Source organism: Heterodontus francisci, chromosome 8, assembly GCF_036365525.1.
Source record: "Heterodontus francisci isolate sHetFra1 chromosome 8, sHetFra1.hap1, whole genome shotgun sequence".
Classification (NCBI taxonomy): domain Eukaryota; kingdom Metazoa; phylum Chordata; class Chondrichthyes; order Heterodontiformes; family Heterodontidae; genus Heterodontus; species Heterodontus francisci.
This window is the reverse complement of record NC_090378.1, coordinates 8909360-8981448: the sequence shown is the minus strand read 5'-3', so window position 1 is coordinate 8981448 and position 72089 is coordinate 8909360. Positions and strand designations below refer to the sequence as shown.

At 44.3% G+C, this 72089-nt stretch overlaps 1 protein-coding gene across 1 annotated transcript; it reads right to left on the bottom strand.

The window, feature by feature from the left end:
• Positions 1 to 15396: 15396 nt before the first annotated feature.
• LOC137372641 (di-N-acetylchitobiase-like) lies at positions 15397 to 69150 on the bottom strand. Its single transcript, XM_068036613.1, has 7 exons — positions 68958 to 69150; positions 66243 to 66381; positions 62318 to 62526; positions 45223 to 45394; positions 45038 to 45135; positions 31716 to 31877; positions 15397 to 24212 (listed from the first exon to the last, which is right to left on the bottom strand). The coding sequence occupies exons 1-7, from the start codon at positions 69075 to 69077 to the stop codon at positions 24027 to 24029; spliced, it is 1086 nt and encodes a 361-aa protein (XP_067892714.1). The 5' UTR covers positions 69078 to 69150; the 3' UTR covers positions 15397 to 24026.
• Between the last annotated feature and the right edge of the window lie 2939 nt (positions 69151 to 72089).

Genomic DNA, 72089 nt, shown 5'->3' with positions numbered 1-72089 from the left:
GCACATTTTTGTAGTCTGTCTCCATTTAAATAAAATTCTGCCTTTTGATTCTTCCTACCAAAGTGCATGACCTCACACTTTCCTACATTAAACTCCATTTGCCAAGTTTTTGTCGACTCACTCAACCTATCTATATCCCCTTGCAGATTCCTTCTGTCCTCATCACAACATGCCCTCTCACTTATTTTTGTATCCTCAGCAAATTTGGATATATTACACTCTGCCCCCTCCTCCAAGTCATTAATATAGATAATAAATAACTGAAACCCTAGGAATGATCCTTGTGACACTCCACTAGTTACATCTTTCCAGCCTGAAAAAGACCCAATAATCCCAACTCTCTATCTTCTGTGTCTTAACCAATCCTCAATCCATGCTGATACATTACCCCCAATACCGTGAGCTCTTATCTTGTACAATAATCTTTTATATGGCATCTTATCGAATGCCTTCTGGAAATCCAAATACACTACATCTACCGTTCCCCTTGACCAACTCTGCTTGTTATATACTCAAAGAACTCTAGCAAATTTGTCAAACATGATTTCCCTTTCACAAAACCATGTTGACTCTTTGATTGCATTAAGCTTTTCGAAATGTCCTGCTATTTCTTCCTTAATAATGGACTCTAGCATTTTCCCAATGACCAATGTTAGGCTGACTGGCCTATAGTTTCTTACTTTTTGTCTCCCTCCCTTCTTGAACAGGGGCATCGCATTAGTGGTTTTCCAATCCACTGGGACCCTCCCGGAATCCAGTGAGTTCTGGGATATTTCGCCCAATGCCTCCACTATCTCTGCAGCCACTCCCTTTAAAACCCTTGGATGCAGGCATCAGGTCCTGGTGACTTGTCTGCCTTTAGTCCCATTAGTTTGTCAAATACTTTGTCCCTCGTGATAGAGACTGTTACAAGATCTTTCCTCCCATTAGCTCCTGGCTTATCTGATATCTGTGGGATGTTTATAGTGTCCTCCACCGTGAAGACCAATGCAAAATATTGGTTTAAATTATCTGCATTTCCTTGTTCCCGTTATCAATTCTCCAGTCACATCCTCCAATGGTCCCACATTCACTTTAGCTACTCTATTTTTATATACCTGTAGAAGCTTTTGCTGTTAGTTTTTATATTTCTTGCAATTTACTTTCATAATCAATTATCTCCCTCTTTATTAGCATTTTAGTCATCCGCTGCTGGTTCCTAAAAATTTCCCAATCCTCTGGCCTACCATTAGTTTTCACCGCTTTGCATGCCTTAGTTTTTGATTGGATACTCTCCTTGATCGCTTTTGTTAATCTCGGGTGGTTCATCCTTCTCATCAAGTCCTTCTCTTTGACCGGGACTAATTTTTGCTGAGCATTATGAAATATCTGCCATTTCTCCTCCACTGACCTTCCTCTTAGTCTATTTTCCCAGCCCGCTTTAGACAACTCTTTCTTCATACCTTGTTTAATTGCCCTTGTTTAAGTTGAGGACACTGGTTTGAGACCTGAGTTGCTCACCCTCAAATTTTATTTATTTTTTACTTAGAGATACAGCACTGAAACAGGCCCTTCGGCCCACCGAGTCTGTGCCAACCAACAACCACTCATTTATACTAACCCTGCAGTAATCCCATATTCCCTACCACCTACCTACATTCGGGGCAATTTACAATGGCCAATTTACCTATCAACCTGCAAGTCTTTGGCTGTGGTTGGAAACCGGAGCACCCGACGAAAACCCACACGGTTACAGGGAGAACTTGCAAACTCCGCACAGGCAACACCCAGAATCGAACCCGGGTCCATGGAGCTGTGAGGCTGCAGTGCTAACCACTGCACCACTGTTTCCCATGTTGTGACTGTTACCTCCGAGAGGATCCTTAACTACGATATCTCTGATTAATCCTACCTCATTACACATTACCAGATCTAAAATAGCTTGCTCCCGGGTAGGTTCTGCAAAGTATTGCTCTAAGTAACAATCCCTGATGCACTCTACAAATTCGTCCTCCATGTTACCTCTGCCAATCTGATTTGTCCAGTCAATATGCAGATTAAAATCACCCATGACAATTGTAGCGCCCGACTTACACGCCTCCATTATTTCCCAATTTATACTTTGTCCTACAATGAGGCAACTCTTCGGGAGCCTATAGATGACTCCCACCCATGACTTCTTCCCCTTGCTATTCCTTATTTCCACCCAAACTGACTCCACATCACAATCTATTGCACCTACATCACTACTCACCACTGCACTGATACCTTCCTTTATTAACAAAGCTACCCCACCTCCTTTTCCTTTTTGCCTATTTTTTCAGAACGCGTTCCCAGTCATGGTCAACCTGCAACCACGTCTCTGTAATAGCCAGCAGGTCGTGTTCATTTATTTTTATTCGTGCCATCAACTCATCTATCTTGTTACAAATGCTGCGTGCATTCAGATAAAGAGCCTTAAGCTTTGACGTTTTACCATTATTACTCATTCTGGTTCTAATTTCTGCTGCACTCTTCTGCTTATATTTTCTGCCCCTTCCTGTCACACTTTGATTACCGTTCGCCTCTTCACTACCCTGCACCTCTGCTCTCTCATTTCTTTTTGATTTTTTAAACTTCCCTTCAATTGAATCCTCACCCCCACTAATTAGTTTAAAGTCCTGTCTACAACTCTAGTTATATGATTCGCCAGGACACTGTTCCCAGCATGGTTCAAATGAAGCCCATCCCAACGGAACAGCTCTCTTTCCCCAGTACTGGTGCCAGTGCCTCATGAATCAGAACCCATTTCTCTCACACCAATCTTTGAGCCGTGCATTTACCTCTCTAATCTTATTTACCTTATGCCAATTTTAACATGGTTCAGATAATAATCTGGAGATTATTATCTTTGTGGTTCTGCTTTTTAATTTAGCCCCTTGCTGCTCATAGTCCCTCAGCAGAACCTCCTTCCTAGTCCAACCTATGTCGTTGGTACCCATGTCGATCACGACAACTGGATCCTTCCCCTCCCACTCCAAGTTCCTCTCCAGCCCAGAAGAGATGTCCTTAATCTTGGCACCAAGTAGGCAACACAGCCTTTGGGACTTCCTGTCCTTGCTGCAGAGAACAGTATCTATTTCCCAAACTATGCTATCCCCTATTACTATTACATTTCTCTTTTCTCCCCCCACTTGAATGGTGCTCTGAACCATGGTGCTGTGGTCAGTTCGCTCATCCTCCCTACAGTCTGTGCCCTTGTCCACACTGGGAGCAAGAACCTCGTACCTATTGGATAAGGGCACTGGCTGAGGCTCCTCCAAAGCTAAATTCTGGATCCCCATACCTGCCTCACTCACCATCACACCCTCCTGTCCCTGACCACGGGCCAGATTTGATGTGATTAACTTAGGGGTGTGACTGACTCCTGAAACACAGTGTCCAGGTAATTCTCCCCCTCCCTGATGTGTCGCAGTGTCCGCAGTTCGGACTCCATCTCATCAACTCTGAGCCAAATGTCCTCGAGCAGCCAACACTTGCTGCAAATGTGGCCATCGTGGCACCGGCGTCCACCAGCTCCCACATACGTCAGCTGCAACACATTGCCAGCTCAGCCATCTCTATTCTATTTAATTAATTAATTTGGATGTGAAATAGTTGGATGTTTGATGCTATGTTTGATTTAAATTTAATTACATTAAAGGTGCCTGTTTAAACAATCAATTGTAATTAATACTTCTAGTCCTGCTCTGTGTTTACACTCATTATAACACTAATTGTTACACTATCACCATTGAAAATTTTTTATAATTACCCGGCACCTAATTTGAACCGATACCCTCCCTGCTGGTCCCTCTCTCTCTATATATGTGGTATATTATAAAATCCACCTTACTTTTTAGTTTTTATACTAATGAGTCTTATTATATATTTGATTAACTTAGATTAAATTAAAAGCTTATCGGTATGCTCACCCCGGCCTGCTTTCTGTTTCCCGCACACTCTGTTGACTGTGACATCACTTTTTGATTTTTGATTTACCTCCGAACCTCCCGCTCCTCTCCTGCTGCTTCTCTCCGAATCTCCGAGGTTCTGGTGCTTTTTAAATGCTCTCCTCTCCCGCTGCTTCTCTCCAGGTTTTGGTGAACTGGGGATGGATATGTCTCCCGTTTTTTTCTGTATTTACTTTATAATTCTACCCAGCAAGAATGATCATGTTCTTTATTCCTGTTACAGTTTTCTTCTGCAACAATGTGGATTGGTGACCTTTGTATGTGATATTATTGTCGACTATATCTCAGATAAGAGTGTGACTGTGGTGTGGAAATTGCAAGAACACAATTAAATCCGGTTCAAGGTACAGAAGGCAGAAGGAAAATGACCGATTGCAGCAATGCGCAAAGCTACGTTTCTTCCTCTTTGGCAAACTATTAAAAAATGATGTAGCCAAAAATGGATCAGAATTAAAAATTGGTAAGTGAAGCAGTAATTGAACAATGGGATGCATTCAAAGAGGAAACGGTTCAAGTACAGAGTAGACACATTACCATGGGGAGAAGGAGGTGCATCAAAGCTAATGACAAAAGATATAGAAATTAAAAATGCAGAGGAGCAGTGTGTACTATCTACAAGATGTACTGCAATAACGCACCGAGGCTGCTCAGGCAGGACCTTCCAAATGCACGACCTCTACCACCTAGAAGGATAAAGGCAGACAATGCATGTGAACAGCACTACCTGCAAGTTCCCCTCCAATCCACACACCATCCTGACTTGGAACTATATCACCGTTCCTTTATTTCTACACGGACTGCTTCAGTATCTGACGAGTCGCGAATGGTGCTGAACATTGTGAAATCATCAGCGAACATCCCCACTTCTGACCTCATGATTGAAGGAAGGTCATTGATGAAGCAGCTGAAGATGATTGGGCCTAGGACACTACCCTGAGGAACTCCTGCATTGATATCCTGGAGCTGAGATGATTGACCTCCAACAACAATAACCATCTTCTTTTGTGCTAGGTATAACTCCAACCAGCGGAGAGTTTTCTCCCTGATTCCCATTGATTTCATGTTTTGCTAGGGCTCCTTGATGCCATACTTGGTCAAATGCTGCCTTGATGTCAAGGGCAGTCACTCTCACCTCACCTCTTGAGTTCAGCCCTTCTGTCCATGTTTGAACCAAGGTGTAATGAGGTCAGGAGCTGAGTGGCCCTGGCGGAATCCAAACTGAGCATCACTGAGCAGGTTATTGCTAAGTAAGTGCTGCTTGATGGCATTATTTATGACACTTTCCATCACTTTACAGATGATTGAGAGTAGACTGATGGGGCGGTAATTGGCCGGGTTGGACTTGTCCTGCTTTGTGTGTACAGGACATACCTGGGTAATTTTCCACATTGCCGGGTAGATGCCAGTGTTGTAGCTGTACTGGAACAGCTTGGCTCGGGCGCGACAAGTTCTGGAGCATAGGTCTTTAGTACTATTGCCGGAATATTGTCAGGGCCCATAGCCTTTGCAGTATCCAGTGTCTTCAGTCGTTTCTTGATATCATGTGGAGTGAATCGAATTGGCTGAAGTCTGGCATCTGTGATGCTGGGGACTTCAGGAGGAGGCCGAGATGGATCATCAACTCAGCACTTCTGCTGAAGATTTTTGCAAATGCTTCAGCCTTATCTTTTGCACTGATATGCTGGGCTCCCCCATCGTTGAGGATGGAGATATTTGTGGAGCCACCTCCTCCTGTTAGTTGTTTAATTGTCCGCCACCATTCACGGCTGGATGTGGCAGGACTGCAGAGCTTAGATCTGATCCGTTGATTATGGGATCGCTTAGCTCTGTCTATTGCATGCTGCTTATGTAATTTGGCATGCAAGAAGTCCTCTGCTGTAGTTTCACCAGGTTGACACCTCATTTTGAGGTATGCCTGCTGCTGCTCCTGGAATGCCCTCCTGCACTCTTCATTGAACCAAGCTTGATGGTAATGGTAGAGTGGGGGATATGCCGGGCCATGAGATTACAGATTGTGGTTGAGTACAATGCTGCTGCTGCTGATGGTCCACAGTGCCTCATGGATGCCCAGTATTGCATTGCTAGAGCTGTTCGAAATCTATCCCATTTAGCACGGTGGTAGTGCCACACAACACAATGTGGATAGATTTGAGAAGTTGGGACTGTTTTCCTTGGAGAAGAGGACCCACGTTGAGGTGGGTGTCTAAGACCATTAAATTCTTCGGGAAAAGCGTTAGTTTACTTTAAGTTGCCTTTTGGAGTGATATAACAACTCGGTGATTCTGTGATCACACAAAGCAAGATAGAGACCCAGAAGGTTTCATCATCAGTCACATGCAGGTCCATATAAATAAACCATCTCGCTGTGTCTGATGGATTTTCATCTCCGGCTATCACGATGACTGGTGTTCAACACCAGATCTGTGTCAACCCCTACTGGCGGACCATCAATTCCAAGTTGTGGTGGGCATCTCAGACCATTAAATTCCCTCGGGAAAAGCGTTAGTTTACTTTAAGTTTCCTTTTGAAGTATATTGATCAGCAACATTTGGAATGGAACATTGGGATGTGAGCTCCTGCCTTTCCTCATGTTTCATCTTTATATTGTTTCTGGTTCCCAGATGTTGGAAAGAATCACACTTAAACTTGGAAAAGGCTGGAGTCAGTCTAGTCTAATTTAGCACCATGCTTTGTGCTGTGGAAGCTGGTTCAAAATGGTTCTTGTGTTACATATAACATGACTCCCCCACTGGAACACTTACAGATTACAACTGGTTCATAGCTAATTAGTTCCTAACACTTTACAGATAGTATAACAATATATACATACATAACAGCAACAACACTTGGAATGGAGCATTGGGATGTGAGCTCCTGCCTTTCCTCATGTGGTTCAGCTCCTCTCACCCACACTGATGTGGAAGGTCAGAGATTGTCCTCTTTAGGATGTTCTTTTTACCCCAGGGGCCAGGATTCTTCACCCGCCCCCCTCAACCCCCTGGGGGTTCGGGCTGGGCTGGACTAGGGGGCTGGGGCTGGGCTGGACTGGGGGTCTGGGGCTGAGCTGCACTGGGGAGCTGGTCTGGGCTGGACTGGGAAGCTCGGGCTGGACTGGACGGTTCAGGCTGGGCTGGACTGGTGGGCTCGGGCTGGGCTGGACTGGGGGGCTCGGGCTGGGCTGGACTGGGGGGCTCGGGCTGGGCTGGGTTGAGGTGGGGAACAGAATTCACTGTCAGGCTCCAGCCTGGGCTCCGGGGGAGATACAGACTGGAGAGGGGTCGTTAACACAATCTAAGTATCAGGAACAGGCTGATGCTGTGAGTCGGGGTCAGTGACAGGTGAAGCTAGTGCAGCGGCGCAAGGGGCAGCTCAGATTATTGTTGAAATGCAAAGAGAATCCTGTTATATATAATACATATGTTCAAGTGTTAATCTTGGTATAGTTACAGCCTGTGTAAAATAGGACCAGCCGTAGTATTGGGCAGTGCAAAGATATTTCAACAAGCAAAGTGACTCCTGTTTTTATGTTGGAATAAATGGATCATTTTCGGTTTGGCAGGCTGTAACTATTTGCGTACTACAATTATCAGTATTTGGGCCTCAGTTATTTACAATCTATATTGGTGATTTGCCTGAGCAGACTGAACGTAATGTATCCAAATTTGTCGATGATACAAAGTTCGGTGGGAAGTTAAGCTGTCAAGAAGACAGAAAGAGGCTGCAAAGGAATATTGACAGGCTAGGAGAGTGGGCAAGAATGTGGCAGAATAGGACAATGTGGAGAAATGTGAAGTTATCCAATTTGGTGTAAAAATTAGAAAAGAAGAATATTTTTAAATATTGGGTGAATCGGTAATGTTCATCCACAGAAGGATCTGGCTGTCCAAGTACATAAATCAGAGTTGCATGGAGGCACATCAAGACATTAGAACAACTTGCATTTATAAAGCTTCTTAAATGTGGTAAAACTTTCCAAGGTGCTTCACAGGAGTGTTACAAAGCAATAATTAACACTGAGCCACGTAAGGAGATATTAGGGTATATGGCCAAAACCTTCGTCAAAACGCCAAGTTTTAGGGAGCGTCTTAAAGGAGGAAAGAGAGGTAGAGAGGTTTAGGGAGGGAATTCCAGGGCTTGAAGCCTAGTCAGTTGAAGGCACGGCCACCAATAGTGAACAATCGAAATTGGGAATGCTCAAGAGACCAGAATTAGATGAACACAGATATCTTGGTGGGTTTTACAACTGGAGGAGATTACAGTGATAGGCAAAGGGTGAAGCCATAGATGGATTTGAAAACAGGGATGAAAATATCAAAATGTTGCTTGACCAGAGCCAGCAAGCTGAGAGGTGATAGGTGAATGGGACTTGGTGCGAGGAAGTGCACGAGTAGAAGAGACAAATTTTAGCAAGGTTGTATAAAAGCTGTAATTATCAAATGACTCACAATCTGATATTACTTTAGCATTTATAGGTAGTAACATTTTATTATTAAATGCATCATGTTTCGAATTTTGCATTTAAAGCTCCACCTGCCCAATCATTCATCAGTTATTCCACTGGTTTTGACTTCCTTCAGCCAGATGCGTCGAGTGGATGATCTATTTCAGCCACTTCTTGAGGTTCTCGCCATTACACATACCAGCCTTCAGCCAATTTGATTCACTCCACATGATATCAAGAAATGGCTGAATGCAGTGGATACAGAAAAATCTATAATATCCTGGTGTTATGCCAACATGGTGAAGCTTGTGGGTGGTCCCCACTGTTCATCTCCCAACTGACCGCAGCAAGATTTTGTTACTAGGGTTTAACCCCTTTGTGTTTTGTTTGTCAAATAAACAGTGACAGGTTTCCTCGTGAGTTTAAAACAGAAAATTAACTATTTATTGAGCAATATTCATTCCCAAAATGGACATTGTTACTGCAGCTGGTCAGTCACAGGATGTCATGCAGAAGACATTGCTCAGCGGATCTGACCACCGGGAATGAGCTCCTGTACGTGGATCTACTAAGCAACTGGTGTTGTATATACTATTGCTTGGTGAAATAATAAAGGTGTTCCACATAAAGTGGAAACTGCATCCAAAGTTTGTTTTGTGTCATTGGCACTCAGTATGGGGTCAGGACCACCCCCACTCACCCCCCCCCCCACCGGTTAAGACTATTACATTACCTATGGAAGGACATACTTGTACTAAAGGGAGTGCAATGAGAGTTCACTAGACTGGTTCCTGGGAGGAGGGGAATGTCCTGTGAAGAGAGATTGGGTAAACTAGGCCTATGTTGCCTGCAGTTTAGAAGAGTGAGAGGTGATGTAATTGAAACATGTAAAGTTCTTCGGGGACTTTACAGAGTCGGCGCTGAGAAAATGTTTCCCTGGCTGTGGAATCAAGGACACGGGGTCACAGTTTCAGAATAAGGGGTCGGCCATTAGGACTGAGTTGCGGAGAAATTTCTTCACTCAAATCTTTGGGATTATCTAATCCAGAGAGCTGTGAATGCTCAATTGCTCCAACTGGAAATACTTTTCCCTATTTACTCTTAAAAAAATCATGGTTTTGAACACCTCTAGGAAATTTCCTCTTAACCAGCTGCTCTGTAACCATTGGGTTCATCGCTCCCCTCCTCTGAACAAGTATTTAAAATTTGCAATCCTCCAATCCCCTGGCACACCCTTATATTTAAGGAGGCATTAGCGTCATAGAGGACAAGAGTCATGCAGCACAGAAACAGGCCCTTCGGCCCATCGTGTCTGTGCCAGCCATCAAGCACCTACCTATTCTAATCCCATTTTCCACCACTTGGCGCGTAGACTTGTATGCTATGGTGTTTCAAGTGCTCATCTAAATGCTTCTTAAATGTTGTGATGTTCCTGTCTCTGCTACCTCTTCAGGCAGTGCGTTCCAGATTCCAATCATCCTCTGGCTGACAAAATCTTTCCTCAAATCCCCTCTAAACCTCTTTCCCCTTACCTTAAATCTATGCCCCCTGGTTATTGACCCCTCCACTAAGGGAAAAAAGTTTCTTCCTATCTAGCCTATCAATGCCCCTCATAATTTTGTATACCTCAATCATGTCCCCCATCAGTCTTCTCTGCTCTACGGAAAACAACCCTTGCCTATCCAGTCTCTCTTCATAGCTGAAATGCTCCAGCCCGGGCAACATCCTGATGAATCTCCTCTGCACCCTCTCCTGTGCAATCACATCCTTCCTATAGTGTGCCGACCAGAACTGTACACAATACTCCAGCTGTGACCTAACTAGCGTTTTATTCAGCTCCATCATAACCTCCCTGCTCTTACATTCTATGCCTCAGCTAATAAAGGCAAGTATCCCATATGCCTTCCTAACCACCTTATCTACCTGTGCTGCTGTCTTCAGTGATCTATGGACAAGAACACCAAGGTCCCTCTGACCTTCTGTACTTCCTAGGGTCCTACCACCCATTGTATATTCCCTTGCCTTGTTAGTCCTCCCAAAATGCATCACCTCACACTTCTCAGGCCTCTGCAAATTGCTACACTTATTTCCCTCTGTAATCTAGGATGTATTTCTTCTTTAAGTACTGCGAACCTTTTAAATACCACTATCTGCTTTTATTCTATCCAATGTTGCTCCTACCTCTGACTTTACTGCTACATTGATAACATCCTTTTCTGTAACGGAGACAGATCAGCTGTACTCATTTAGTACCACAGCCATGCCCTCTGTTTACACGTTTCTCTCTTTTTGGTCTTTAATCAGCCTCACCTTTCCTTTCACAACACTTTTACTATGCTTTGCTATGTGTTTGTAAAAGACTTTTGGGTTCCCTTGTATGTTAGCCACGAATCTCATGCCCCTCTTTTTTCCTTTTTAGATCTCCTCTGTACTCTCTGTATTCAGCTCCATTTTCTACAATATTATCAACCTTACATTTGTTATTACATTACTTTTTCTATTTCATTTTAATTTCTGCATCTTTAGTCATCCAGGGAGTTGTAGCTTTGATGCACTTCCTTCTCCCCCACCGTGCTAATGTGCCTACTCTGCACTCGAACTATTTCCTCTTTGAAGGCATCCCATAATTCAATTATTGCTTTAGTTACCAATTTTCAATCCTCATCCATTTTTGGCTAAATCATTTTTTATAGTTTGCCAAAGATAAAGAAATGCAGCCTTGCTCATCGCTTAAAGAGATCATTTTCCTTCTGCCTTCTGTACCTTGATCTGGATTTAACGGTGTTCTTGCAATTTCCACACCACGGTCACACTCTTACCTTGGACCTGTTTAGACCCATAAAAACATACAAAGATCATCAATCCACATTGTTACAGAAGAAAACCCTAATAGGAATAAAGGGCATGATAATTCTTGCGGGGTAGAATTACAAAGTAAATAGAGAGAAAATGGGAGACATACCCATCCCCCAAATAATCTGCCCCCAACGCTGAGTTGTGCATGCTGGCAATGAGGAGGGAAGGTGAGTAACTAAGGTCTACTACATATTTGTGCAAAGATTAGATTGATGGCAATTCTTTTCTAACTGGATCCACAATGTTTTATATTTACACAATTTCCATAGAACCATAGAACAGTTACAGCACAGAAGGAGGCCATTCAGCCCATCCTGTCCGTGCTGGCCAAAAGAAAATTAACCGCCCAATCTAATCCCACCTTCCAGCACCTGGTCCATAGCTTTGCCGGTTACAGCACTTCAGGTGCAGGTCCAGGTAAGCTTTAAAAGAATTGAGGGTTTCTGCCTCCACCACCATTCCTGGCAGTGAATTCCAGACACCCACCATCCTCTGGGTGAAAAAGTTTTTTCTCATGTCCCCTCTAATCCTTCTCCCAATCACCTTAAATCTGTGCCCCCTGGTAATTGACCTCTCCGCTAGGGGAAACAGGTCCTTCCTGTCCACTCTATCTAGGCCCCTCATAACTTTGTACACCTCTATTAAGTCACCCCTCAGCCTCCTCTGTTCTAAGGAAAACAACCCGAGCCTATCCAATCTTTCCTCACAACTGCTACTTTGCCAACATTCTTGTAAATCTCCTCTGTACTTTCTCCAGAGCAATTATGTCCTTTCTGTAATGTGGTGACCAGAACTGTATGCAATAATCCAACTGAGGCCTAACCAGCATTTTATACAGTTTCAGCTTTTGAATTCTATACCTTGGCCAATAAAGGAAAGCATTTCATATGCCTTCTTCACCACTCTATCTACCTGTCCTGCACCTTCAGGGACCTGTGGACATGCACTCCAAGGTCTCTCACTTCTTCTACCTCTCTCATTATCCTCCCTTTTATTGTGCATTGCCTCACGTTATTTGCTTCCTCAAATGCAGTACCTCACACTTTTGTGGATTGAATTCCATTCGCCACTTTTCCGCCCACTCAATCAAACCATTGATATCTTTCTGGGGTTTACGGCTATCCTCTTCACTATCAACTACACAGACAACTTTTGTGTCATCAGTAAATTTCCCAATCATGCCTCCCACATTTAAGTTCAAATCATTAATATATACCATAAACAGCAAGAGACCCACCACTGAGCCCTGTGGAACGCCACTGGTATCAGCTTTCTATTCACAAAAACATCCGTCAACTACAACCCTTTGTTTCCTGGCCCTGGGTCAATTCTGGATCCAACCTGCCACATTCCCATGGGCTTTCATTTTTCTGACCAGTCTGCCAATGTGGGACCTTGTCAAATGCCTTACTAAAGTCCACGTAGACCACATGCACTGCACTATCCTCATCAATCCTTTCTTGTTACTTCCTCAAAAAAGTCAATTAAGTTAGTTAGACACGACCTTCCCTTAACAAATCCATGCTGACTAACCCTGATTAATCAGTGCCTTCCTAAGTGGCAGTTTATCCTGTCCCTCAGAATAGATTCTAACAATTTACCCACCACAGAGATCAGACTGACCAGCCTATAATTATTTGGCCTATACCTCACACCCTTTTTAAACAATGGTACAATGTTTGCAGACCTCCAATCTTCTGGTACCTCTCCTGTATCCAGTGAAGATTTGAAGATGATCCTCAGCATCCACTATTTCCTCCCTGGCTTCCTTTAACTACCTGGGATGCAATCCATCCGGCCCTGGCGATTTATCCACTTTCAAGGATATCAGACCCTCCAGTACTTCCTCTCTCATTCGGCTTATCGTATCTAATATTTCACACTCCTCCTCTTTAACTAAAATGTCTACATCAACCCTCTCCTTTGTGAGGACAGAGACAAAAAACTCATTAAGAATCCTGCCCACATCTTCTGCATCCATGCACACGTTCCCTTGTACATCCCTACCCTTTCCTTAGTTATCCTCTTGCTCTTAATGTACTGATAAAACATCTTTGGGTTTTCCTTGATTTTACCTGCCAATAATTTTTCATGTCCTCTCTTTGCTTTTCTAATTTCCTTTTTTACTTCACCCCTGCACTTTCTATTCTCCTCTTGGCTTTCTAAAGTATTAAGATTTTTGTGATTGGCATAAGCTTTCTTTTTCTGCTTTAACTTACCCTGTAAGCTTTTAGATAACCAGGGTGCTCTAGATTTGGCCGTACCATCCTTTATCTTTGTAGGGACATGCCTACAGTGTGCCTGTAGTATCTCACTTTTGAATGTCGCCCACTGGTTTGCCACTAATTTTCCTTCAAGTAGCTGTATCCAGTCCACTTTCGCCAGGTCACCTGTCAGTTTCTTAAAATTTATCTTATCCCAATTTAGAACTGTTATTCCTGTTTTTTCTTTGTCCTTTTCCATGATTATGCTGAAACTTTCCTCAAGCAACAGAACTAAAAGCATCTTGTAGATGGTACACATTGCTGCCACGGTACGATGGTAGTTGAGTGAATTTTTAGGTTGGTGGATGGAGTGCTGATCAGGCAGGCTGCTTTGTCTTGGGTAGTGTTGTAGTCCTGAGTGCTGTTGGAGCTGCATTCATCCAGGCAAGTGGAGAGTATTCCATCACACTCCTGACTTGTGCCTTGTAGATAGTGGACAGGCTTTGGAGAGTCAAGAGGTGGGTTACTCACTGCAGAACTCCCAGCCTATGACCTGCTCTTGTAGCCACATTATTTGACTGGTCCAGATAAGGTTCTGGTCAATGGTAACCCCAGAATGTTGATGGTGAGAGATTCAGCGATGGTAATGCCATTGAATGTCAAAGAGAGTTGGTTAGATTCTGTCTTGTTGGAGATGGTCATTGCCTGGCACTTGTGTGGTGCAAATGTTACTTGCCACTTAACATTCTACCTCGAACATTGTCCAGGTCTTGCTGCATGTGGACACAGACTGCTTCAGTATCTAAGGAGTTATGAGTGGTACAAGACATTTGTACAAGTCACCAGCTACAATCCCCACTTCTAGCCTTATGCTGGAGGGGACGTCATTAATGAAGCAGCTGATGGTGGTTGGGCCTAGGACACTAGCCAGAGGAACTCCTGCAGCAATGTCCTGGTGCTTAGATGTTTGGCCTACAACAATCACACCATCTTTTTTTGTGCTTGGAGAGCTTTCCCCCGATTCCCATTGACTTCAATTTTGCTAGGGCTCCTTGCTGTAATACTTGATCAAATGCTGCCTTGATGTTAAGGGCAGTAACTCTCATCTCACCTCTTGAATTCAGCTCTTTCCTCCATGTTTGGACCAAGGCTGCAATGAGGTCTGGAGCTGAGTGGCCCAGGTGGAACTCAAACTGAGCAGGTTATTGCTGGGTAGGTGCTGCTTGATAGCACTAACAACAGAAACTTCCATCACTTTGCTGCTGGGGTGGTAATTGGCTGGATTGGATTTGTCCTTCCTTTTGTGGACAGCATATACCTGGGCAATTTTCTATAATGTCGGGTAGATGCTTGTGCTGTAGCTGTACTGAAACAGCTTGGCTAAGGGCACATCTAGTTCTGGAGCACATGTCTTCAGTACTGCTACTGGAATGTTTGTCAGGGTCCATAATCTTTTCTGTATCCAGTGCCTTCAGCTGTTTCTTGAAATCATGTGGACTGAATCGAATTGGCTGAAGACTGGCATCTGTGATGTTGGAAACCTCAGGAGGAGGTCTCTGGACAACTATTGCCTCCACCTCTCGCCCCAACCCACCCCCCACCCCCACTTTTTAAGCACCTTTCACCTTGTCAAAAGCCAATGAACTACTTTTGCAGTTTAGTCACTATAGTAGGCAACCAATTAATGCACAGCAAGCTCCCACAAATAGCAATGAACTAAATAGTCAGATAATCTGGACTTTTTGAGGTGTTGATTAAGGGATAGACTTTGGTCAGTGCACATCTATAACTGATGATTTATCTATTACTCTGTGGGTCTTATGCTGTGTGCAAAATTGATGGTTACATTTTGCCTATGAAATGAATATGACTGCACTTCAAGAGGTTATTCATTGATTGTAGAGCATGTCGAGATGTCCTGAAATAAATTTAAGCTCTTTCTTGAATTTATTTGGCAGTATTTAAAGACAGGCAGGAAACCCTTTTAGAGAAAGTGGGCTAATACCACAGTTGACTGTCAGAGGAATTCAATACAAATGTGAAGAATTTGTACAATGGTAACAATTTAATGTACACACAAGATAATTAAAGATGTGGGAGGGCATTCGGCCAACCAGAAAAAAATGCAACATTAACCCAAGTTTTTAACTCCAGTTATTCCTAGGAATTTCATCTCAACTACCAGATCTGGGAATTCATTCCGTATGTTCATCACCCTTTGAACTTCCTGATATTAGTGTTAAATTTGCCTTTTATTTTACCTCTCATTACTAAGGCTGCAGATATGCTGCAGCTACCAGTTTCGGCCAGGGGAGATACAGTCTTAACACACCAAAGTTATACTGAGGTCAGCCACAAAGGAGTGCTGTGCACGTATAGATAGATACTGCTGCAGAGCTTCACTTTCTGCCGCTAATGTTAAATGACAAATGGGTAGTGACAGAATGGAGTAGATTGACTTCTAATATTTAAATTATTTCAGAGCAGGTTTGAAAACATTGTGGAAAAGTGAAGTAATCAGTGCAGCCATGAACTTATTGAATGGCTGAGCAGGCTCGAGGAGCCTACTCCTGCTCCTAATTCATATGTTCGTATGAAAAGCTCTCGGGAGTTTTAAAGTACTGTTTTATTACTTTCCTTCAGTACCATTGCCAGTCAGATTGCTGACATCTGAGTTATAGGAACTGTGGAACTGGAGGATTGGGTAGCTCAGTTGTTTAGATGGCTAGTGTGTGGTTCAGAACATCAACAGTGTGGGTTCAGTTCCTAGGCAATGGGGAAACCACCTCATATACCCTCTCCCCTAATCATGGTCATCTCTAATCCTTGGAAAAAAAAGAGCAGAGGACCTGCCCTTCGGCAGAATACTGCCATGGCATAGCATAGCATTGTGGAATCACCAGGTGCAGCTAAGGTAAATAGTGTAGATGTGCTTAATGGGAAGCTAGATTTGCACAAGATGGAGAAAAAATAGAAGGGTATGCTGAGAGGGTGAGATGAAGAAGGGCAAAAGGAAGTTTATGTGGAGTGTAAACACCTGCATGGCAAAATTGACTAAATATTTTTGTGCTAGACATTCTAAGCATGTAATTCCACATAATACCATGGTCATCTGATTATGTTTCATGATGATCCAAAATGACACTAGTTACTGAATCGAAAATTTACTGGTATATTTTGTATCTAGCAAAATGAATCAAATTCAGTGACGGCAGCAGTTAAGAGTAGGAATTACTCAGATCTTGAACCAAATGGGTAAGTTCTTCTCTCCCCCTCCCTTTCACTCCCTTAGTGACGTTAAAAGAACTGTGATGCACTGACACTGACACAAGAGACATGTAATAAACCTACCAATTATGGGACAGAAGGAGAACACGGAGATTCAATCTTTATGGGATTCATAAAAACATGGGAATGTTCAGGAGAGGAACATCCCAATTTGTTCAATCCAGCAATTTCTAGATTCAAAAGTGAATATCCAGCTCCCTTCATGTTTCTCAGTGTAAACCTCTCCAACATTCCCTTAACATTGATGTTACTGTCCTTGACAGCCTCCCTGTGCAGTCCATTCCAAGCATCTACCAACTTTAGTATGAAATAGTTCAATCTAATCTATGCCTCTTTTGAGCTTCATCCCATAAGAACAAGTGTGTATTTATATACACTGTCAGGACATCCCAAGTGATTTTCCAGTTTGCTATTGAAAACATACTAATTGTTATGGAGGGGAATGCAGCAGCCAATGATGCTAGTTTTACTTGAGCTAACCCATATACTAATATGGTGTCTCTTGCACTTCATGGACAGCATTTTGAAGTGTTAAGGGGCCTCTTAGCACCCAAAAATGGATTCTACTGAGCCCAACTTCTCCCCTTGTGAGTTGTATTGTTTACTTTGATATTGAGTTGACAGAAATGCAAGGAGGGTCTAAACCAAATCTACCATATTAGGTATTCCATTGCCTGATTTTTACAATTAGGAACTTATGTTTTGTTACAGCAACTTTCAAAGCATGCTTAGAATGAATTTCATCTGCCAGTTCTTAATTCTATTTCCAATGGTTTGTCTGTATTACCTGGTTATATTTCATTCCAATGTCAGGAATTCAGGAGAAACCTGTTCAATTTGAAATTAGATAGTTCAAGAGATCATCATAAACAACACAATAGAACTTGTAGAACTTGGATCTCTCTGGGGGACCCCCCTGCCCTTCTCCCCGATCTCTCTGGGGCCCCTCACTATCTTCTTTCCTCCTCCCCTGATGTCGTAGGGGACCCCACAATTTCGCCCCCTTCACACCTTCGCCAGCTCTCTCCGGGGCTGCCCCACCCATCAATGCTCTCGCTCCCTCACTCCACTTCCCAGCTGCAGCCTGATGCTGCAGACCTGCCAGCCTGACAGTCAGCCTCTCAATCTAACTGGTTAAGCAGGAAATTGATTTCACAAGTTATAACAGGGCACTGACATTAAGTTCGACAGGAGTCAATCATACAGCACAGAAACATACCCTTTGGCCCATCGTGTCTGTACCTGCCATCAAGCACCTATCTATTCTAATCCCATTTTCCAGCACTTGGCCCGCAGTCTTGTATGCTATAGCGTTTCAAGTGCTCATCTAAATGCTTAAATGTTGAGGGTTCCTGCCTCTACCACCTCTTCAGGCTGCGTGTTCCAGATTCCAACCACCCGCTGGGTGAAAAAAACCTTTCCTCAAATCCTCTCTAAACCTCCTGCCCCTTACCTTAAATCTATGCCCCCTCCGCTTAGGGAAAAAGTTTCTTCCTATCTAATCTATCAATGCCCCTCACAATTTTGTATACCTCAATCAGGTCTCCCCTCAGCCTTCTCTGCTCTAAGGAAGAACAACCCTTACCTATCCAGTCTCTCTTCATAGCTGAAATGCTCCAGCCCAGGCAACATCCTGGTGAATCTCCTCTTCACCCTCTCCAATGCAATCACATCCTTCCTATAGTGTGGTGACCAGAACTGTATACAGTACTCCAGCTGTGACCTAGTGTTTTATTCAGCTCCATCATAACCTCACTACTCTTATATTCTATGCCTCGGCTAATAAAGACAAGTATCCCATATGCGTTCCCAAGATGAGGGGGAACCCGTTCTTCAGTTCTTGACCACCAAATCTCCCCCCTCCCTGTAAATATCAGGGCCCCCATTTCCCTCGCTGCACCGTTACCAGCTCACACTTGCAGCAACTTGCCACACAAAGATTTAAAATATCTAAATATGCAAGGGAATGCAACTAACAGCAGATACCGTTAGACGCCCTACTACACTAAAGTTTAGCCCATTGTAAGATCTTGACATAGTGACCTCTTTATCCATAGTGTAGTGCGAAGGTTACTTGTACAGCTACTTGATTTTTTTTTTTGAAGGTGAACAGTATGTAGGTACCCAATAAAGAAAAGCAAGTATTAACTTGCCTGCCCTCAAATTATTGAACTACTTGCAGCACCACTCTACAATTCTGAGGGTGAGAAGAACCTGTACTCAGTGTCACTCTTACTTAGGATTATAGAATGATGTAGCACAGAAGGAGGCCATTCAACCCATCTTGTCTGTGCTTGCCCTTTGACAGAACTATCTAATTAATCTGACTCATCTGCTCTTTCTCCCACAGCCCTGCAAGTTTTTTTTTCCACCCTTCAAATATTTATAGAATTCCCTTTTGAAATATACTATTGCCACCCTTTCAGGCAGTGCCTTCCCATCACACCTTATCTCAATTTTTTTTTCCTTACCTCACCTCTCTTTTGCCTATTGCCTTAAATTTGTGCCTAATGGGTCCTGACCCGTCTGCCACTGGAAACAGTTTCTCCTTATTTACCCTATGAAAACCATTCATGATTTTGAACAAGTTTATCAAAGTTTCTTAATCATCTCTGCTCTAAGAAAAGCAACCACAGCTTCTCCAGTCTCTTATGGGGAGGTGGTGGCATAGTGGCATTGGTACTAGACTAGCAACCCAGAGACCCAGGATATTGCTCGAGGTTGAATCCCAGCATGGCAGAAGGTGGAATCTGAATTCAATTAATAAATCATCTCATGATGGCCATGAAACCAGTGTCAATTGTTGTAAAAACCCAATCGGGTTCACTAATGCCCTTTAGGGAAGGAAATCTGCTGTGCTGACATGGTCCGGCCTGCATGTGACTGCAGACTCACAGCAATATGGTTGACTCTCAACTGCCCTCTGAGATCTCCTACCAAGCCACTCAGTTGTATCTAACCGCTACAAAGTTAATAAGGAATGAAACTGGACGGACCACACCCCATTGACTTAGGCACTGGGGACGACAATGGCAAACCCAGCCCTGTTGGCACTGCAAAGTCCTCCTTATAAACATCTGGGGGCTTGTGCGAAAGCTGGGAGAGCTGACCCACATACGAGGCAAGCGGCAGCCTGACAGTTATACTCACGGAGTTATATCTTACAATATCCCAGACACCACCACCATCCCTGGGTATGTCCTGTCCCACTGGCAGCACAGATCCAGCAGAGATGGTGGCACAGTGGCATACATTCAAGACAGAGTTGCCTTGGGAGACTTCAACATCGACTCTGGACCCCACGAACTCTCAAAAATCAGGTCAAAACATGGGCAAGGAAACTTCCTGATTGCCACCTACCACCCCCCCCCCTCAGCTGATAAATCACCAAGAGTGGTTTGGTAACAGCATTACTGGCAGAGTCCTAAAGGACATAGCTGCTGGACTGGGTTCTGCAGGAGGAGAGAGAACCAACGAGGTAAAAACATACTTGACCTTGTCCTCACCAATCTGCCTGTCCATGACAGTATTGGTACGAGTGTCCTTGTGGAGACGGTCACGTCTTCACATTGAGGTACCCTCCAACTTGTGTGGCACGACTACCATGCCAAATGAGAGAGATTTTGAACAGATCTAGCAACTCAAAACTGGGCATCCATGAGGTGCCGTGGGCCATCAGCAGAATTGGGCTCAACCACAATCTATAACCTCATCGCCTGGCATATTCCTCCACTCTACCATCAAGTCAGGGGATCAATCCTGGTTCAATGAAGAGTGCAGGAGGGTATGCCAGGTGCAGGATCAGACATACCTCAAAATGAAGTGTCAACCTGGTGAAGCTACAACCCAGGACTACTTGCATGCTAAACAGCATAAGCAGCATGCAACACAGGACTGGGCGATCCCATAACCAACGGATCAGATCTAAGCTCTGCAGCCCTCGACATCCAGTCGTGAATAGTGGTAGACAATTAAACAACTAACTGGAGGAGGTGGCTCCACAAATCATCCCATGCTCAATGATGGGGGAGCCCAGCACATCAGTGCAAAAGATAAGGCAGAAGCATTTGCAACAATCTTCAGCCAGAAGTTTTGAGTTGATGATCCATCTCGGCCTCCTCAAGTCCCCAGCATCACAGATGCCAGACTTCAGCCAATTCGATTCACTCCGCGTGACATCATGAAACGACTGAAGACACTGGATACTGCAAAAGCTATGGGCCCTGACAACATTCCGGCAATAGTACTGAAGACCTGTGGTCTGGAACATGCCGCACCCCTAGCCAAGCTACTCCTGCACAGCTACAACACTGGCATCTACCCGGCAATGTGGAAAATTGTCCAGGTATGTCCTGTGCACAAAAAGCAGGACAAGTCCAACCCAGTCAATTACCGCCCCATCAGTCTACTCTCAATTATCAGTAAAGTGATGGAAGGGATCATCGACAGTGCTATCAAGCGGCACTTGCTTAGCAATAACCTGCTCAGTGACGCTCAGTTTGGGTTCTGCCAGGGCCATTCAGCTCCTGACTTCATTACAGCCTTGGTTCAAACATGGACAAAAGAGCTGAACTCAAGAGGTGAGGTGAGAGTGACTGCCCTTGATATCAAGGCAGCATTTGACCGAGTACGGCATCAAGGAACCCTAGCAAAACTGGAGTCAATGGAAATCAGGGGGAACCCTCCGCTGGTTGGAGTCATATGTAGCGTAAAGGAAGATGGTTGTGGTTTATTTATTTATTTAGAGATACAGCACTGAAACAGGCCCTTCGGCCCACCGAGTCTGTGCCGACCAACAACCACCCATTTATACTAATCCTACATTAATCTCATATTCTCTACCACATATCCACCATTCTCCTACCACCTACCTACACTAAGGGCAATTTACAATGGCCAATTTACCCATCAACCTGCAATTCTTTGGCTGTGGGAAGAAACCGGAGCACCCGGCATAAACCCACGCAGACACAGGGAGAACTTGCAAACCCCGCACAGGCAGTACCCAGAACTGAACCTGGGTCACTGGAGCTGTGAGGCTGCAGTGCTAATCACTGCGCCGCCCAGGTTGTTGGAGGTCAATCATCTGAGCTCCAGGACATCACTGCAGGAGTTCCTCAGGGTACTGTCCTAGGCTCAATCACCTTCAACTGCTTCAATGACCTTCCTTCAATCATAAGGTCAGAAGTGGGTAGGTCCGCTGACGCTTGCACAATGTTTAGCACCATTCGTAACTCCTCAGATACTGAAGTAGCCTGTGTAAAACTGCAGCAAGATCCAGACAATATCCAGGTTTGGACTGATGTGTGTTGCAAATGTTACTTGCCACTTAAGTGCCAGGCAATGACCATCTCAAACGAGAATCTAATCATCTCCCCTTGACATTCATTGGCATTACAATCACTGAAGCCCCCCCCACTAACAACATCCTGGGGGTTACCATCGATCAGAAACTGAACTGGAGTAGCCATATAAATACCATGGCTACAGCAGTAGGTCAGAGGCTAGGAATCACCTCCTGACTCCCCAAAAAAGCCTGTCCACCATCTACAAGGCACAAGTCAGGAGCATGATGGAATACTCTCCACCTGCCTGAATAGGTGCAGCTCCAACATTCAAGAAGCTCATCATCATCCAGGATGAAGCAGCCCACTTGATTGGCACCACATCCACCACCTTCAACATTCACTCCTCCACCACTGACGCACAATGGCAGCAGTGTGTATGATCTATAAGATGCACTGCAGTAACTCACCAAGGCTGCATTGACAGCAACTTCCAAACCTGCGACCTCTACCACCTAGTTCCTTCAATGTCACTAGGTCAAAAGCCTAGAACTCTCTTCCTAACAGCACTGTAGGTGTACCTCCCCCACATGGCAGTTAAAGGCAGCAGCTCACCATCACCTTAGAGGGCAATTAGGGAATGGGCTGACCAGCGACACCCACATCCCATGAACAAATAAAACATTTTTCTACTTATATGCTGTTCCCTTAACCTGCTACAGCACTCTTCCCAGAATCTTGGATATTCAGAGGCTGTTCACTAATTTGCAAACACCTTCAGTGCATGATTTCCTTTTGTTTCAATGCTCCAGAATGGTCAATCGCTATTTAAATAAGCCAATCTCAGCAGTCAGTGGTGTGAAGGATTGAAGATTCTAGCTTCTGATCTGACAGAAAATCAACATAAACCTTCCCTTGAATTTCATGTTCAACCATGCCCACCCACACTACCCTCCAAAAGCCCCTCTCACACTGAGAATAGTAAGGGAGTCACAATATATTATTTGTATCTTTACACTAGGTGAATTGATTATGTATGGATAGGCCAGCGAGATAGAGCATGACAAAATCAATTCCACATAAGCAATAGCCATCCTACAAGCTACTTTCTAGTAGCTATCTCAAAGCATCTGTAAGGCTTTAGTAATTCTCACACTTAAGTAGTTGGGGTTGCGTTGCAAAGACAGTGTTGGAAAACTATAAATAATTTGAACCTACAAGGACAAAGAAAGGTAGCTTTACTCTATCACTGAAAGATGGTTTATTTTTCTGTACCTTGATCCTCAGTTGACTGTGTTTTTGCAATTTCCATGCCAGAGTTGTAATGTTATCTAGGAGCTGATTAGATCATAACGTTACATTGAAAGTTACTCAAACCACATTACTGGGAATTTTGTAAACTTAAAACAATTTCCTGGAGCGACATGACGAAAACACTTACATTGAAAACAGCACTTTGTGTAAAAACTTTAAATTGCCTTTCAGGAATAAAAAATTGTAAAGCATTCAGGAGGATAAGTCATATAGTTACAGCGTTTAATATTACAATTTAAAAAACAGTAGCAGCAAACAGGGCCATCGGCTGGCTCATTCACACCCTTTAATGGAGGAAACTGAATGAGGTCCGAAACAGTAACCACAGCAAAACTGCCAGATTTGGATGACTACCCACCAGGAAAGCTGAATTGTTCCCTGAAATGTAAGTATTTAATGGCAAGAAGTTTTAGCCTGCATTGTCATTGACAGCGGATGCAGATTTGGTGCTTTTTCTAACAACTTAAGATGCCTGAAGTGACCAGATATTGGAGTGCAAATCACATCAGTACACGTGTTTTTCATCACAGAAATTAGTTAGATAAAATGTAAAATCTGCATTAGTTTAATTTTGAATGTTGAAACCTCAATACTTAGTTTTTGAAGTAAACAGCAAAAAAATAAAACACCTTATGTGAAGAGTAAATGGTTCAGCTTGCCACTTTCCTCAAAAAGGGTACAGAGCATTCCACATTTCTTCAGTTTGCATTGTTGCTGTTGGATCAACACTGTAGTTTAGAAGATTTCCATTCCACATGCCTATGCCACGGAGATCAAGTTTCTTGATGATAGATGCCTTCAGTGAAATGCTCTGTGGATCATCATACCAGACCTCATGGTATGTATTATCAACCTGTCATGAAAATCAAAGAGTCACACAAATAGGAGCTGAAGTACAAATGATTTAATAGGTTACTGACGCTGTTAAAATAGCTCAAGACTGTTCAACTGATTGAGTTAGGCATTTAGCCAGTAACAAGCCAAAGCACAATTTCAAGCAAGCTACAGAACTACGTTACAGCACTTCGAAGCTCATTGTATGAAGCACTTTTGGTTGATAGAGATGTGATCAAGCACAGTAACACCAACCTGCATTTATATAGCATCTTTAATGTAGTAAAAACATCCCAAAGCACTTCACAGAAGTGATCAAACAAAATTTGACACCAAACCACACAAAGATTTTAGGAGAGGTGGCCAAGACCTGGGGCAAAGGTGTAGGTTTTAAGGAGCATCTTAAAAGGAGGAAAGAGACAGGGAGAGGCACAGTGGCGCAGTGGTTAGCACCGCAGCCTCACAGATCTAGCGACCTGGGTTTGATTCTGGGTACTGCCTGTGCGGAGTTTGCATGTTCTCCCTGTGACCGCATGGGTTTTTGCCGGGTGCTCCAGTTTCCTCCCACAGCCAAAGACTTGCAGGTTCATAGGTAAATTGGCCATTGTAAATTGCCCCTAGTATAGGCAGGTGGTAGGGGAATTGTGGGGATGTGGTAGGAATATAGGATTAGTATAAATGGGTGGTTGATGGTCGGCACAGACTCGGTGGGCCGAAGGGCCTGTTTCAGTGCTGTATCTCTAAATAAATAAAAATAAATTTAAAAAAAAAAAAGAGTTTTAGGAAGGGAATTCTAGAGCTTACGGTCTAGACAGCTAAAGCACAGCCACCAATGGTTGAGTGATGAAATTTGTGGATAGACGATAAGACAGAATTGGAGGAGCAAAGAGATATCAGAGGGCTGTAGGAAGAGGTGAAGCTACAGAGGGATTTAAATACAAGGTCCAGGAGCTGATGTATGACAGCAAGCACAGGCACATTGGGTCAATAGGATTTGGTGAAAGTTGGGCTTTGGGCAGCAGAGTTCTGGATGAGCTCAAGTTTATGGAGGGTGTGAAATGGGAGGCTGGTCAGGAGAGCATTGGAATGATCAAGTCAAGAGGCAACAAAGGCATGGAGGGTTTGAGCAGCTAAGGCACTGATGGAATATGAAAGACATTAGGAGTGAAAGCAGGTAGTCTTGGTGCTGGAACAGCAAGTGCTGATTTGGGAGCAGCAACCATCACAAACAGGCTGAAATGTAAAGAGTGCTGTTAGATGCCAAAACCAGAGAGGGGGAGGGGAAGAGGAGGGGCAGCAACTGAGGGAACAAAGATAAGGATTAGGATAAAGAACTAAAATAATGGAAAAAAAGGGAGATTTTACAGCAGTGTCCATCCAGCTGGGATAAACAAGGCTAGATAAAGATAGCAGTGCAGGAGATGTGTCGTATCTGCGGCATATGGGAGCTTGTGGAAAGCAGCATCCTCCCAGGAAACCACATCCGCAGCAAGTGTTTGCAACTTGAAAAACTTTGGCAGAGAGTTGTTGCGTTGGGGTCCAAGGTGTAGACATTGCAATGCATCAAGGAGGAAGCATTACCTGAACGTTGTGACCCAGGAAAAAAAGTCCCCTTAGGTTAGGTAGTGATTTAGATTTGGTTAGAGGTCAAGAACAGGAGGGTCTGACTGTGACTCGAGAGCAAGGGGACCTCAGATGCAGTGCTGAATGAGCCTCAGCCTTTGTCCAACAGGTATAAGGTACCTGTTACCAGTGTGGTGGAGAACAAAGACTGCAGGGAGGATCAGCAAATTAAGCGCATCATTGAGATACAGGAGGCCATTCAAGTGGGGAGAGCAAAAAGGAAAGTGGTAGGGAATAGTTATAGTCAAGGAAATACTGTTATCTGCAACCACAAAATGGAAGTCCCAAAGACTCTGTGTTAGAGTTAAAAGGACATCTGCTTGCAGATGAAGAACTTGTAGGAGGTGGAAGATCCCGTTGTACTGGTCCGTGTAGGAATCAGTGATACAGTTAGAAGGTTCTACTGAGGGACGTTTAAAATTTCGGGTATAAATTAAACTAAAAAGCAGAACCTCAAGAGGTAATAATCAAGATAACTACCTGGGCCATGTGCAAACTGGCAAAGGGACAAACACATGGGATGATTAAATGCTTGGCTGAAGAGTCATGAGAGGCCAGGTTTTCAATGTATTGTGCACAGACACCAGTACTGGGAAAGAGGGGGCTGTTCCACTGATATGGACTCCACTTAAACTGGGTGGGGATCAGTGTCCAAGAATCAAATAGAGATTGGGGATTAGTTAATAGACAGAAAGCAGAGCGTACAAACAAAAGGAGTCATTTTCAGATTGGCAGGTTGTACATGTGGGTGTTGGAAGAATCAGTGCTTGGGTCTTAGCTATTTACAATCTATTTCAATGATTTAAATAGGGCAGAGTATATCCAAGTTTGTTGACAGCACAAGCAAGGTAGGAAAGTAAGCTGCAAGAAGGACAAGATGGACGAAAACCTGGGGATTGTGAAATTCGCCACTTTGGTAGGAAAAGAAAAGCAGAGTTTTTTCTAAAAAAGATGTTGGTATTTTGAGGGACTTGGGTGTTTTTGTACAAGTTAACAGGCAGATCCAGTAAGCAAGTAGGAAGGCAAATGGTATATGTTCACCTTTATTGTAAGGAGGTGGAGTACAACAGCAAGGAAGTCTTGCTGCAATTAAAAAAAAGGACTTAGCTAAGACTAGACTAAGTACTCTGGACAGTTTTGGTTGCACCCAAGGATATACTTGCCTAGGAGGGGGTGTAAAGGTTCACTAGATTGACTCTAGGATAGAGGGCTGTCATATGAAGAGAGACTGAATAGATTGGGTCTTAGATGCTCGAGTTTTTTAAAAATTCACTCATGGGATGTGGGCATCGCTGGCTAGGCCAGCATTTATTGCCCATCCCTAATTGCCCTAGTGGTGGTGGTGAGCTGCCATCTTGAACCGCTGCAGTCCATGTGGGGTAGGTACACCCACAGTGCTGTTAGGAAGGGAGTTCCAGAATTTTGACCCAGCGACAGTGATGTAATGGCAACATAGTTCCAAGTCAGGATGGTGTGCGACTTGGAGGGGAACTTGCAGGTGGTGGTGCTCCCATGCATTTGCTGCCCTTGCCCTTCTAGTTGGTAGAGGTCACGGGTTTGGAACGTGCTGTCGAAGGAGCCTTGGTGCATTGCTGCAGTGCATCTTGTAGATGGTACACACAGCTGCCACGGTGCGTCAGTGGTGGAGGGAGTGAATGTTGTAGATGGGGTGCCAATCAAGCAGGCTGCTTTGTCCTGGATGGTGTTGAACTTCTTGAGTGTTGTTGGAGCTGCACCCATCCAGGCAAGTGGAGAGTATTCAATCACACTCTTGACTTGTGCCTTGTAGATGGACAGGCTTTGGGGAGTCAGGAGATGAGATACTCACCACAGGATTCCTAGCCTCTGACTTGCTCTTGTAGCCATGGTACTTATATGGCTTCTCCAGTTCAGTTTCTGGTCAATGGTAGCCCCTAGGATGTTGATAGTGGGGGATTCAGCAATGGTAATGCCATTGAATGTCAAGGAGAGATTGTTAGATTCTCTCTTGTTGGAGATGGTCATTGCCTGGCACTTCTGTGACACAAATGTTGCTACTTATCAGCCCAAGCCTGGATATTGCCCTGGTCTTGCTGCATTTCTACACAGAAATATTGTGCAATCATCAGCGAACATCCTCACTTCTGACCTTATGATTGAAGGAAGGTCATTGATGAAGCAGCTGAAGATGGTTGGGCCTCGGACACTACCCTGAGGAACTCCTACAGTGATGTCCTGGAGCTGAGATGATTGACCTCAAACAACCACAACCATCTTCCTTTGCGTTAGGTATGACTCCAACCAGTGGAGAGTTTTCCCAGATTCCCATTGACTCCATTTTTGCTAGGGCTCCTTGATGCCATACTCGGTCAAATGCAGCTTTGATGTCAAGGGCAGTCACTCTCACCTCACCTCTTGAGTTCAGCTCTTTTGTCCATGTTTCAACCAAGGTTGTGATGAGGTCAGGAGCTGAGTGGCCCTGGCGGAACCCAAACTGAACATCACTGAGCAGGTTATTGCTAAGCAAGTGCTGCTTGATGGCACCTTGCATCACTTTACTAATGATTGATGGGGCAGTAATTGGCCGAGTTGGGCTTGTCCTGCTTTGTCTGTACAGGACATACCTGGGCAATTTTCCACATTGTCGGGTAGATGCCAGTGTTGCAGCTACATTGGACAGCTTGGCTAGGGGCACTGCAAGTTCTGCAGCACAGGTCTTCAGTACTATTGCAGAAATATTGTCAGGGCCCATAGCCTTTGCAGTATCCACTGCCTTCAGTCGTTTCTTGATATCACGCAGGGTGAACCGAATTGGCTGAAGTCTGGCATCTGTGATGCTGGGGACTTCAGGAGACTGAGATGGATCATCAACTCGGCACTTCTGGCTGAAGATTGTTGCAAATGCTTCTGCCTTATCTTTCACACTGATGTGCTGGGTTCCCCCGTCATTGAGGATAGGGATATTTGTGGAGCCACCTAGTCCGGTTAGTTGTTTAATTGTCCACCACCATTCACGGCTGGATGTGGCATAACTGCAGAGCTTAGATCTGATCCGTTGGTTATGGGATCGCTTAGCTCTGTCTATTGTTTGCTGCTTTCGCAGTTCGGCACGCAAGCAGTCCTGGCTTGTAGCTTCACCAGGTTGACACCTCATTTTGAGGTATGCCTGGTGCTGCTCCTGGCATGCCCTCCTGCATTCTTCATTGAACCAGGATTGGTCTCCTGGCTTGATGGTAATGGTAGAGTGGGGAGATATGCCAGGCCATGAGGTTACAGATTGTGGTTGAGTACAATTCTGCTGCTGCTGATGGCCCACAGCACCTCATTGACGGCCAGTTTTAGAAGAGGTGATCACACTGAAATGTATAAAATTCTTAGAGCTTGACAGTTTAAATGCTGAGAGGATGGTTCTCTGTTTTGGATAGCCTAGAACTAGTGGTCACAGTTTCAGAATAAGGGATCAGCCATTTTGGACCAAGATGAGAAGAAATTTCTTTACTCAGGGTGATGAATCTTTGGAATTCTCTACCCCAGAAGGCTATGGATGCTCAGTCGTTGACTATATTCAAGAGAGAGATCAATAGACTTTTGAGCAACAAGGGAATGAAGGGATATGGGTAAAGGGTGGAAAAGGGGAAATGCTGTAAAAGATCAGCACAACCTTATTGAATATAGGAGGCAACCACACTGGACCATACTGCCTTTTCCAGCTCCAATTTATGTTTTTTCCGGAGCAGGTTCAGGGTCAGAAAGTCCCCTCAGGATCAAATAGGATGCCAAGGTTGTGAATGGTTAGGTTCAGCCTCAGACAATGACCAAGGAGGGATAGAGTCAGTGGCAAGAGTGTTTATGGAAGTAACCAAGGACAATGGCTTTGCTCTTCCCAGGATTCAGTTGGTGGAAATTTCTGCGACATACATAAAGCTTTCAAAGAAAAACTTGCATTTGCATAACCCATTTCACAACATCAGCACATTCAAACACGCTTCAGAACCAGTGCAATACTTCTGAAGTGGAGTCACCGTTGTAATGAAGGAAAAGGTTTGAGGTAACAAACAACTAGCAATACAATAAATGACAAGGTCATCTGCTTTAGTCATGTTGGTTGAGGGCTAAATACCAGCCAGGACACTGAAGAGAACACCCCTTCTCTTCTTCAAATAGTGCCATAGAATCTTTTATATTTACCTACAGGGCCAGATGGGACCTTGGTTTCATGTTTCACCAAAAAGGCAGCACCTCCGACAGAGCAGCACTCCCTAAGTGTAACTCAGAAAAATCCACAACAGCCTTAATGTTAATTTAGCCACAGCAAGTCAAATATTATGGGGTTCAATTGAGGGAAAAGATGATTTTGGGAAAATTGAAAAAGTGATAAAATGACTTGTAAGCCAGAGTCAGCAGGACCTCTGGAGAAAAATGAATTAAAGAAACAGGATTGTCTGGCAAACCCCACCTGCCAAGACTGAGGCACACATTATTTCGCCACATGAACATGAAAACAAAATTGCAAGCCCTGACCAAAAAGACATTTCCATGGCAACAGAATGTTAAAACGGGGATCCAGCAGCTGCTTCTCCAACACACAGAAGTGGTTGGGCTAGTTTTGGTCACATGACTAGCTGGCTGCAGTTTTTGAATTTAAACTTCCATCAAAGGGATTTGAACTCAGACAAAGCCGCGTGCTCATGGAGTAAAGACCTTCTCCTGGGAAGGAGGACATCTCGTCTCCTGTCTGCCTGCCTGCCTTCATCTCTTCCCATGGAAGAGAATCTTGTGAAAACATGTGAAATTAAAAAAGATTTCCTCCGTAAACAAGGTTTTAAGATGACTAATACTGGGTCCCAATGAAATGCCAGACCAGAGCTTCAATCAAGGACTACAGCAAGCTCGAGAAACACTAACAAGATATTGCCTCAAACTGTTCTACTTATCTTTTCTTCTGCTCTTTTCTGTCTCTATTTTGCATGTTTATATCGCGTGTGCATGCTAGGCTGAGCGCGTCATATATCCATAGGCGTGAACTGCATTAGGGTTTAAGTTTAATGTTCAATAAATTTCCTCTTTCTGCTTTAAACTAGTGAAAGCCTGTTCGTGCTCATTTATTTGCCTTATAATAGGAAAGCTGTGAACAAGGATTCACAAAAGGGGAGCTCAAAACACTGTTTAAAATTAAACCGTTACAATAAGATCAGGTTAAGCCAGCAAAAGACCCCGAGACATTGCTCACCTGGTCGTAACAGGATTAAACAAGGTACGTTGTAACTCAATGTGAAACATTCCACCATTTCAAATTACTCAAAATATCAAATGGGGAAAAACAGGATTTAAATGTTATTGCTGAAAGTTGAAGCTTCAGTCTTTGCCTGCAGTGGCATTCAAGTATCTCAGCACATTTTAGCAGAGTGTCAACTAGATATGTGGCTAGGCAAAGATCTGCAATCTTTTACACTAAATAGATCAACCGAGACAAAGCACACATTCGACGAACCAAACTATCAATTTTCGCAGGAGGGTCAATATAGTTGTGTAAAGTGATCTATTTGCAAAATCCAGGTCATTTGTCTGGAACAGGTCATATACAATGTTTTTTTTTTGAAGTGAAGTGGTTTTGGTGTTTTGAAATTCCCATTTTCTTGTCAATTCTCCAACTACACACATTTCCACAGGACAAACTGAACGTTTCAACTTTGTTGACTCAATATTTGAGTACAAGATTCATGAAACACTGCAATGCTCACATTCTACGAAGAATGTTGCAATTCACAGGTCTTTGGGGGGGGGGGGGGGGGGGGCGAGAGAGAGAGGGGGGCGGGGGCAAGAAACAGTTGACGTTTCAGGTTCGTGGCCTCTATTTCAGATTTCCAGCATCGGTACTATCTTGCTTTTGTTCCACTGAGCAGCTGTTAATTAGTCTTACCATGTAGATACAATATGGGGCTTTCTGATCATCATCCCAAAATCTGCCAGTGATTGATCTGGGCAGGCGCTGCATGATCTCTTTGTATGGGATCTGAGATCCAGCTAAATCGCTGCAAGGGGCACCTCTGAAAGGAAGATTTTGGATTGCACATCTACCAGCCTGAAAAGCACAATAAGATGAAAAAAATTAGCCTGTTACTGCACAATTTTCATATGTACAAGGCATGCAATCTTCAGACTTTTACACTAACTTGTCAATACAGTTACTTTGGGAACATCCAAAATGCAGTAACAGCATAACTACTCTCCAATGTAAAGACTATGAAGGACAATTAGAGAAACTTGCGCTTTAAATCTTAGAAAGGAGTCGTATTAAAAATATTTAAAAAGCCACATAGATATTGGATGTTCCAACTTTATCCCTATCTAGCCATAGAAACATAGAAAATAAGAGCAGGAGTAGGCCATTCGGCCCTTCCAGCCTGCTCCGCCATTCATTATCGTGGCTGATCATCCAACTCAGTAGTCTGCTCCCGCTTTCATCCCATACCATTTGATCCCTTCAGACCCAAGAGCTATATCTAACTCACTCTTGAAAACATACAATGTTTTGGCCTCAACTGCTTTCTGTGGTAGCGAATTCCACAGGCTCACCACTGTCTGGGTGAAGAAATTTCTCCACATCTCAGTCCTGAAAGGTTTACGCCGTACCCTTAAACTATGACCCCTGGTTCTGGACTCCCCCAACGGAAACATCCTTCCTGCATCTACCCTGTCAAGCCCTGTTAGAATTTTATAGGCTTCTATGAGATCCCCCCTCACTCCTCTGAACCCCAGCGAATATAATCCGAACGACTCAATCTCTCCTCATACATCAGTCCCATCATCCCAGGAATCAGTCTGGTAAACATTCACTGCACTCCCTCTATAGCAAGAACATCCTTCCTCAGATAAGGAGACCAAAACTGCACACAATATTCCAGGTGTGGCCTCACCAAGGCCCTGTATAATTGCAGCAAGACATCCCTGCTTCTGTACTCAAATCCTCTCGCTATGAAGGCCAACATACCATATGCCTTTTTTACCGCCTATTGCACCTGCATGCTTACCTTCAGCAAATGTCTGACAAGAATACCCAGGTCTCGCTGCATATTCCCCCCTCAATTTATAGCCAGATAATAATCTGCCTTCCTGTTTTTGCTACCAAAGTGGATAGCCTCACATTTATCCACATTATACTGCATCTGCCATGCATTAGCCCACTCACACTTGTCCAAATCACCCTGAAGCCTCTCTGCATCCTCCTCACAACTCACCCTCCCACCCAGTTTTGTCTCATCTGCAAATTTGGAGATTTAGGGCGGCACAGTGGCGCAGTGGTTAGCACCGCAGCCTCACAGCTCCAGCAACCCGGGTTCAATTCTGGGTACTGCCTGTGTGGAGTTTGCAAGTTCTCCCTGTGTCTGCGTGGGTTTTTTCCGGGTGCTCCGGTTTCCTCCCACAAGCCAAAAGACTTGCAGGTATGGTAAAAAGGCAGGTAAATTGGCCATTACAAATTGTCCCTAGTATAGGTAGGTGGTAGGGAAATATAGGGACAGGTGGGGATGTGGTAGGAATATGGGATTAGTGTAGGATTAGTATAAATGGGTGGTTGATGGTTGGCACAGACTCGGTGGGCCGAAGGGCCTGTTTCAGTGCTGTATCTCTAAACTAAACTATTACATTTAGTTCCTTCATCTAAATCATTAACATATATTGTGAATAGCTGGGGTCCTAGCACCAATCCCTGCGGTACCACTAGTCACTGCCTGCCATTCGGAAAAAGACCCATTTATTCCTACTCTTTGTTTCCTGTCCCCCAACCAATTTTTTAATCCATCGCAATACACTACCCCCAATCCCACGCGCTTTAATTTTACATGCTAATCTCTTATGTGGGACTTTGTTGAAAGCCTTCTGAAAGTCCAAATAAACCACATCCACTGGTTCCCCCTCATCAACTCTACTAGTTACATCCTCAAAAGTATTCTAGTAGATTTGTCAAGCATGATTTCCCTTTTGTAAATCCATGCTGACTCTGCCCGATTCTACCACTGTTCTCCAAGTGCTCCGCTATAAAATCTTTGATAATGGACTCTAGAATTTTCCCCACTACCGACGTCAGGCTGACTGGTCTATAATTCCCTGCTTTCTCTCTACCTCCCTTTTTAAATAGTGGGGTTACATTAGCTACCCTCCAATCTGTAGGAACTGTTCCAGTCTATAGAATCTTGGAAGAGGACCACCAATGCATCCATTATTTCTAGGGCCACTTCTTTAAGTACTCTGGGAAACATACCATTATCGGCCTTCAATCCCATCAATTTCCCCAACACAATTTCGCTATGAATACTGATTTCTTTCAGTTCCTCTCTCACAAAGCCCTGTGTCCCCCAACATCTCCGGTATGATATTTGTGCCCTCCTTTGTGAAGACAGAACCAAAGTACGCATTTAATTGGCCAGCCATTTCTTTATTCCCCATAATAAATTCCCCTGCTTCTGACTGTAAGGGACCCTCATTTGTCTTCACCAATCTTTTTCTCTTCACATACCTATAGAAACTTTTACAGTCAGTTTTTATGTTCCCCGCCAGCTTGCTCTCATACTCTATTTTCCCCTTAATTAATCCCTTGGTCCTCCTTTGCTGACTTCTAAACTGCTCCCAATCCTCAGGTCTGTTGCTTTTCCTGGCAAGTTTATATGCCTCTTCCTTGGATCAAATGCTATCGCTATTTTCCCTTGTAAGTCATGGCTTGTTTACCTTTCCCGTTTTACTTTTGCACCACACAGGGATAAAAAGTTGTTGCAGTTCATTCATGTGCTCTTTAAATGCTTGCCGTTGCCTATCCACCGTCACCCATTTAAGTAACGTTTCCCAGTAACAAGTCGGAATATAGGAGATTAAGGAGTGATCCAGTTGATGTGTTTAAGATGGTCAGATAGCGAGAGAAAAACCTTCAGAAGGGGAGCCCAGGACAAGGGAGCATAACCTTAAAATTAAAGCTAGACTGTTCAGGGGTGCTGTCGAAAAGTACTGCTTCACACAAAAAGAGTAGAATTCTGTAACACTGCCCCCCAATAAGCTGTTGAGGCTGAGAGTCAATTAAGATTTCAAAACAGATAGATAGTTAGGAAAACATTTATAAAGTGCCTTTAACAATATGGAAGTGTAAAGAGGATAGTAATAAACCTCAAGAGGACATAGACAAGCCCATAAGTGGCAGATGAAATTGAATGCAGAGAAGTGAAAAGTGATCCATTTTTGTAGGAAGAAGAGTCAAAATAAATTAAAATGGTACAATTCTAAAAGGGGCGAAGCAGAGGCACCTGGGGGTATAGCTGCACAAATCATTGAATGTGGCAGGGCAGATTGAGAAAGTAAGAAAGCATCTGGGACCCTGGGCTTTATAAATAGAGACAAGAGTATAAAAGCAAAGAAATGATAAACCTGTATAAATTACTGATTCGGTTTCAACTAGAGTATTGCGCCCAGTTCTGGGCACCACACTTGCAGAAGGATTAGAGAAGGTGCAGAATAGATTCACAAGAATGATTCCAGGATAAAGAACTTCAGTTACATAGATTGGAGAAGAGATGACTGAGGGGAGATTTGAGAGGTGCACAAAATCATGAGGGTTCTGGCCAGAGCAGCTAGGGAGAAACTGTTCCCATTGGCGGAAAGATTCAGAACCAGAGGACAGCGATTTAAGGTGACTGACAAAAGAGGCAACAGTGACACAAGGAAAAAATCTTTATAAGCAACAGGTGGTTAGGATCTGGAATGCACTGCCCGAGTGTGGTGGAGGCAGATTCAATGGCAGCTTTCAAAAAAAGAATTGCATAATTATCTGAAAGCAAAACATTTGCCGGACTATGGGGAAAAGGCAGGAGCGGGATGAGGAGAGTTGCTCTTGCAGGGAGCCAGCACAGACACGACAGGCCGAATTGTTACAGCACAGAAGGAAGCCATTCTATGACCCAAGGCACTTTTTACAAGCTTTATCTAAGAAAATTTGACACCGAACCACAAGAGACATTAGAGCAGATGAACAAGAGCTCAGTCAGGAGGCAAGTTTTAACGAGTGGCTTAAAAAGGAGGAAAAAGAGGGGTAGAGAGATTTTAGGGAGCAGATTTCAGAGTTTAGGGCCTTAGCAGCTGATAGTATAGCCACCAACGGTGCAGCAAATAAAATCAGGAATGCTTAAGGGGTGAGAACTGGCAGAGTGCAGAGATCTGGGGATGCAGTAAGGCTGGGAGACGATCAGTTACGACAGAGGCAGGAGGCGTGCACTGTTAATTCAGTCCCACTTCTCCACTGGTCATAGCATATCAATAAATTTTCCCACCTACTGAAAAACAGCCAGTTACATACTCTATTTGTCCCCCAGAATAAAGCACACCATCCAGGTTTATTTATTCAGCAAAATCAACTATTAATAAACTAAGTCTTAACCAATAATGAGATAATTCCATGTACAAAAAGCTCATTTCCCTAACACACACTATTTTGGTTTACAGCTGTTTCATAGTAAATTTTATTTTTTATTGCTATCACATTCTAAGAGGTGGTTCTTCTGTTTGGTGAGGTGTCCCAGAGTCAGATGCCACTCGAAGTCTCTCCAGGCGAGGTTGATGAACAGTCTGATGGGGAGGAGCTCAAGGCAATTCGACTGCAGCAGGCATCACATAGGTCTTTCAGCAGGGGTGCAGCAATAGTTCTGCTTAGGTCTTGCAGCAGAAGATTTCTTCAGATTCCAAGATTTCTTAGAACACAGAAGGCAGCAGGAACAACATTGGATGCAGGGATTCTTCAGAGACAGGAGTCAATAGGAATCTGCCACCTTTCAAATAGAGGTTTTTCTTCTCAAGAGATGCAGGAATCCTTTGCAGAGAGGGATAACACTTTTTTTTTTTTGGAGCCTTCCTCTCAGCTCCAGGCAGGTCAAAAAGCCAATTTTCAAATGCCGACTCTTTGTCCAACTCACTGGCTTTTTAAAGGATCCAAAGTGAAAGCAACCTCCCTGAACATGGTCACATGTCCAGAGTCTCCCTTGTTATTCAAAAAGTTGCTGAGGAAGGTTTCCTTGAAATTTCCTGCCCTTGGGTACAGGTTCAACTTCCTTTCAAAGCACCCATAAAGTTCAGCTTTTGTTTTGAACTTCCTTTCAAAACAGTGCAAAACTTTCAACTATTTGCAGGTGGCTCAATATCCACTGAAATCCTGTTCCAGTTTTTTTTTTTTTTTAAAACACACAATTGTAAGTTCTTTATACAAAACAAAAGTCTTGTAACAGATCAGATTGGAAAGAGATACCATGGACAGAATTGAAAACAAGGAGTTATAAAAAAAAAGTGTTAGAGTCATACAGCACAGAAACAGGCCCTTCAGCCCATCCTGTCCGTGCCGGCCATCAAGCACCTAACTATTCTAATCCCATTTTCCAGCACTTGGCCCGTAGCCTCGTATGCTATGGTGTTTCAAGTGCTCATCTAAATACTTCTTAAATGTGGAGTGTTCCTGCCTCTACCACCTCTTCAGGCAGTGCATTCCAGATTCCAACCATCCTCTGGGTGAAAACTTTTTCCTCAAATCCCCTCTAAACCTCCTGCCCCTTAACTTAAATCTATGCCACCTGGTTATTGACCCCTCCGCTTAGGGAAAACGTTGCTTCCTATCAAACCTATCAATGCCTCGCATAATTTTGTATACCTCAATCAGGTCCCCCTCAACCGTCTCTGCTTTAAAGAAAGCAACCCTCGCCTTTTCAGTCTCTCTTCACAGCTGAAATGCTCCAGCCCAGGCAACATCCTGGTGAATCTCCTCTGCATCCTCCCTATAATGTGGTGCCCAGAACTGTACACAGTACTCCAGCTGTGGCCTAACTAGCATTTTATACAGCTCCATCATAACCTCCCTGCTCTTATATTCTATGCCTCGACTAATAAAGGCAAGTATCCCTTATGCCTTCCTAATCACCTTACCTACCTGTGCTGTTGCCTTCAGTGATCTATGGACAAGTACATCAAATATTAAGGCGTTGCTGAACTGGGAGTCAATGTCAGTCAGTGAGCACAGGGGAATTGGGTGAATGGGACTTTGTGCGCATAAGGGCACAGACATCAGAGTTTCGGATGTCAAATCTGCAGAGGGGATAATGTTGGAGGCCAGCCAACAGTGCACTGCAACAGCCAATTTTAGATGCAACCAAGGCATGGATGATGGTTTCAGCTGCAGAGGCAAGGGCAGAGTCAGCCAACATTAGAGGTGGAAATAAGCAGTCAGTGATGGTACAGACATGTGGTCGGAAGCTCATCTTGTGGTCAAATATAACACCGAAATTGCAAACAGTCTGGTTCAGCCAGAGACAGTTTTCAGCGAGAAGACAAGGGAACAAAGTTTGCAAAGGAGACCAAAGACAATTACTTCAGGAGTTCCCCATATTTAACTGAAGGAAATTCCTGCTCATCCAGTACTAAATTTCAGACAAGCAGTCTGACAGTTTAGAAATAGTGGAGGGGTTGAGAGAGGTTATGGTGAGGTACAGCTGGATGGATGGAGTCAGTGTACACATGGAAACTGTTGTTGCATTCAGATCATGTTACCAAGGGACAGCATATAGAGATATAGGAGGGGCAAGGATAGATCCTTGGGAGTTAGGGGGACACACAAGGGTGGTGTGAAAACTAGGAGTAATGGTGCAGGAATGGGAAAAGAAGCCTATGCACTGGTTGCGACTGAATAGTAGGCAAGGATGGAACCAGGTGGGATCAGCCCCACCCAGCTGGACATGGAGGAGAGGCATTGGTACAGAATTTCATGGTCAGTGTCAAAAGCTACAGACAGGTAGAGAAGGACAAGGAGGGATAGTTTACTGTTGTTAGTCAATTAGGATGCCATTTGTTACTTTAAGAGCTGATTTGTTAACATGATTGGGGCAGAAACCCAACTGGAGTGTGTCAAAAATGAAGTTCCTGGAAAGATGGGCAACGATTTGGGAGAAGACAACACATGCAAGGGGAAAAAAAAAAAGTTGAGTATTAGTAAGGGTTACGGAGTTAAGATACAAACCTGCCATGATCTAATGGATAGGCAGAACAAGCTCAAGCAGTTGAATTGCCTCTTCCTGCTTTTATGTCTGCATGTTTTTAAAGAGAAAAGTTTTGAGAAAAAAAAAAGATTTGAGGTGGTTATGATTTACAACATAGAAGAATGCAGTGAGGGAATGCCTCAGTGAAATAAAATTAAATAGCATGGATAAGTAAGCTCAGAGAGCAAACCAATGAAGACAAATGGAAGTTAGTGAAAGGTAAATGTAGAAAAGATAGCAAAAAAACATCCAAAATACAATTAGAAACCCTTTTGTGACAATTAACGTACCAGAGCAATGTGTTTCAGATGAACTGATTTCACTCTTTTGTGCAATGCAAACTAATCATTTCTCCAGCAGAAAAGGAAATCAATGAGACTGTTAGCATAGCAACAAGACAGTAGTTTATAAGTCAATATTCTAAAGATGATAACTGAAATCCACATCATGCTGTTACAACCGAGGCGGGAGTAATGCACTGTCAATTCAGTCCCATTACTCCACAGCATATTAAAGTTTCCCACCTACTGGAAATTAGCCAAACTAAACACTATTACCACCCCCCAGAATAAAACACGCCAAACCAGGTATCTTTAAGCAAATTAACTATTAATAAACTAAATCTTAAACAGTACTAAGATAAATCTACGTCTGAAAAGACTTTAACTTGTTATTCCTCCTAACCCTCATGCATGCACACATACGTTCAAAAACCAACAGTTAACAGTTTTTTAAAAAATGTTTTAAATTAAAGTTGTTTCTTAGGAATAGATAAATAGCTGGGTTGTAAGTGCTGGAGGGTTACATTCCTGGTTTGGTGAGGTGTCCCAGAGTTGAATAGTCAGATGCCACTCTGTCTCCAGGAGAGTTGAACAGCTTGTAATGGATAGGCGTGCACGGCACTTCAGCTGTAGTAGGTGACACAGATCTTTCAACGAGTATAACACGTCGTTTAGATTTTTGAATTAGCAGTCTATCAGTAGAAACTTTACTGACTTTCCAGAATTCCCAGAAACACAAAAGACAACAGAAAGTCACTCCTGAGGCAGAGACAACTTAAGAGACAGGAATAAAAAGGAATTTGCTACCTCCAATAATGCAAAGATTCCTTTCCAAGAGTCTTTTCCTCTTCAGGCAAAAAGACAATATAGATTTTCTGCTGAGACAAATCCTTCCTTCATTGAGAGCATGCCTCGCTGGTCTGCCAGATCACACCAGTTTAGCCAGTTCACTTGACTGATAATCAACAGAATTTTTCTTGGTACCATCGCTATTCATGCAACCTAACAAGGTTAAAGATTGTCCGTGACAATCTAAGCAAGGAATTGGGTAGGAGTCTGCCTTAGTTATTGCATGGACTTTTCTGTAGTCGATGCAAAGTCGGGTTATAGAGTCAGAATCGTACAGCATAGAAACAGGCCCTTCGGCCCACTGCATCCACGCCAACCATAATGCCTATCTATACTAATCCCATCTGCATGCATTAATTCAATAGCCCTCTATGCCTTGCTCATTCAAGTACCTGTCCAGATGCCTCTTACATGTCGCTACTGTTCCTGCCTCCACCACCTCCTCAGGCAGTTCATTCCAGATACCCACTATTCTTTGTGAAAAATTTACCCCTTTGATCCCCTTTAAACCTCCTCCCTCTCACCTTAAATCTATGCCCTCTAGTTTTAGTCACCCCTACCATGGGAACCAGACTCTGGCTATCTACCCTATCTATGCCTCAATTTTACATACCTCTATCATGTCCTCTCAGCCTCCTTCGCTCCAGGGAAAACAGACCCAGCCTATCCAATCTCTCTTTATAACTCAAGCCCTCCAAACCAGGCAACATCCTTGTGAATCTTTTCTGCACCCTCTCCAGCTTAATCACATCTTTCCTGTAGTGCGGCAACCAGAACTGCACACAGTACTCCAAATGTGACCTAACCAACGTTATGTACAACTGTAACATGACGGCCCAACTCTTGTACTCAATGCCTCGGCCGATGAAGACAAGCATGCCATGCGCCTTCTTCACCACCCTGTCCACCTGTGTTGCCACTTTCAGGGAACTATGTACTTGCACCCCAAGGTCTCTGCTCAACAACACTCCCCAGGGTCCTGCCATTCACTGTATATGTCCTGCCCTGGTTTAGCTTCCCAAAATGTATCACTTCACACTTGCCTGCATTAAATTCCATTTGCCACTCCCTTGCCCACTTTCCCAGTTGATCTATATCCTGTTGTAACCTTAGACAACCTTCTTCACTGTCCACTATACCACCAATTTTGGCATCATCTGCAAACTTACTCATCATGCCCCTTATATTCACATCCAAGTCATTAATATACATGACAAACAGAGGGCCCAGCACCGATCCCTACAGCACGCCAATGGTCACCGGCCTCCAATCTGAAAAACAACCCTCCACTACCACCCTCTGCCTATCACCAAGCCAATTTTGCATCCAATTGGCTAGTTCACCCTGGATCCCATGTGTTCAAACCTTCTGGGCCAGCCTACCATGCGGGACCTTGTCAAAGGCCTTGCTAAAGTCCATGTAGACAACGTCCATCGCCCTGCCCTCGTCAATCCTCTTGGTCACCTCCTGGAAAAACTCAAATTCAAGAGACATGATTTCCCACGCACAAAGCTATGCTGACTATCCCCAGTCAGACCATGCCTTTCCAGATGCATATAAATCCTGTCTCAGAATCCCTTCCAATAACTTTCCCACCACTGATGTAAGGCTCACCGGCCTGTAGTTCCCTGGCTTATCCCTGTTGCCCTTCTTAAATAAAGGCACATTAGCTATCCTCCAGTCTTCCGGTACCTCACCCATGGCTAACCATGATACAAAAATCTCTGCCAGGGCCCCAGCAATCACCTTCCTTGCTTCCCATAGCATCCTAGGATACACCTGGTCAGGCCTTCGGGATTTATCCACCTTAATGCGCTTCAATACCTCCAACACCACTTTTGTAATGTTGATATGCTCCAGGATATCGGTCTTCCCTCCCTTGAACTCACTAGCTTCCATGACCTTCTTCATGGTAAATACAGACGAGAAATATTCATTGATTCAAATATTCGCCCGTTTCCCATGGCTCCACACATAGATCCACACTGATCCTTAAGGGGACCTACTCTCTTACTCTTAATATATTTATAGAATCTTTTAGGATTCTCCTTTATCTTATCTGCCAGGGAAATCTCATGGCCTCTTTTCACCCTCCTAATTTCCTTAAGTGTAGTCCTACATCCCCTATACTCCGAGGGACTCACTCGATCCCAGCTGCCTATACCTGACATATGCCTCCTTCTTTGTCCTGACCAGACCCTCAATATCCCTTGTCAACCAAGGTTCTCTAAACTTGCCAGCCTTGCCCTTCCATCTAACAGGAACATGCCGGCCCTGAACTTTTCCTATCTCACTTTTAAAAGCCTCCCACTTGCCAGACGTCCCTTTACCTGTAAGCAGCCTCTCCCATTCAACTTTTGCGAGTTCCTGTCTGATGCCATCAAAATTAGCCTTCCCCAAATTTAGGACTTCAACTGGAAGACCAGTCCTATCCTTTTCCATAACTATCTTGAAGCTAATAGAGTTATGGTCACTGGTCCCAAAGTGCTCCCCTACTGACAACCACCACCTGCCCATCCTCGTTTCCTAAGAGGAGATCGAGTGTAGCCCCTTCTCTCATAGGGCCATCCACATACTGCTTCAGAAAACTATCCTGGACACACAAATTCTTCCCCATCTGATCCCTTAGCACTAAGGCAGTCCCAGTCAATATTAGGGAAGTTAAAATCACCTATCACAACCCTATAATTCCTACACCTATCTGTGATTTCCCTACATACATGTTCCTCCACTTCCCTCTGACTATTGGGGGGGGGGGGGGGGGGGGGGGGGCTATAGTATAATCCCAAAGTGATCACCCCTTTCTTATTTCTACATTCTACCCATATGGCCTCGCTGGACATTCCCCCAGAGATATCCTCTTTAAGTACTGCCATGATGTCCTCCCTAATCAATAGCGCAACTCCCCCTCCTCTCTTACCTCCACCTCTGTCACACCGGAAGGATTGGTACCCCGGAACATTGAGCTGCCAGTCCTGCCCATCCCTCAACCACGTTTCCGTAATAGCTATAATATCACAATCCCATGTACCGATCCATGCTCAGAGTTCATCTGCCTTACCTGTAAGGCTTCTTACATTAATGTAAATGCAGTTTAGCCTACCAGACCTTCCACGTTCCCTGTCCTGCCCAGCCTGCCTACTGGATTTGCTTGCTTTAACCTCTACATTTGCCTCAACGATCTCATCTGAGACTACTACTTTGGGTCCCACCCCCCTGCAAGCCTAGTTTAAACTCTCCCGAGTGGTACTAGCAAACTTCCCCGCAAGGATATTGGTCCCCCTCCAGTTTAGATGCAACCAGTCCTTCTTGTACAGGTCACCTCTGCACAAGAGGTCCCAATGACCCAAGTAGCTGAAGCCCTCCCGCCTACACCAGCTCTTCAGCCACGCATTCATTTGCCTAATCCTCCTATTCCTACCCTCACTAGCACATGGCACAGGGAGTAATCCTGAGATTACAACTCCCGAGGTCCTGCTTTTTAACCTTCTGCCTAACTCCCTATATTCACTCTGCAGGACCTCATCTCTCTTCCTGCCTATGTCATTAGTACCAATATGGATCACGACCTCTGGCTGCCCGTCAGGTTTATGCACTAGGGCTCAAGCTTCTTTGTCTAGGTTCAATTAAGTGGTTTTCCAGCATATATTGGATTTCTGCTTTTACTTGGGCCGGTTTGTCTTGACTTAAGCAGTCAGGATAGAGTCCCCTATATCAAGTGTAGGGCGAAGGTTGTACATCCCAGCTTATCCCTACAGACTCAATGTTGTGAAAAGTCTGGGGAGGTCTTCATGTTTTGCATCCAAGTATAAAAGCACGTTGCCCAATATTCCAATAGATGGAAGAGAGCTTCTCAAAATGGAGACGTGTGACCAGTGGTGTTCCACAGGGATCCGTGCTGGGACCACAGTTGTTTGAGATATACATAAATGATTTGGAGGAAAGTATAGGTGGTCTGATTAGCAAGTTTGCAGACGACACAAAGGTTGGTGGAGTAGCAGATAGTGAAGGGGACTGTCAGAGAATACAGTAGAAAATAGATAAGATTGGAGAGTTGGGCAGAGAAATGGCAGATGGAGTTCAATCCGGGCAAATGCGAGGTGATGCATTTTGGAAGATCCAATTCAAGAGTGGACTATAGAATAAATGGAAAAGTCCTGGGGAAAATTGATGTCCAGAGAGATTTGGGTGTTTAGGTCCATTGTTCCTTGAAGGTGGCAACACAGGCCAATAGAGTGGTCAAGAAGGCATACAGCATGCTTTCTCTCATCGGACAGGGTATTGAGTACAAGAGTTGGCAGGTCATGTTACAGTTGTATAAGACTTTGGTTCGGCCACATTTGGAATACTGCGTGCAGTTCTGGTCGCCACATTACCAAAAGGATGTAGATGCTTTGGAGAGGGTGCAGAGGAGGTTCACCAGGATGTTGCCTGGTATGGAGGGCGCTAGCTATGAAGAGAGGTTGAGTAGATTAGGATTATTTTCATTAGAAAGACGGAGGTTGAGGGGGGACCTGATTGAGGTGTACAAAATCATGAGAGGTATAGACAGGGTGGATAGCAAGAAGCTTTTTCCCCCAGAGTAGGGGATTCAATTACTAGGAGTCACGAGTTCAAAGTGAGAGGGGAAAAGTTTAGGGGGGATATGCGTGGAAAGTTCTTTACGCAGAGGGTGGTGGGTGCCTGGAACGCGTTGCCAGCGGAGGTGGTAGACGCGGGCACGATAGCGTCTTTTAAGATGTATCTAGACAGATACATGAATGGGCAGGAAGCAAAGAGATACAGACCCTTAGAAAATAGGCGACAGGTTCAGATAGAGGATCTGGATCGGCGCAGGCTTGGAGGGCCGAAGGGCCTGTTCCTGTGCTGTAATTTTCTTCGTTCTTTTTGTTCTTATTCTATGATTGGAGATTCAATTGAGAATTGTCTAGGCCGCCTTCTGCCTCATTCTCAGCTCGCACACTGTTCCCATAGAATCTTAAAAACTGCTCTCAGTTTTAAAAGCACACAGCCCCCCTTTAGTTTTAAAAAATACTTCCACGACAATGCCAACAGCTTACCTCAAATAAGTTCTGGCAAGGATAATCATAACCATACCATGGAACTCCCATCACAAGCTTTCTGGAAGGAATACCCAGTTTGAGGTAAGCATAGTAACCTAAATGGGACATAAGAAAAGACAGTCTTAGATTAACATTGATATAGGACAGGCAGATCCTGAACTAGAAAGTCTTATTGCACATACCTGATAAAGTCTGGTTATAGGGAGCATTTGCCTTTGCAATGCAATCATCCCAAATTTGGCTCTGTATATCATAGGACATCACAAATAAAAGGTCACAGGACTTTGCAATTGCTGCATAATCATAGCATCGGCCATCTATGCAGTCTGGACTCCAAGCCACATCAAAGGAGACCTAAGGGCCAAATAAGCAAATTTTATTTTATATCTGGTGTTGGATACCACAAGTAGTTATATGGCTTTTCAAGCACTCCATGATTCATGGGAGCTGTAAATTTAATTGGGTAGAAGTTCTACAGTGAACCTGACTGCACAAAATAGAAAATAAAAGTTGGGGGGAAAAAGTAGTGTTAGGATCCTATTGATTCTAGGTTATCAAAATATTAATCAGGTTTAATTCCCCAATACTCACGCACCATCTTCTTTCAACTTTTTTCTCATCTCCTAAAGGCATCAAGTTGTGACCAAATGGCAGCAAAGTTGAAAGCCATGGAATAAAAAGGACTGCAGCAGCAAGTTGGCTGAATGACAGGAAACAGTAGTGGTGAACGGCTGTTTCTTGGACTGCAGGAGGATATATAGTGGGGTTCCGGAGGGAGCAGTGTTGGGACCACTGCTTTTCTTGATCCACATTAATGACCTAGACTTGGGTGTACAGGGCACAATTTCAAAATGTGCAGATGTCAAAGCTCAACAGTATTGTGAACTGCAAGGAGGATAGCAATAAACTTCAAGAGGACATAAACAGGCTGCTGAAATGGGCAGGTCCGCAGCAAATACAATTTAATGCAGAGAAGTATGAAATGATTCATTTGGTAGGAGGAACAAGGAAAGGCACAACAATGGTGGTGATGTTGGGAATGGCATTAAACAGGAAATTACAGACGCTTGCAATATCGGAACATCTGTAATTATGGGTGACTTTAATCTGCACATAGATTGGGCAAATCAAACTAATCAATAACGTAGAGGAGGAACTCTGAGTGTATAAAGGATGGTTTTCTGGACCAATATGTTGAGGAACCAACTAGAGAACAGGCCATCCTAGACTGGGTATTGTGTAATGAAGGGGAATAATTGACAATCGAGTGGTGCGAGACAGCTTGGGGATGAGCGACTATAATATGATAGAATTCTTCATCAAGATGGAGAGTGACATAGTTCATTCTGAGACAAGGGTCCTGAATTCTAATAAAGGAAACTACAAAGGTATGAGGTGCAAGTTGGCTAAGACGGATTGGGGAACGTAACTTCAAGGGATGACGGTGGATAGGCAATGGCAAACATTTAAAGAGCGTATGGATGAACTGCAACAATTGTTTATTCCAGTTTTTTTTTTTTTTTTTAATTCATTCATGGGATGTGGGAGACGCTGGCCAGACCAGCATTTATTGCCCATCCCTAATTGCCCTTGAGAAGGTGGTGAGCTGCCTTCTTGAACCGCTGCAGTCCATTTGAGGTAGGTACACCCACAGTGCTGTTAGGAAGAGAGTTCCAGGATTTTGACCCAGCGACAGTGAAGGAACGGCGATATAGCTCCAAGTCAGGCTGGTGTGTGACTTGGATGGGAACTTGCAGGTGGTGTTCCCATGTATTTGCTGCCCTTGTCCTTCTAGTTGGTAGAGGTCACGGGTTTGGAAGGTGCTGTCTAAGGAGCCTTGGTGCATTGCTGCAGTGCATCTTGTAGATGGTACACACTGCTGCCACTGTGCGTCGGTGGTGGAGGGAGTGAATGTTTGTAGATGGGGTGCCAATCAAGTGGGCTGCTTTGTCCTGGATGGTGTCGAGCTTCTTGAGTGTTGTTGGAGCTGCACACATCCAGGCAAGTGGAGAGTATTCCATCACACTCCTAACCTTTGTATCTGGTGGACAGGCTTTGGGGAGTCAGGTGGTGAGTTACTCGCCTCAGGATTCCTAGCCTCTGTCCTCGTGGCTCTTGTAGCCACGGTATTTATATGGCTACTCCAGTTCAGTTTCTGGTCAATGGTAGCCCCAAGGACGTCGATAGTGGGGGATTCAGCAATGGTAATGCCGTTGAATGTCAAGGGGAGATGGTTATATTCTCTCTTGTTGGAGATGGTCATTGCCTGGCACTTGTGTGGCACGAATGTTGCCACTTACCAGCCCAAGTCTGGCGCAAAAGTAAAACGGGAAAGGTCGCCAAACCATGGCTTACAAGGGAAATTAGAGAAAGCATTAGATCCAAAGAAGAGGCATACAAATTTTCCAGAAAAAACACAGACCTGAGGATTGGGATCAATTTTGAATTCAGCAAAGGAGGACCAAGGGATTGATTAAGAATGGGAAAAAGAGTACAAGAGCAAGCTTGCAGGGAACATAGGTATGTGAAGAGAAAAAGATTGGTGAAGACAAATGTAGGTCCCTTACAGTCAGAAACAGGGGAATTTATTATGGGGAATAAAGAAATGGTTGACCAACTAAACGCGTACTTTGGTTCTGTCTTCACAAAGGAGGACAGAAATATACCAGAAATGTTGGGGAACACAGGGTTTAGTGAGAGAGAAGAACTGAAAGAAATTACTGTTAGTAGAGAAATGGTGTTGGGGAAATTGATGGGATTGAAGGCGGATACATCCCCAGGGCCTGATGGTATGCATCCCAGAGTACTTAAGGAAGTGGCCCTAGAAATAGTGGATGCATTGGTGGTCATCTTCCAAGAGTCTATAGACTCTGGAACAGTTCCTACAGATTGGAAGGTAGCTAATGTAACCCCACTATTTAAAAAGGGAGGTAGGGAGAAAGCAGGGAATTATAGACCAGTCAGCCGGACGTCAGGGGTGGGGAAAATTCTAGAGTGCATTATCAAAGAATTGATAGCAGAGCACTTGGAGAACAGTGGTAGATTCGGGTAGAGTCAGCATGGATTTACAAAAGGCAGGCAGTGACTAGTGGGGTACCGCAGGGATCCGTGCTAGGACCCCAGTTATTCACAATATACATTAATGATTTAGATGAGGGAACTAACTAATATCTCCAAATTTGCAGATGACACAAAAGTGGGTGGGAGGGCGAGTTGTGAGGAGGATGCAGAGAGGCTTCAGGGTGATTTGGACAAGTTGAGTGGGTGGGCTAGTGCATGGCAGATGCAGTATAATGTGGATAAATGGCAGATTATCTTAACAGCTATAAACTGAGGGGAGGGGGAATATGTGGCGAGACCTGGGTGTTCTCGTACAAGGTAAGCATGCAGGTACAACAGGCAGTAAAAAAGGCAAATGGTATGTTGGCCTTCATAGAGAGAGGATTAGAATACAGGAGCAGGGATGTCTTGCTGCAGTTATACAGGACCTTGGTGAGAGCACACCTGGAATATTGTGAGTAGTTTTGGTCTCCTTATCTGAGGAAGGATGTTCTTGCTATAGAGAGAGTGCAGCGAAGGTTTACCAGACTGATTCCTGGGTTGATGGGACTGACGTATGAGGAGAGATTGAGTCGGTGAGGATTATATTCGCTGGAGTTCAGAAGTGTGAGGGGGGATCTCATAGAAGCCTATAAAAGTCTAACAGGGCTTGACAGGGTAGATGCAGGAAGGATGTTCCCGATGGTGGGGGAGTCCAGAACCAGGGGTTATAGTCAAAAGGATATGGGGTAAACCTTTTGGGTCTAAAGGGATCAAAGGGTATGGGGCGAAATCGGGAACAGGTTACTGAGTTGGATGATCAGCCATGATCATAATGCATGGCGGAGCAGGCTCGAAGGGCAGAATGGCCTAATCCTGCTCCTATTTTCTATGTTTCTAAACTAAACGGTACAATTCTAAAGGGGGTGCAGGAGCAGAGGGACCTGGGAGTATATGTTCACAAATCATTGAAGGTGGCAGGGCAAGTTGAGGGAGCAGTTAGTTAATAAGGCGTACAGATGCTGGTATATAGAGTACAAAAACAAAGCATACGAATATACGAATTAGGAGACGGAGTAGGCCACTCAGCCCCTCGTGTCTGCTCCGCCATTTAACAAGATCATGATTTATCTGATTGTAACCTCAACTCTACATTTCCATCTACCTCTGATAACTTTTCACCCCCTTGCTCATCAAGAACCTATATACCTCTGCCTTAAAAATATTCAGAAACTCTACTTCCACCACCCTTTGAGGAAGAGAGTTCCAAAGACTCACAACCCTCAGAAAAAAATTCTCATCTATCTTAAACAAACAACCTGTTATTTTTTTAAACAGTGACCCCTAGTTCTAGATTCTCCCACAAGGAGAAGCATCATTTCCACATCCACCTTGTCAAGACCCCTCAGGATCTTACATTTTTCAATCAAGTCACCTCTTACTCTTCTAAATTCCAACAGATACAAGCCTAGCCTGTCCAACCTTTCCTCATAAGACAACCCACCCATTCCAGGTATTAGTCCAGTAAACCTACTCTGTACTACTTCCAATGCATTTGCATCTTTCCTTTAATAAGGGGATCAATACTGTACACAGTACTATGTGGTCTCACCAATGCCCTGTGTAACTGAAGCATAACCTCCCTATTTTGGTGTTCAAATCCCCTTGCAATAAATGTCAACATTCTTTTTACTTTCCTAATTACTTGCTGTACCTGCATACTGCGATTCATGCACTAGGACACCCAGATCCCACTGCATCCTCTCACTATTTAGGTAATATGCTTCTTTATTCTTTCTGCCAAAGAGGACAATTTCACATTTTCCCACATTATATGCCATTTGCCAGATCTTTGCCTACTCACTTAACCTATCTATATCCTTTTATAGCCTCATGTCCTCTTCACAATTTACTTTCCTACCTAGCTTTGTCTCATCAGCAAATTTAACCACCATACCTTCAGTCCCTTCTCACTCAAGTCATTTATATAAAATTGTAAAAAGTTGAAGCCCCAACACTAATCCCTGTGGCAAACTACCAGTTGCATCTTACCAACCAGAAACTGACCCTGTTAGCTAGCCAATCTTCTGTCGATACCAATATGTTACCCCCTACACCATGAGCTTCTATTTTCCGCAATAACCTTTGATGTGGCACCTTATCAAATGCCTTCTGGAAATCTAAGTACAGTACATCCACTGGTTTCCCCTCATCTACAGCACACCTTACTACTTCAATAAACTCCAATAAATTGGTTAAACAGGATTTCCCTTCCTCAACCATCTAGACTACCTTGAGTTTTTCTAAATGCCCTGCTGTAATGTCTTCAATAATAGATTCTAACATTTTCAAGACAGATGCTAAGCTAACTGGCCTGTAGTTTTTTTTTCTATTCATTCATGGGATGTGTGCGTCATTGGCCAGGCCAACATTTATTGCCCAACCCTAATTTTCCTTGAGAAGGTGGTGGTGAGCTGCCTTCTTGAACCGCTGCAGTCCATGTGGGGTAGGTACACCCACAGTGCTGTTAGTTTCCTGCTTTCAGTCTCCCTCCCTTTTGGAATAAAGGTTATGGCCAACCTTTATAAAATACCAATGTGTCTGGGCACCACTCTTTAGGAAGGAAGCAAAGGCATTGAAGGCGGCGTAGAAAATATTTACAAGAATGGTTCGGAGGACGAGAGGCTTCAGTTATGCGGATAGACTGGAAGCTGAGGCGGTTTTCTTTCGAGCAGAAGGTTCAGAGGAGATTTAATAGAGATGTTCACAATCATGAGGGGTCTTGACAGAAGCCAGAGAGACTGTTCCTATTGGAAGAGGTGTCAAGAACCAGAGGACACTGATTTAATGCGACTGAAAAAAAATTAGAGGCAGACGACATGAGGAAATTGCTCTTTCGGACAGCCAGTGCAGGCACACTGGGCCAAATAGCCTCCTTCTGTACTGCAACTATTGGTTACAGAATCACAGAACAATTCTAAGGGTTGCGGTCTCAAAAGTACTAACCATGCTCCAGTTCCTAGCCAAAGTGACCATGTATTTTACTGCTAGGCCAGACACAGATTGCCAGCAGGCAAATCTAACTAGCATCTTTGCCCAATATCTGCACTCATTTGTTGCAGGGGGTTTCGAGATAACAATCAGATGGTGCATTAGATCTCTGACCCAGTGGCTTTAGGAGGTAAATTGTACCTTCCAATATCCTAGCTGAAACCAGATACTCAGCATAAAGCAGGACTTGTAACTACAAAGCTTGAATGAGTCTAAATTAGTTAAATCACTGTACTCCAAATTAGCAATGTCAGGTGAAAACCTCATTGCAGTAAAGTCTACTTCAAACATCACCCAATGGGAGTATTCGGGTGACTCCAAAGCCCATGAAGTCTCATGGCATTAGGCAAGGAAACCTGTTGCTCATTACCACCTACTGCCCTTCCTCAGTTGATGAATCAGGACTCCATGTTGAACACAACTTAGAAGTATTGAGGGTAGCAAGGGCAGAAGTACTCTAGTTGGGGAACTTTAATTCTTTTCATGGGATGAGTGTTGCTGGCAAGGACAGCATTTGTTACCCATCCTTATCTACCCTTAAAAAAGTGGTGAACTGCCTTCTTGAACCACTGCAGTCCATTTGGTGTGGGTACACCCACAGTGCTGTTAAGGAGGGAGCTCCAGGAATTTGATCCAGCGACAGTGAAGGAATGGTGATATAGATCGAAATCAGAGAGACTTGAAGGGGAATTTGCAGGTGATGGTGTTCCCATGAGTCTTCTGCCCTTATCCTTCTAAGTGGAAGAGGTCACTGGTTTGGAAGGTGCTGTCGCAGGAGGCGTGGGGAGTTGCTGCAGTGTATCTTGTACATGGTACACACTGCTGCCACTGTGCACCAGTGGTGGAGGGAGTGAATGCTGAAGGTGGTAAACAGAATGCCGGTCAAGCAGGTTGCTTTTTCTCCTGGATGGTGGTGTCGAGCGTCCCAAGTCTTGTTGGAGTTACACTCATCCAGGCAAGTGGAGAGTATTCCATCACACTCCTGACTTGTACCTTGTAGGTGGTGGACAGGCTTTGGGGAAACAGGGGGCGAGTTACTCATGCAGAATTCCCAGCCTCTGACCTGCTCTTGTAACCAAAGTATTTATGCGGCTGCTCCGGTTCAGTTTCTGGTCAATGGAACCCCCAGGATGTTGACAGTGGGGGATTCAGCAATGGTAATGCCCTTGAATGTCATGGAGAGATGGTTGTGTTCTCTTGGGGAAGGGCATTACCTGGTGCCTGTGCAGCATGAATATTACTTGCCACATCAACCCAAGCCTGAATGTTGTCCAGGTCTTGATGTATATGGACAGATGGACACTATCCTAGAGGAACTCCTGTGGCAGTGTCCTGGGGCTGAGATGACTGGCCTCAAATAACCACAATCTTTCTTCAATGTCCATCACCAGAAGTAGCTCGGTGGCACTACTAACTGCACCCTGAAGGGCATATCTGCCAGATTGGGCCTGCAGCTGGTGGTGAGAACACCAACATTAGGGACAGTATTGGTAGGAGTGACAACCACATAGTCTTGGTGGAGACAAAGTCTCATCTGCATACTGAAAATATCCTCCATCATGTTAAATGGGATAGATTCAGAACAGATTTGGCAGCTCAAAACTGGGCATCCTGGAACTGTTGTCAGCCATTAGCAGCAATAGAATTGTATTTAACCACAATCTGTAACCTAATGGCCCAGCATCTCCCTCACTCTACCATTACCATCAAGCCAGGGGACCAACCCTGGTTCAACAAGGAGTGCAGGAGAGCATGCCAGGAGCAGCAACGGGCATACTTCAAAATGAGATGCAAACCTGGTAAAGTTCCAACACAGAACTACATGCATGCTAGACAGCAGAAGCAGTATGCTGGAGCTGAGCAAACCCACAACCAAAGGATCAGATCAAAGCTCTGTCAGTCCTGCCGCATACAGTCATGAACGGGGTGGACAATTCAACAACTAACCCAAGAAGGAAGTGTGACAAGCATCCACATCCTCAATGATGGGGGAGCCTACCATACAAATATAAGGCTGAAGCATTTGCAACCATCTTTAGCCAGAACTGCCAAGTGGATGATCCACCTCAGCCTTCTCCCAAAGTTCTCAACATCAGATTCCAGTCTTCAGCCAAATTGATTCACTTCATGGCTGTAGGCACTTGCCTGGACCCTGACAATATCCTGGCTGTAGTACAGAATACTTGTGCTCCTAAACTAGCCCCACCTAGTCAAGCTGTTCCAGTGCAGCTACAATATAGACATCTCCCAGACAATACTGAAGCAGGCTGTGACCACATGCAGCAAGACGTACAACATTCAGACTTGGGCTGCTTCATGCCATACAAATGGCAGTCAATGACCATCTCCATCAATAGATAATCTAAATCTCCCCATGACATTCAATGGCATTACCATTCTGAATATCACAAACATCCTGGGGGTTACCACTGACCAACATTAACTGGGGCAGTTTTAGTGTGAAAGGAATTGAGGGAGCAGAATTCTTGAGGTGCATTCAGGAGAAAACTTTTTGCCCAGTATGTAGCAAGTGCAACAAGAGGGCACAGTTTTAGACTTGGTTTTAGGAAATTAAGATGGACAGGTGGAAGGAGTAGCAGTGGGAGAGCATTTTGGTGGTAGTGATCATAATTCAGTCAGTTTTAACAATTATGGAAAAGGACAGAGACAGAACAGGAGTTAGGGTTCTCAATTGGGGCAAGGCCAATTTTACTAAACTGAGGAGTGATTTAGCGAAAGTGGACTGGAAACAGCTAATGAAGGTAAATCAGTATCAGAGCAGTGGGAGGCAAACAGGAGATTCAAGGGGTTCAGAGTAAGCATGCATGTTCCCACAAAGAAAAAGGGTGGGACAACCAAATCTAGAGTCCCAAGGCTTACAAGGCAAGACGAGGCAGAAAAGGTAAGCTTATGTCCGACACCAAGAACTCAATACTACAGAAAGCCGAGAGCAGTATAGAAAGTGGAGGGGTGAAATCAAAAAGGAAATTAGGAAAGCAAAGAGGGCATGAAAGTATATTGGCAAGCAAAATCAAGGTGAACCCAAAGATATTTTTATTAATTATTACGACCAGGTGAGAAAGGGGTCTGGAGTTCCCTCAGCCTTCACCTGGTTTTACCATAACAGGGTTTAATTTTTAAAGACTTTTTTTAAGCCCCCTCCCCCAGTTAGTGAATCCTTGTACACTAACTTCCAATTATAAGGCAAAGAAACTAGCCAAACAGGTTTTAGGTTTAAAGCAAAAAAGGTTGAACTTTATTAAACTTAAACTCTAATTTGGTTAACGCCTACGGTTACGCGACGCGCCCAAGCTAGCATGCATACACACGTGCAGATAGAGACAGAAGAGAGAAGAAATAAAGTGGAAAAGTTTGAGGCACTATCTGAAGATGGTTTTGGTTATTGTTCAAGCTCACAGTAAAGTCCTTGACTGTAGGTAGGTCTTGCTTTCCGTTGGGGCCCAGTATTATTCTTAAACCTTGCTCGACATAGCAGACTTTTCTCTCGAAGTTCATGTGTCCTCAGTGGGTCCAGAGGCATGTACGAAAGAGATGGGAACAGACAGGAGAGGGCTTCTCATTCCAGAAGCAAAGTCTTTCTCAGTTTAAACTTTGTACAATTCAGAAAAACCCAGGTTGCCAAGAAGGTTAGTCATGTGACTAGCTGGTCTGACCAGGTGCATGTGGATTCTCTTGTCTTAGCCGACCCTGGAATGTCTTCTTACACACATACATATATACATACCTGGTGCTCAAAGTCTACTGTGGGTTAAATTGGAGCAGGGAATAACCCCTTTGTCCCTCCATGCACTGTTAGTATGCAAATGTTTTTCCCAGCCACAGTTGATCAGTTTAACAAATCATTTTCTTGCTCTAGCAACAGTTTAAAAATCAATATGACAAAATTAATTTGACTCACTTAGCAAGTGGGGGGGGTCTGCATGGCACAATACATTAAGAGTAAGAGGATAACTAAGGAGAGAGTAGGGCCCATAAAAGACCAAAAAAGGTAACCTGCGTGCAGGGGCAGAAGCTGTTGGTATTGTTCTTAATGAATACTTTCCATCTGTCTTCACAAAAGAGGGGGACAATGCAGATATTGTAGTGAGGAGGCGTGTGAAGTATTGGATGTGATAAACATAGGGAGAGAGGAAGTATTAATGGGATTAACATCCTTGAAAGTTGATAAATCACCAGGGCCAGATGAAATGTACGTGAGGCAGTTAAAAGCAGCGAGAGAGAAAATAGTGGTCTGATCATCATTTTTCAGTCCTCATTGGATACAGATGTGGTGCCGAAGGATTGGAGAACTGCTAATGTTGCACATCTGTTTAAAAAGGGAGCGAGGGATAGACTGAATAATTACAGGCCGGTCAGTCTAACTTCAGTAGCGGGCAAATTATTGGAATCTATTCTGAGAGATAGGATAAACTGTCACTTAGAAAAGCACAGGTTAATCAAGGATAGTCAGCATGGATTTGTTAAGGGAAGATCTTGTGTGACCAACTTGATCGAACTTTTTGAAGTAACAAGGAAGATAAGTGAGGGTTGTACAGTTGATGTGCTCTACATGGATTTTAGCAAGGCTTCTGACAAGGTCCCACATGGCAGACTGGTTAAAACAAAATCCCAGTGGATTCAGGGAAATGCTACAAGGTGGATACAAAATTAGCTCAGTGGCAGGAAATAAAGGGTAATTGTTCACAGGTGTTTTTGTGACTAGAGGGCCATTTCCAGTGGTATTCTGCAGGGCTCAGTACTGTGTCCCCTGCTTATTGTGGTATATATTAACAATTTGGACATAAATGTAGAGGGCACGATCAAGAGGTTTGCAGAAGACAAAGATTGGCCATGTGGTAGATAGCAAGGAGGATAGCTGTAGGCTGCAGAAAGGTATTGATGGTCCGGTCAGATGGGCAGAAAAGTGCAAATGGAATTCAACCTGAAATGTGAGGTGATGCATTTGGGAAAATCAAACAAGGTAAAGGAATACACAATTAATGGGAAAATACTGAGAAGTGTAGAGGAAATAATGGACCTTGGAGTGAATGTCCACAGATCCCTGAAGGTAGCAGGACAGGTCCATAAAAAGGTGGTTAAGGCAGCATATGGAATCCTTTCTTATATACTATACCTCAGCCAATAAAAGAGCAGGGAGGTTATGCAGGAACTGTATAACTCATTGGTTAGGCCACAACTTGAGTACTGTGCGCAGTTCTGGTCACCTAGTTACAGAAAGGATGTAATTGCACTAGAAAAAAAACAAGAGTGCAGAGGAGATTTATGAGAACGTTGCCAGGACTGGAAAAATGCAGCTATGAGGAAAGACTGGATAGGCTGGGGTTGTTCTCCTTGGAACAGAGAAGGCTGAGGGGAGATCTGATTGAAATGTACAAAATTGAGGGGCCTGGACAGAGTGGAGGTGAAGGGCTGTCATGCTTGGCCCCCAACTGCCAAGAATGAGGCACATTGATTTTAACCTGTTGCTGGAGCAAGGAAATGACTTGTCAAACAGATCAGATATGGTTGGAAAAGACTTTCGTATATTAACATACACTGCCTGGAAGGACGAAGGACCATTCCCTGACATTCAACCCACAACTACCGCAGATCCCAAGCACCGAAAACAGCAGAGGCCCTAGAGGAGTATAGAAAGTGTAGGGTGGCACTTAAAGTAATTAGGAGTGTGAAGAGGGAGCATGAGAAAACACTGGCAGGCAAGATAAAGGAAAATCCTAACGTGTTTTATAAGTATATTAAGTGCAGGAGGATAACCATGGAAAGAGTAAGGCCCATTAGGAACCAACGTGGCAATCTGTGTGGAGCCAGAGGACATAGGTGAGGTTTTAAATTATTACTTTTCATCTGTGTTCACTATGGAGAAGGATGATGTCAGTGTAGATATCAGGGAGGGGGATTGTGATATACTTAATCATATTAGCATTGAAAAGGAGGAAATATTAGCTGTTTTAGTGGGCTTAAAAGTGGATAAATCCACAGGCCCAGATGAGATGCATCCCAGGCTGTTATGTGAGGCAAGGGAGGAGATAGCAGGGGCTTTGACACAAATTTTCAAAACCTCTCTGGCCACAGGAGAGGTACCAGAGGACTGGAAGACGGAGAAGGATAAACCAGGTAATTACAGGCTGGTGAGTCCAACATCAGTGGTTGAGAAAATATTGGAAAACTCTGAGGGACAGGATTAATCTCCACTTGGAGAGGCAGGGATTAATCAGGGATAATCAGCATGGCTTTGTCAGGAGGAGATCGTGTCTAACTTGATTGAATTTTTCGAGGAGGTGACTAGATATATCGATGAGGGTAAAGCAGTAGATGTCGTATACATGGATTCCAGTAAGGATTTTGAAAAAGGTCCCACATGGGAGACTGGTCAAGCAGGTAAGAGGCCATGGGATCTAAGGCAATTTGACAAATTGGATCCAAAATTGGCATAGTGGCAGGACGCAGAGGGTGGTGGTCGAGGGCTGTTTTTGCGATTGGAAGCCTGTGACCAGTGGTGTACCACAGGGATCAGTGCTGGGACCCTTGCTGTTTGTAGTGTACATTAATGATTTAGACGTGAATATAGGAGGCATGATCAGCAAGTTTGCAGATGACAAGAAAATTGGTGGAGTTGTAAATAGTGAGGACGAAATCCTTAGATTACAGGGAGATTAAGATGGGCAGAGCAGTGGCAAATGGAATTTAATCCTGAGAAGAGAGAGAGATAGTGCAGTTTGGGAGGACTAACAAGGCAAGGGAATATGCAATGGATGGTAGGACTCTAGGAAGTACAGAAAGTCAGAAGGACTTTGCTGTACTTGTCCATAGATCACTGAAGGCAGCAGCACAGATAGATAAGGTGGTTCGGAAGGCATATGGGATACTTGCCTTTATTAGCCGAGGCATAGAATATAAAACAGCAGGGAGGTTATGATGGAGCTATATAAAACGCTAGTTCGGCTACAGCTGGAGTACTGTGTACAGTTCTGGGCACCACACTATAGGAAGGATGTGATTGCACTGGAGAGGGTGCAGAGGAGATTCACCAGGATGTTGCCTGGGCTGGAGCATTTCAGCTATGAAGAGAGACTGAAAAGGCTAGGGTTGTTTCCCTTGGAGCAGAGAAGGCCGAGGGGGGAAATGATTGAGGTGTACAAGATTATGAGGGGCATTGATAGGTTAGATAGGAGGAAACGTTTCCCTTAGCAGAGGGGTTGAGGACCAGGGGGCATAGATTTAGGGCAAGGGGCAGGTTTAGGAGAGATTTGAGGAAACATTTATTCACCCAGAGGGTGGCTGGAATCTGGAACGCACTGCCTGAAGAGGTGGTGGAGACAGGAACCCTCACAACATTTTAGTATTGAGATGAGCACTTGAAACACCATGGCATACAGGGTTACGGGCCAAGTGCAGGAATATGGGATTAGAATAGTTGGGTGCTGGACAGCCGGCATGGACACGATGGGCTGAAGTGCCTGTTTCTGTGCTGTTTTACTCTGACTATGACAATGGACCTTGATCACCAGGTATTGTGTAAGAGGAGCATTCCAGAGACTAAGGTGATACAAACCAGGACTGGTTAGACCAGCTGGTCACATGACTAACTGGCTATTCCAGGGTCTTTTGAACTAGCCAGAGTGAGTTTAAACTGAAAAAGACGGTTTGCTCCTGGACTGATCTCTCCTCTCTGCTCCTATCGCTTTCTCAAGCCTCTGAATCCACTGAAGACATATGAACCCAAGAGAGAAAAGTCTCCTACAGCGAACAAGGTTTAAGAATACTGGGCCCCAACGAAAAGCAAGAACTACCTACAATCAAGGACTCTATAGTGAGCTCAAAGAACCGTAACAAAAACTCAGATATTGCCTCAAACTTTTCCACTTTATTTTTCTTCTGCTCTTTTCTGGCTGTTTGCAGGTATCACGTATGCATCTTAGCATGTGCGTGTTGTCGGCACCAACTGAATTTGAGTTTAATAAATTTCAACTTTTCTTAAACTTAAGAAAACCTGCGTGCTGGTTTCTTTGCCTTCTAATTGAAAAGCAGTGAACAAGGATTCACCAAGGGGGAGCTAAATACAGTACGTTTAAAGTTAAACCCTGTTGCATTAAAACCAGTTGAAGGCTGAGAGGTACCCGTAGACACCTTTCTCACCTGGTCATAACAAGGGCCGATTCACCTTGAGAGGTCAGTGACGAGGAGTCATAGATTTAAAGTGATTGGTAGAAAAGTTAGAGGGCAGATCAGAAAAAACCTTTTCACGCAGAAGGTGGTGCTGGTCTGGAACTCACTGCCTGAAAAAGAGTAGTTGAGGCAGAAACCCTCAACTCACTGAAAAGGTGTCTGGATATGCACCTGAAGTGCCACCATCTGCTGGGCTACAGACCAAATGCTGGAAGGTGGGATGATTGGGTGGATCGTTTTTTGGCTGACACAGACACATGGGCCAAGTGGCCTCTTTCTGTGCCTTAAACTTTCTATGATTCTATGACTAGAAACGTAACTGGACCAGCTATATAAATACTGTGGCTACAAGAGCAAGCCAGAGGCTGGGAATTCTGCACTGAATAACTCGCTTCCTGACTCCCCAAATTCTGTCCACCATCTACAAGGTACAAGGCAGCAGTGCAATGAGTACTCTCCACTGGCCTGGATGGGTGAACCTCCAACGTGAGAATCTCAACAGCATCCAGGACAAAGCAGCCTGCTTGATCTGCACCCCATCCACCACCTTAAACATTCACTCCCTTTACCAGTGGCAGCGATGTGTACAAAATGCACTGCAGCAACTTGCCAAGGCTCCTTCAACAGCACCTTCCAAACCTGTGACTTCTACCACCTAGAATGACAAGGGAAGATGCATGGGACACCACCACCTGCACATTCTCCTCCAAATCACACCATCCTGTCTTGGAACTACATCGCTGTTCCTTCACTGTCAGTCAGAAACCTGGAACTCCCTCCCTAACACTGTGGATGTAACCGCACCAGATGGACTGCAGTGGTTCAAAGCAGCAGCTCACCACCTTCTCAAGGGTAATTAGGGTTGTGCACATCCCATAAACAATTAAAGTGTCTTTTGTTTACATAATTGCCCTTAATTTCAGAGTAACCATTGCGTAGAAACAGTCGCATTTCCGAAGGAAATTATAGGGTGCTCCATAAATACAAGTTTTTCTCCACTTTATGAAATGTCTTCATGGAATAAATTAGGAGAAACTGTTTCCACTGCCAGGAGGGTCAGTAACGAGAGGGCATTGATTTTCAGACAATTGCCAAGTGGGATCAGGGAAGATATCCTGAGAAACTTTATTCTCAAAATTATAAAGAAGTTATAAAGATCAGGGATGCACTGCCTGAAACATGGAAGCACATTCAATTGCAACGTTCAAAAGGGATTTGGATGAACACGTGAAGAGGAAAAAAAATCTGTTGAGCTTTGGGGAAGAGAGGTTGGGAAATGGGACTACTCGGGTAAGTCTTTCAAATAGCAGGCCCAAGTACAATGGGTAAAATGGCCTCATTCTGTGCTGTATCATTCTAAGAAGTTAGAGACATTATAGTTTGAACAATGCCATCCATGAAAGTTAGGCCTCTAGTTACTTATATAATTCTGAGCTACAAGTGCTGCACCAAGTCTGCCACATTGTTACGACCCGGTGAGAATGGTGTCTAGGGGGTCCCTCCCTGCCTTCACCCAGTCTTACCGTAGCAGGGTTTAATATTAAACACTGTTTTTAGCTCCCCCTTGGTGAATCCTCGTTCACTGCTTTCCAATTATAAGGCAAAGAAACCAGCACAAACAGGTTTTCGTAGGTTTGAAGAAAAGTTGAAATTTATTTAAAAACTTAAACTCTAATTCAGTTAATACCTACGGATACACGGCACACCCACGCTAGCATGCATATGCAATACATACAGAAAAGAGAAGAAACCTAAAGTGGAAACAGGCAGTATCTGAACAGTTTGTCACTGTTATAACCAGGTGAGAAAGGTGTCTAGGGATCTTTTACTGTTTTCACTTAGACTTCTTGCAACAGGGTTTAATTTTTAAAACACTGTTTGGAGCTCCCCCTTTAGTGAATCCTTGTTCACCACTTTCCAATTATAAGGCAAAGAAACGAGCATAGTTAGGTTTTAAGTTTAAAGAAAAGTGAAATTTATTCAAACAAACTAATTCGGTTAATGGCTACGGATATACAACATGCCCACACTAGCGTGCAAATAGAGACGAAAAAGGGAAGAAAAATAGAGAGGTTTGAGGCAATCTCCGAAGAGGGTATTTTATTTTATTTATTTTTTTTATAAACTGTGCTTCGAGCTCACTGTAGGGTCCTTAATTGTAGGTAGCCTTGCTTTTCATTGGGGCCCAGTATTCTTCTTAAACCTTGTTCACTGTGGGAGACTTTTCTCTCTTGGGGTTCATATGCCTTCAGTGGTTTCCAAAGCTGGTGGAAGCTTGCGTGACATTATGGTTCTTCGAGCTCACTGTAGAGTCCTTGATTGTAGACAGATCTTGCTTTTTATTGGGGCCTAATATTCTTCTTAAACCATGTTCACTGTAGGAGACTTCTCTCTCTTGGGGTTCGTGTGTCTTCAGTGGATTCAGAAAGAGATGGGAGCAGACAGGAGAGATCTTCAGTCCAGGAGCAGTCTTTCTCCGTTCAAACAACCCTGGAACAGCCAGTCATGTGACCAGCTGGTCCAACCAGCCCTGGCCCCTGTGGATCGCATCACCCCAGCAGACCCTGGAATGCGCTTGCCCACTCCCTCACTGTCCGGTGATCAACATCCATTGTGGGTTGAATGTGCCAGTGAATGGTCTTTTGTCTACACAAGCACCATCTGTTAGAATGCAAATGTTTCTTCAGCCACGGCTGATCTGTTCAACAAGTAATTTCCTCGTTCCAGCAACAGTTCAAAAATCAATGTTTATATGACAAAACCAACGTGCCTCATTTTTGGCAGCTGGGGGCCGACATAACATGCATATTCAGATTAAGTTGGTTCAAACTAAAAACCATCAGCAATCGTCCAAGTAGCCTTGCAACAAGATGATAAATTAACAGCAGCTAGAAAAATCACCATTTCAATTTACATAATCCAGAAAAAAAAAAATCAACGTTCCTTTATATTTAAGTTGAAACTAAATTGTTCATCCCCATTTTAAATAAATGCTTTTACCTGAGACCCTGGTATTTCATGGTGGAAGATTTGCGTGGTTTCGTTAACCAGTTGAGTTAGTGCATAATATCCTTCAGATTGAAATTTAACAGCTTCCTCCAGATCCAAATTAATTCCATCCATAAATTGACTTTTTGCCAACTTCACTTGATTATTGATCCAAGCCGTTCTGTTAGTTTGGTCTATAATGTCCCTTATTGGTACATCTCCTAGTGAAGGGTGAAGAAACTTACATTTATATAGCACCACTCACAGAACATAGTATTCCAAGGCACTTTACAGAACTGTTTTCGCAGTATAAACACTTGTTTTCTAAACAGATGTTGCAGCTATTTTGTGCCAGCAAGGTCTCAAAGAAAAAATTAGATAAGGGACAAGTTTGGTATTTTGGTGGTGTTGAGTGAGGGATGAATGTTACCCAGGATACAAGAACTCCTTGCTCTTATTCAAATTGTGCCCATGTGGTCTTCTATACCCACCTGAACAGGCAGGTGGAATCTTTACTTAATGCTTCATCAGGAAAAAAAAAAGCACCTCCAGCAACGTAGCACGCCCTTAGTAATGCCCTCCCATGTCAAATGCTGGAGTAAACCCAAACCCTTCAGACTCAGAGGCAAATGAGTGAGAGTGATGATCAAAAAAAGAGAAATAGCGAGGCAGAGGGGTCCAGGAAGGAGATTCTAGAGTTCAAGGCAGTTAACTGTTGAAGGATCTGCCATTGGGCAGCACAGTGGTGCAGTGGTTAGCACTGCAGATTCACAGCTCCAGTGACCCGGGTTCAGTTCTGGGTACTGCCTGTGTGGAGTTTGCAAGTTCTCCCTGTGTCTGCGTGGGTTTCCGCCAGGTGCTCCAGTTTCCTCCAACAGCCAAAGACTTGCAGGTTGGTAGGTAAATTGACAATTGTAAATTGCCCCTAGTGTAGCTAAGAGAATGGTGGGGATGTGGTAGGGAATATTGGGTTAATGTAGGATTAGTATAAATGGGTGGTTGTTGGCCGGCACAGACTTGGTGGGCCGAAGGGCCTGTTTCAGTGCTGTATCTCTAAATAAATAAATACATAAATTGATGGTGAAAGAGGAGAAATTTCATTAGGCCAGAGTTAATAGAGTGGAGCGTGTGCGCTAGGACAAGGCTCTGGACACAATTAGGACTTGGTTTAAATTGCATTCTGCTTTCTCATCCCTGCCATAAATGGGCATATTATTGCTGTCATGGAATAAATGTTCCACCCATTTATATTAGGTTACTTAAAAACATGTCCTACCATCTTTCTGTTCAAAGCTTTGGGTCAACAGTTTTTCCATTTAAATGTGTTTATATCTGGTGATGCCTGTGCAATCACCTTTTGACTAGGATCTTGCACATAGCCTGTGGCTATGTATTTCACACTACTGTCACTAAGTGATGTAGAGCAGATTTTTCAACCATCATCCGAAATGTTTTTTTTCCAGTGCTATTTGGTTCCTCAGTAACCAATTAATTTCTAAAATGAGGCTCTAAAATAAAATTTAGAAAACAGATTACACAATAACGTGACTAAATTTGTCCACTTAATTTTCTTTTGTGCCTTTTAAAGGTTTTGCTTGATGGCCTCAGACTCAAGAAACCTGGACTTTGACTGAAAACTTAACTGCGGTTAAAAAGAAAATCCAATCACATCAATATATTCAGTATGGACAGTTTGCAGAATTCCACAGGATGCAAAGAGTCTGGGTCCAGCAACACCTTGATTTTAAAATTCTCATCCTGATTTCCAAATCTCTCCATGGCTTTGCCTCTTTATTGCTGAACCTCCTCCAGCTCTACAACTCAATCACTGCACTACTCTAATTATGTCCTCTTGTGCATCTCTGATTTTCATCACTCCACCATTGGCAACTGTGCCTTTAGTTGCCTGGGCCCTAAGCTCTGTAATTCCCTCCCTAAACCTCTTTGATGCACCCTAAAGGTCTACCACTTGGTCCAAGCTGTGGTCTCCTGATTCATTGTCTCTTGTTTGATAATCACTCTTGTAAAACAGCACAAAGCGCTTCATTATGTTAAAGGCGCTATATTAGTAAAAGTTGTTGTGCATCAAGAGGAGTTGAAGAGCAAGTTGCTTCTATTCTGAGCAATGAAGAGTTTATTCCCCCCTCCCTCCCAATAAAACTGGGGAAGAAACTGGAGACTAAATTCTCAAAGCTTTGTGTTCAGGCAAGTGATGAATTTATATATTACAGTTACGCTTTTCTATTTTTCACAAATAACAGAAGCACATAACAGAAATATCATGAGAGATAGTCGAAAATTTAACAGCTGCTTGCATGTTTTTGCTGATGGTCAGAAACAGATTGTTCACTTTTGTTTGTATATATTCTGTTAAATTGTTTTGCGAACCATTTGAGGTTTAATCTTAAAATCTTTGAAACTGCATAAATGATTTAACTGAGTATTTTTGGAACCATTTGGAAATTTGTTTATTAAAGACAGTATTTGTCGATAAACTCACTAATACACACCTGGCATATATTAGAAGTGCATACCTGAAAAGGGCCCGACCAGCCCTGGACCATGATTTTTTGCCCATTAATTTTAACAGGCAGACCATTTCTGCTTAAATACTCAGGGTGAGAACAGAGGATTGGAATGGGCTAACCTACCCAGAAACCAGTGGTTAGGACATCTGACTTGCAGAAACTTGAGGGAACAATCACACTGCCACTTAAGTAAGTTAGATGCAATTTGAATTTGCATGTTTTCCATTAGATCCCCACTCCCAAGATGTTAGATCCAGCTCTCACCCAAGCCCTAAAACTGACACATACCAAGAACCAGAATCCTCCTGAATGCTACCAGCCTTCTCAATTATTCCCCACCATCTCTCCCCAGGACCCCCACTCCCTCTCCATGCTCACAAATCCAGCAAGAGAAGATCTATTTCCCCTTGACACCCACATCATTACCATCACTGAATTCCTCCAACGTCTTAGGAGTACTAATGACCAGAAACTGCACTGAACCAACCGCATAAATACTGTGGCTACAAGAGCAGGGAATTCTGCAGGCAGCAACTCACGTCCTGATTCCCCAAAGCCTATCCACTATCTACAAGGCACAAGTCAGGAGTGTGATGGAATACCCTCCCACTTGCCTGGATGGGCGCAGTTCCAACACTCAGGAAGCTCAACACCATGCAGGATAAAGCAACCCATCCACCACCTTCGACATTCACTCCGTCCACCATCAGTGCACAATAGCAGCAGTGCCTACAATCTGCAAGACGCACTGCAGTAATGCATCAAGGCTCCTTCAACAGCACCTTCCAAACCCACAATCTCTTCCACCGAGAAGGATGAGAACAGCAGATGAATGGGAACACCACTCCTCCACGTCTCACACCATCCTGACTTGGAACTATATCAATCCTTCACTGTCACTGTGGGTGTACAGACACATGAACTGCAACGGTTCAAGGAGACAGCTCACCACCACCTCAAGGGCAATAAATGCTGGCCTTGCCAGCAATGCCTACATCCCAAGAACAAATTCAATTCCCATTGTGAAATCATACACCCTGTTCTAATTTTTGTTTTGTGACTTGGATTTGATATTTTATAAGCAATTTAAGCTGGTGGGGAGGATGCAAGCTTGTCGCACAGTTCCCAATACTAATGTGAATGACAACTAGTATTTAACACATTTAACATAGTAAATGCCCCAAAGTGCTTCACAGGAATTTATAAATGGAAAATGTTGACTAAGAGGCAGACAAGATAGAAGGTATGTGCAAGATTTTTTTTTAAATTGTAGAATTACTTGTAATGGTTGCATAGGCACTGCAAGGTCAAGAAGATGCAGAATAGTGAACCCTAAGCTGTGTACAGCATGTTCCTTTCTGTGATTCTCAATAGTACAATTTGTTTTCTTTTGCAATAAAATGAGTTACCTTTCATGACAACTCGAACGTTACTTGCATGAGCATAACATAAAAGAACAGGATCAAACTTTCCAAAGGCTGCAATGGTGGTGATCTTAGACCAGTCATAATGTTTCCAATCTGTTCCTCCGACATCAAAGACAATGACCTGATTAAAAATAAAACTGTCAGCTGCAGTAATGAAGGAAATAAAAGACATTAAAAATCTAGATTTTCCCAATCAATATAATTGTCCCCAGGGTACAGGATAAGGAAGGGATAATGAACACATCTAGTCTGCAGGTTATATTGATGGAGCTCCTGTTCCTGCCACACTGCCCACTTAGTAACATTACTCTGAAATAAATACTAACCTCATCAACTACACAGCAGTTAGAGACATTTAACACCAACATTTGTTCAAAAATCTGCTATGTTGTATTCAGTTTAATCATGACCAGGGTCCCAGTTTTACAATGACCGAGGTCAAATCACAATTTTATTCCATGCGATTCCAGGATTTTTAAATGGTGTTTTGGGGATCAATATTGTGTGAAAACTGCAAACCTGAACCATGGTATGAGGCTGTAAGAGTTGGATCACACATCATTTAAAACTCTGCACATGGGAAAAGCATTAAAAAAACACATTTTATTGATGCTGCACTTGCTAGATTATCTTTGCACAGCCCAATACTACAGCTGGTCCTATTTTACAAAGGCTGTAACTATAGGAAGATTAACATTTGAACATATACATTTCAACAATAATCTGAGCTGCCCCTTCACCTGTCACTGACCCCGAGTCACAGCCTTAGCCTTGGACTATGTTTAGTTTAGAGATACAGCACTGAAACAGGCCCTTCGGCCCACCGAGTCTGTGACGACCATCAACCACCCATTTATACTCATCCTACACTAACCCCATATTCCTACCACATCCCCGCCTGTCCCTATATTTCCCTACCACCTACCTATACGAGGGGCAATTTATAATGGCCAATTTACCTACCAACCTGCAAGCCTTTTGGCTTGTGGGAGGAAACCGGAGCACCCGGAGAAAACCCACGCAGACACAGAAAGAACTTGCAAACTCCACACAAGCAGTACCCAGAATTGAACCCAGGTCGCTGGAGCTGTGAGGCTGTGGTGCTGGCCACTGTGCCACCCTAATGACCCCTCTCCAGCCTGAATCTCCCTCAGAGCTTGGCTGGAGCTTGGCTGGTAAACTCTCGTCCCCACCCCACTCCAGCCCGAACCCCCCACTCCTGTCCAGTCCAGCCCAGCCCAAACCCCCCAGTCCAGCCCAAACCCCCCAGTCCAGCCCAAACCCCCCACTCCTGTCCAGTCCAGCCCAGCCCAAACCCCCCACTCCTGTCCAGTCCAGTCCAGCCCAAACCCCCCACTCCTGTCCAGTCCAGTCCAGCCCAAACCCCCCACTCCTGTCCAGTCCAGTCCAGCCCAAACCCCCCACTCCTGTCCAGTCCAGTCCAGCCCAAACCCCCCACTCCTGTCCAGTCCAGTCCAGCCCAAACCCCCCACTCCTGTCCAGTCCAGTCCAGCCCAAACCCCCCACTCCTGTCCAGTCCAGTCCAGCCCAAACCCCCCACTCCTGTCCAGTCCAGTCCAGCCCAAACCCCCCACTCCTGTCCAGTCCAGTCCAGCCCAAACCCCCCACTCCTGTCCAGTCCAGCCCAAACCCCCCACTCCAGTCCAGTCCAGCCCAAACCCCCCACTCCAGTCCAGTCCAGTCCAGCCCAAACCCCCCACTCCTGTCCAGTCCAGTCCAGCCCAAACCCCCCACTCCTGTCCAGTCCAGTCCAGCCCAAACCCCCCACTCCTGTCCAGTCCAGTCCAGCCCAAACCCCCCACTCCTGTCCAGTCCAGCCCAAACCCCCCACTCCAGTCCAGTCCAGCCCAAACCCCCCACTCCAGTCCAGTCCAGTCCAGCCCAAACCCCCCACTCCTGTCCAGTCCAGTCCAGCCCAAACCCCCCACTCCTGTCCAGTCCAGTCCAGCCCAAACCCCCCACTCCTGTCCAGTCCAGTCCAGCCCAGCCCAAACCCCCCACTCCTGTCCAGTCCAGCCCAGCCCAAACCCCCCACTCCTGTCCAGTCCAGTCCAGCCCAAACCCCCCACTCCTGTCCAGTCCAGTCCAAACCCCCCACTCCTGTCCAGTCCAGTCCAGCCCAAACCCCCCACTCCTGTCCAGTCCAGTCCAGCCCAAACCCCCCACTCCTGTCCAGTCCAGTCCAGCCCAAACCCCCCACTCCTGTCCAGTCCAGTCCAGCCCAAACCCCCCACTCCTGTCCAGTCCAGTCCAGCCCAAACCCCCCACTCCTGTCCAGTCCAGTCCAGCCCAAACCCCCCACTCCTGTCCTGTCCAGTCCAGCCCAAACCCCCCACTCCTGTCCAGTCCAGTCCAGCCCAAACCCCCCACTCCTGTCCAGTCCAGTCCAGCCCAAACCCCCCACTCCTGTCCAGTCCGAGCCCAGCCCGAACCCCCCACTCCTGTCCAGTCCGAGCCCAGCCCGAACCCCCCACTCCTGTCCAGTCCGAGCCCAGCCCGAACCCCCCACTCCTGTCCAGTCCGAGCCCAGCCCGAACCCCCCACTCCTGTCCAGTCCGAGCCCAGCCCGAACCCCCCACTCCTGTCCAGTCCGAGCCCAGCCCGAACCCCCCAGTCCAGTCCAGCCTCATGACAACGGCCTGAAATCCTCTCGTCCATTACAGCCACGGCACGGACCTCGAACGGCTTCTCCCCAACCACCGGCCGGCACATCCACGGGTCCGGACACGGACACGTCGAACCTCTGGCCACCAGCGCGAGGGACACGGATAATACGAACACCAAAGTCCGGCTCATCCTCTCCACCCGAACTCGGCCGCACACCCGGGCCTGCTCCAGCCTTTATACACTGACCCGGATATGACGTAGGGTGACCCCCACTTCCGGGTTCTATTACCATCCGGGTTCTATTACCATCCGGGTCTTTATGACTATCGGTCATCATCAAAGGAAGCTTTGCAGTGAAAGGCTCAATATTTAACTAGCAACCTCTATCTGTCTTTTTTTACCCTCCCTTATGGTGAACAGTAACTTCAGTTACATAGATGGTCCGAGGTAAATTGCGCTTTTAGAGAGCCAGCGCAAACATAACGGGCGGAATGGTTTCTTCCAGCATTATAATGAATGAGTCATCCTCTAACCACAGTTTAACCTTTCCTTCCTCCCTGTTGTTTAGCATTCATCTTCCAGTCTTGGGTGAGAGTGATTATCATAAGGACAGCTATTGATGTCTTATGGTCTGATTTTTAGGAACTAGGGAGGAAGTTAGAGTAGGAACTCGAAGGTAGTGAAGTCTGTATTACATAGGAAATAGGAGTCGGCCATTTGGCCCTTTGAACCTACTCTGCCATTCAAACAGATCATGGTTGATCATCTACCTCTATGCCATTTTTCCCCAATATCCAATGATGACAGTATCCAGAAATCTATCAATTTCTGTCTTGAGCATTTACAATCAAGTGAGAAGGGCTTCCCTCTTTTCCCTCTCTTTGTTTGACCACAACAGGTTTAATTCTTTTTTAAAGAGGATGTACTGGGCAATTCAGTAGGTATTTGATTACATACTGCTATGATCATAAGAACTAGTCGGACTGGTTTTCTTGAGTTTAACAAAGGAAGAAGTTAACTTTATTGCACTTGTACCAAACTAAGTAAAATAATAAACTAGGTGCCAACTTTCACATGCACGTGCATTAGAGGTTCACACACACACAAATAAGTTACAGAGTGGGGAATTGGTCGAGTTAGACTTCATAGTGAAAAGGAGTATACAATCTGTGGAGTTTGGTGATGCGGCTGGCTTGTTGCTAAATTCAGTGGTCCTGAAGCTTTTAGTTTGAAGAGATAGATGGCTGCTTCAGTGGGTCTCTTGGAGACGGCGATGTGGATGATTTCCTTCAAAAGGGTTTTTGATTGCAGCTGGGGTATACAGAGGTGGCCAGTCAGCAGGCAGGGGTTGAAGTTTGCAAGCTGGAATGGAGAGAGAGGTACCCTCACTTGGGTCTGCACATATCAGAGACCAGATGCTTCTCCTTGCTGCTGCAGAGAAACAGCAGCTTAAAACCACAGATGGGGGGGGCGGGGCTTGTCCTACAATAGTCGCGCAGTGATTCAAGCATGGCAGTTAGCAGTGTATTTCTTCTTGCTAAAAGAACAGGCAATTCCATTAAACTTCCTGGGTCTTGGTTCTTGCTGGGATGAGCAGACATTTTTTCTCCAACTTACAGGCCTTGCAATTTATGATAGTGTTGCAAATTAGGGGCCATCTTAAGCTGCAGTCATATTTTATCCATTCCTTTTTAAATTTCTTTTTTAAAAAAATTGAAAATTCAGATCTCCACCATTTGATTAAAGAAAATGAAAATTTGACAAAACACATTAGCATGACAACATGCTCAATGATTGAGATTTCACAGCCCTCTGGGGTAGAGAATTTCAAAGATTCACCACCCTCTGAGTAAAGAAATGTCTCCTCCTCTCAGTCTTAAATGGCCTTCCTTTTGTTCTGAGATGGTGTCCCATGGTTCTAGACTCACAAGCCGGAAGAAACATTGTATCCACATCAACCCTGTCATGCCCTGTAAGAATTTTTAAATTTCAGTGAGATCACCTCTCATTCTTCAAAACCCTAGAGAATACAGGCCAAGTTTCTGCAATTTCTCCCAGGGATCAGTCTGGTGAACCTCCGTTGCACTCACTCTATGGCAAGTATATCCTTCCTTAGATAAGGAGACCAAAACTGTACACTGTACTCCAGGTGCAGTCTCACCAAGGCTCTATACAATTGCAGCAAGACATTTTTACTCCTGTACTCAAATCCCCTTGCAATGATGGTGAACATACCATTCTTTCCTTCCGAATTGCCTGCTGCACTAGTTTCCAGTGATTCATAAACAAGGACACCCAGGTCCCTTTGGACATCATCATTTCCTGTTTTCTCTACCAAAGTGGATCACTTCACACTTGTTCACATTATATTCCATCTGCCATGTTCTTGCCCATTCACTTAGCCTGTCCAAATCCACCTGAAGCCGCCTTGCATCTTTTCACAACATACTCAATTTTTTGTCATCCACAAATTTGGAAATATTACATTTGGTCCCCACTTTCAAATCATTTATATAGATTGTGAACAGCTGTGGCCCAAGCACTAATCCTTGTGGTAATCCATTAGTAACAGCCTGCCATCCTGAGAATGACCCGTTTATTCCTACTCTCTGCTTTCTGTCTGTTAACCAATTCTCAGTCCATAGTAGTATATTACCCCCAATCCCGTGTGCTCTAATTTTGTTTACTAACCTCTTGTGTGGAAAAGTCCTGGGGAAAATTGATGTCCAGAGAGATTTGGGTGTTCAGGTCCACTGTTCCCTGAAGGTGGCAACGCAGGTAAATAGAGTGGTCAAGAAGGCATACGGCATGCTTTCCTTCATCGGACGGGGTATTGAGTACAAGAGTTGGCAGGTCATGTTACAGTTGTATAGGACTTTGGTTCGGCCACATTTGGAATACTGCGTGCAGTTCTGGTCGCCACATTACCAAAAGGATGTGGATGCTTTGGAGAGGGTGCAGAGGAGGTTCACCAGGATGTTGCCTGGTATGGAGGGCGCTAGCTATGAAGAGAGGTTGAGTAGATTAGGATTATTTTCATTAGAAAGACGGAGGTTGAGGGGGGACCTGATTGAGGTGTACAAAATCATGAGAGGTATAGACAGGGTGGATAGCAAGCGGCTTTTTCCCAGAGTGGGGGATTCAATTACTAGAGGACACGAGTTCAAAATGAAAGGGGAAAAGTTTAGGGGGGATATGCGT

Coding starts and splice junctions, on each gene's coding strand:
- LOC137372641 (XM_068036613.1), bottom strand. CDS start 69,077: ATGAGCCGGACTTTGGTGTTCGTATTATCCGTGTCCCTCGCGCTGGTG. Junction 31,878..45,037: donor CTTGCCAGAACTTATTTGAG/GTAAGCTGTTGG, acceptor TGTGCTTTTCAG/GCTGGTAGATGTGCAATCCA. Junction 24,213..31,715: donor CCCCATATTGTATCTACATG/GTAAGACTAATT, acceptor TTTTCATGACAG/GTTGATAATACATACCATGA.